Consider the following 72,089-nt stretch of genomic DNA (forward strand, 5'->3'; position numbering starts at 1 on the left):
TGAATAAGGCATGCCTCAAAGACTTGTTCCCATTTCCAAACATTAATCAAATGATTGATGCAACAACCGGACACGAGTTGATGAGTTTCCTCAATGCCTATTCTAGGTACAACCAAATTAAGATGAACCTGGAGGATCAAGAAAAAACTTTGCTCATAACAAACTTTGGCACATACTGCTACATTGTGATGCCTTTCGAGCTTAAAAATGCTGAAGCCACTTATCTAAGGCTCATAAACAAAATGTTCAAAAAGCAAATAGGGAAAATAATGGAATGATATGCTGGTTAAGTCTTGGAACACAGGTGACCATATAAAATACCTCTAGGAAACCTTTGATATTATAAGGAAGCACAACATGAAGGTTAATCATAAGGAAGCACAACATGAAGGTTAACCCCGAAAAGTGTGCGTTCGGAGTCAGTTCCGATAAATTTTTGGGTTTCCTAGTGTCACAAAGGGGGGTTGAAGTCAATCTCGACAAGATTAAAGCCATCGAGGACACTTCAGACCAGCTGAAATGTGAAATAAGTCCAAAGACTAACCGGAAGACTAGCCACTCTAAGCAGGTTCATTTCTCGATCTTCAGAAAAATGCCATCATTTTTTCTCACTTCTGAAGAATAAGAACAACTTTGAATGAACTCTAGAATGCCAACTTGATCTAAAAGAGCTGAAATGATATCTATCAAGCCCTTAGTTACTATCAAAACCGGAGGAAGGCAAACATTTGTTAATATACTTAGCAATCTCGGAGGTAGCGGCAAATGACATTCTAGTCTGAGAGGACGAAGGTACGCAATCTCCTATCTATTATGTTAGCAGAATTTTATCGGGAGTAGAAACTCATTATCCGTACCTCAAAAAACTGGCCTTAGCTCTCTTAATCTCCACTCGAAAGCCTAGGCCTTATTTTCAATGCCACACGATAGTCGTGGTGATAACTTTTCCCCTGCAGAATGTCCTTCACAAACCTGAGTTGTCAGGTCGATTGGCCAAATGGGCAATTGAGATTAGTGAATTTGATATCGAATATAAGCCTAGGCGTGCGATCAAATCACAAGTTTTGGCTGACTTTGTGGCTGATTTTTGCCCCAGGCTAATGCCTTTGGAACAAAAGAAGCGGTGATGATGTCGAAAATGACATTAGGAATTTGGACCTTATTCATGGACGGAGCTTGTAACGTGAAAGGGTGTGGGCTCAGGGTGGTCTTAATCACGCCCTTGGGAGAAGTCCTGATATAGGCCATAAAAATTGTTCCCTTGACCAACAATGAAATCGAGTATGAGGCTTTGATTGCAGGACTTAAATTGGCTCGGGAACTAGACTCCGAGGTCATTTAAATCAAATGTGATTCCTAACTAGTGGTAAATCAAGTTTATGGAATCTTCAACACCAAGGAGGAACGCGTGCAACAATATGTGGTTGAAGTTCAAACTCTGCTCGCATGATTCAGGGAATGGTCAATCACCAATATTCCAAGAGAAGAAAATGCAGAAGCATATGCGTTAGCCAATCTAGGTTTATCCACATAAATGAAGGGATCAGATTTTGGTACGGTCGTACAACTCATGCACTCGGTGCTAGATGTGGACAGTTATTAGGTGGTAAATACAACCAATCTAATCTGGGACTGGAGGAATGAAATCATCGAATACCTAGATCACGGCAAGCTTCCCGAAGACCCAAAAGCATCCTGAGCACTCCGTACCAAAGTATCTTGTTACAGCTTCTCGAAAGGACAGTTATACAGAAGGTTGTTCCAAGGCCTGTTGGCCTGATGCTTAGGAGCCTTCGAGGCTAATTACGTCATGAGAGACGTTGGTGTTAAAATTAGTTATGGCAAGATACTACTGGCCCCTGATGTTACAAGACGCTAAGGCATTCATTCAGAAATGCAACAAGTGTCAATGTCGTGCGCCGTTAGTATATCAACCGACAAATTTTCTGTATTCCATAGTATCCCCATGGCCATTCATGAAATAGGGGATGGATATAGTCGAACCGCTTTCACCAGCTCCCAGGAAGGTAAGATTATTTTTTAGTTTTAACTGATTACTTCACTAAGTGGGTTGAAGCAGGTCCTTACCAAAAAAATCGGCGAGCGTGAAGTGGTCAATTTTTTAAAGGAAAACATAATCTTCCGGTTCAAAATATCGAAGGAGACTTCCTGCAATAACTGGCCACAGATCATAGGCTCAAAGGCCATAAAATTCCTTGAAAACTTGAAGATTAAAAAAATTACATCTTCCCCATACCATCCGAGCGCAAAATGGCAAACGGAGTCAACCAATAAAGTGATTACTCAAAACCTCAAAAAAAGATTGGAAGTAGCCAAAGGCAAGTGGCCCGAAGAGTTACCAGGAGTGTTCTAGGCATACAGGAGGATGACCAAGTCAAGCACGAGAGAGACACCTTTCTCTCTCGTATACGGAGTAGAATCTCTGATCCCTGTGGAAGTAGGAGAACTGACCTTGCAATACTTCCGGGCAGACGAAGAAATAAACAGCAAAGCATTGGTTGTCAAATTAAAGCTGCTTGAGAATGCTGGGACTTGGCGCACATAAGGATGGTAGCCCAAAAACAAAGAATGGAAAGGTACTATAATGGAAGGGTCAATCTCCATTATTTCAGAGTGGGAGACTTGATTTTAAGAAAAGTGACTCAAAACACCCGGGAGCTCAATGCACGAAATATAGATCCGATGTGGGAAGGACCCTACCGGGTGCAGCTATCACCGGGAAATGATCACACGAACTAGAAAACCAAGATGGGGTTAAATTGCTAAGCAACTGGAATGCGACTCACCTCAAAAGATATTATTGTTGATGAGCACCGCTTGTACTGAAAGTATGTGCTGCACTTTTTTTCCCTTCGTCCAATTTTTGTCCTAATTGAGTTTTCTAGGCAAGGTTTTTAACGAGGCAGCAATGAAAAGCATACTACGGAGAAAACGTCATCAGTAGAAATAAGACCTTTAAATGATAAGGCATGGAAAAAACAAGCCATTACGGGACGGTTAGATAGTCTTTGGCTCAATAGTAAATTCCTAACGGGAAGTAAAACTTGCCATCGGACCTAAGGTTATTCGACCGTTCGTGAGTGCTCTTTCCTATATTCCACTAGGGGTTGGTTAGATAATATTTTGCTCTATAAAAGAGTTCCTAATGGGAAACAAAGCTTGCTATAGAAAAAAAAGATTATCCAACCATTCACTAGTGGAATACTCAAAGGAGCAACACTTCTAGTGTTCCAATTCGTATTCTTTGCATTCGAACACTAGAGGGGAATAATATGAGAATACATCAACCTGATTTCCACAGAAAGTGAGACTACAGACTACGGGAACAAAAATATCTCATCGGGACCAGGGACTACACAATCAGCCCGTAAAAACAAGTTGTAAGAATTAGCCACATGTAATTGAAATTTCTTTTATTTCAACAAAACAAATGCTTATGTAATTTTTGAAGATAGAAGGAATAAAATCAAGTCCTTTTTTATAACTTGTTTCTTATCCAAATGAAGGATTGATTTATCATCTGAAAGTTAATCAAGTACTTCAAATGCTAGTGCTGGAATGAACAAGAGATGTCCTTTTTAAGAGCACCATAAACAAGAGGTCCCTATCTTATGAAACTCTCACAGTAAAGTGTTGGTTCTGGAAGAATTTATGCCCGGAACCCAAATGCTATCGGGAAAAAATGCACCTGAAGCCTTGCCTAATCTGACGTAAAAGGAATAAATTTTGTGCAATGCTTAAATAGAAAAACACTTTTATTTATTAAACGTGCCAAGCAACACAAGTATGAATATACAAAAGGCAACAAAAGGAAAAAAAAAAAGCAAAAAGCTAAACTACGTCGCCCCCAGAAATTGGGAAAGAGAAGCATCAGCGCCCCTGGGAGAAGTAGGTGGATCTGTCGTCAGCCCAGGATCTTGGCCTTCATCGTTATTCTCTTCAAGTTCCTCTTAGGTTCCTAGGAACTTAAAACTAGAACCAGGAGAGTCAGTCGCATCAGAATTATCTGGGAGGCATCCTCAAGCAGTTAACTCCAGCTCTCGGGTCTTGGCGATCTCATTGTCAATATTAATGACGCACGTTTTGGACTCTTCCAAGGTTTTTCTCCTCATATTATACAAAGAATGTGTTTTTCCGATGATGATGGAATCCGCTCGGTGCTGAAGTTCTAATTTAAGCCTATTAACCTCGGCTAGAAGGCCATCCCGCTAGGATCTTGTGGCGCTAAGGCTAAGATCAAGATCACAGATAGTGGTTATATGAACCTTATTATGTTCCATGATCCTCTAAAACATATCATCCATCTGGGCACACTTCTCCTCTGCAGCATCAGCCTCTTCAGCTTTGAAGTTCAAAGTTACCTCTAAGTTATTCACTCTCTCAATGGAGGCAGATTCGCGCTCGGCAGCAGTGAGCACAGAATCTTGGACCTCATCCCATTTACCCTTAGCTTGTTGAAATTGTACATTTAGCTAAAAGTCTTATTGGCTGAGGGCCATCACTTCCTGCTCACTCTGTTGCAACCGAGCCTCTAACTCACTCGCCTCAGCAATTTTTGCTTCCAGCGCTGGGAGGCAAGCAGCAATTTGGTCCCTCTCGACCAAGAACTGATCCCCCTTAGACTTGAGTCCTACTTTGTCAAGGAACAATTTTTGAAGGCCCTCGAAAGATATGGAGCTATCCTGTGAAGCAAATACCAAAGTTAAAAACCCTGTCACGACAAAATAAAGAAAAAACAAGCAATAAAAGAGCAAGTTCGATACTGTTGTCGCATTGTGCATGGCGTTATTTAACAAACACTCTCCCGAAAGAGAGTGTATTTTCTTCTTATCCTTTTTTGAAGCCAGCAGCTTCAGGTAATTGGCAAGTTCCATCGGTCGGGACAGCAAATGGCACTAAGGTAGACACCAAGAGGGAGACACTCTTCCTCCTCTAGGATCTGCAGAAGGAGGCGAGTAGTTGTGCCTCAAATTCCCATGTCCTAAGCACCGGGGAGGAGGGACATCCTCGTCTCGAGCATCTGTGGTTGGTGGGGGTGATGTAGCAGTTGCTGATGATAAAGGTATGGCTGGCATGAAAGGAGATGAAGCTGATGGTGTTGTGGGTTGAGAAGCAACTTCGGCAGAGGTAGTGCTGTTTGTTGGTTGCTCACCAACCGACGGCGGAAGAAGCCCAATACTCAGCCTCATATACTAGGAGTATCAACTGGGACCGGAAAGTGAGGATTGGCATTCTCCACCAAGTCAAATTCTCCCTAGAGCGCTTGGGCATCGTCCTCGGTTGGGGTTTTAAGCTCTTCATATTGAACATTCTATTGAGCTGATGAAGGTCATTGTCTCCTTTTGTAAGAAAGCCCCTTCATCACTAGTTTTCCATCATCGTCAATAACCATAGTGTCTACGAATGGTTCGGGTGTGTCTTTCTTTACTTTTTTATTATTTCCCTCAGCCAGAAAGAATGCCGCCTTTTTGGTTGCATGTTCTCCGGCCGGGGACTCCGAGAGGAAGCGCTTGCACCAGAAGTAAATCCAATATCGCCTATTCGGATGAGAGCCTCCTTCAACAACCTCGTAGCCTCTACGAAATCAACCAAAACATCCTCTTGAGGGATGGTAACAGAGCCCTATGGGATACCTGAATCCAACAAAAAGGTGAAGTTAACCAGTTTTCTTATGTACAAAGCCGAAATGAAGGCAGTATCGATTTTATCGGGTCATCTTACCATGATTCTTGGCCCCCCATCCGTATTTGGGGGCAAACTCTTTCCACTGGCAGGTCTCAGGTGTTGTGATGTCCAAAATCTTCTGAACCTACTGGTCTAGGCCTTCAACTCTTGGTGGTGTCCAATGAGTTGATGAAATAATGTAAGGAGAAGGATCTGCAACGGCATGAAACACCCTTTTTTCAGAAAAAAAAGATAGACTTTGAACTTATGTGTAGGAGTCCAAGATTCAGGGAAGGATGGAGTTATAGCCGGGATGATGTCCTTAGTGGCAATGATGTCAAACTGCTCTATCCATTCACGGTCACTATGGTCATCCATGCTGGTGAGTAAAACATGGTGGCCACATTTGCTGAAATTTATTACTCCCCCATGAAAAGTCTTAGGGGAGTAGAGGTTCATCATACGAGCCAAGGTGAGGTCTTCCTTCATTTTCTAGCACAGCCATCGTTTGCCACACCGAAGGGCCCACCTATGCCAAACAAATCAGTATCGGCAGCACAGCTCCAGAGTCACGTGGTCAAGTCCCCTACTCAAAGAAAATGCACCCAAAGTGAATGGGTATATGTAAACATACGTAAAGCCTTCTTAGTGAAGGTTACTCGCTTTACCAGATCAGGAGAAATGATATTCAGGTCGTGACAATCACAGAGTCCTCCTTCATACGTAAAGCCCTTCTTAGTGAAGAGTTGAAGACTTGAATACTTTAATTCACAAACTTCACAATTTTTCACGAAATTGCAATAATAAAGTAAGCAATTATAGAAGAAAATTAGAGAGAGATTGATGAATTTGTGAGTAAAAATGAAAGAATGAGGGGGTATTTATAGTTGAGAATATGAAAAAAAGTGTAATTATAAAACGTTTGGGGTTAAAACAAAGTTTGGGGGCCAAATGGCTATTTTTTAAACTTTCCAACGGCTGAAATTAAGGGCCAACGGTTACTTTTTAAATTTCTAGCCATTGGTCTTTTTAAAAATAAAATTAAAAATTTACCGTTGGGCCCGTTAGGCCCGATTGAATCGGCCCAGGCCCGCCTGCTGGTCCCGGGCTAAACGATCCCGGGGTCGCGGTCTATTTGTGTAGGACCGGCCCACAGTGGGCCTCAAAGACCATTTGAGACCCGCCCGTTTGAACCAGACCATTTGGCCCATTAGGCACGTGGTCTCGCGGGCCCGGGCTGGGCCCGGGCCACAATACAACCATAGTTGAGATATTTGAGGGTGATGGTGCTCACCGTGGGAGGGTTAGCATCAACGTCGATTTCTTTGTCTTTACATTTTTTCGGGCCCCCACCGATGAGAAGACCGGAGTTCTTGGAAGAGTTAGTGAAAAAAGCCATGATCAGCAGAAGGTGATATGAGTTCTTTGAAGAAAACTAAAGAAAGATGGAAGTAGTAGAAAAGATTTGAATACAAAGAAGTTGAGAGAATCTGTGAAACTGTTAAGTGTAAAAGAAGAAGAATGAGGCATATAAGTAAAGGAATAGGTGGCTAAAATCGTGGTCATGATTACGTCGAGAACGGCAAAGATATTGCTAAATCGTGGAGTAACATATATTCGAGGTATTAAATGCGAAGAGACGTGTGTCTTATCAAGCAGTAGAAATTTTTCAGAAGGGTTCAAAAAATTTCTCGCCAAGAAAGGAATCTTCACCAACTTTCCGATGACACAAAGATGTGCCACGGGAAATCAGGGGGGACTATTTGTATAGGATAAAATGGTTCACATTAAATGCTCGAATGACATAGAGACACATGGAACCAGGGGGAGGGGTGGGGCAGGAGGAAGATAAAGCGAGTGAAAACCAAGACCGAGGACAACTTCGGTAGGCATCCGGTAGACCCCGGAGAGAAGATTATCAACGAGAGTAAACAAATATTTATCTCCAGGTAACATTCAATGAGAAATATTCCTCAGTATTAAATGCATATCCGTTATAGAATAATATTCACTCCATTCAAAAAAGAATGAACTTATTTGATTTCGTATGGTGCTTAAGAAAGAATAGAAGACTTTTTTAAGCTTGTGATTTGAAACATGTCATAAATATTTATATGTCTATAAATTATTCTTTTCGACATGGACTAAAAAAATAAGTTCATTCTTTTTTTACTTTATTAATTCCTGATACATTTTTTTCTTCCAAATTCTGGCTTCACCTTTTTCGTCTCCGTACTCTTTAAGTATAAATTAATTCCTTGGGATACAATTATTCACTTGTAAAGTTGACTCTAAGTTTATCTATTGCTATTGCAAATGTAGAGAAAGCATTATCATCATGAGGCAGGTAAACAATTTGCGAAATACTTACACCAGTGATCAATATTTAAAGCATAATGATTATTTAGTTTTCTCGGAGTTATCATTATGAGAACGTGATTTTTGCCCTATATGAATTATTCCAACAAATTCAAAACAAAATAATTTCTTTCAGTGTTTGATATTTTGTTGGATTTTGTGGCATTTTCTGTTAATTATTTGCATTTGTCTGTGCACGTTTATTTTATTTAATTCATGAAAATATAAAAATATCACGCATTGCATTTAGGATTTAATTTTATATTTGTAGATTAATTAGTAAATTAGTTTGTTTTATAAAATATGAAAATCACAAAAATAGTTCATTTTGCATTTTAACTCTTTAATTTTGAATTGTATAGTTTTTCTTTAAATTTAGGATTTAATTAATTATTGTAAATACCATGATGAGTGATTAATCTAATTGGGTAGGTTAATTTAGTTTTTAAAAAAAATTAACTTAGGTTTTATTTTAATTTGAAAAGAAAAGAATTTGAAATTGAAAAAGAAAAAGGAAAGAAATAAAAGAAAATCCAATTTTGGGCTGCTACAATTGAATTTTCCCCAGGCCCAAGTGTTAAACACCCATTACCCGTTAAAATTGGCTTAAACCCGTCCCAAAACCCGGGTCCAACCTGGTCCATCTCCACACTAAACCAAACGACCCCGTTTCGATGAGCGCAAATCCCAGCCGTCGATCTTCTTTAGATCCAACGGTTGGGAACCGTGGGTCTTGATGGTATATAAATATCCGAACCACTCAGACCCCCCCCCCTCGTCGTCTCCAACACTCCCAAAGATCCCAACTCAACCCCACCGTGCACCGCCACCGGAAATCTCCCTACGGCGGTGGTAGGTCTCCGATGGCCACCGGATTTACACCCTAGATCCCTCTCCTTCTCCTCATTCAGAATCCACACTCCTTTTCCCCCGAATCACACCCGAATGTCTTGAATCTGGCTCAGAAGTTCCAAACCCTAATCCGCCGCCCTATTTTCCACCGCCTCAACCGGCGGCGCCACCTCCAACCACTCCCAAAATAACACCCCATGACCTCCACAACCCCTTCCTCCCAAATCTGGTACTCGTTTCCCTCGAATCTTTCCAGAACCCGTCGAATCTTGATTTGAAGAGAAACCCTAAAAACCCAAAATCAGATTCTGTGCATGCAAGGGCTATTTCCCCGATTTTCCTGAATGTTCAAGGCCGATTTATCACGAAACAATGATGGTCGCTAGTTCTTGACAAAGAACAAGCTATTAACATTATTTTGGGATAAATTAGAAATCCGGTGTTGGCATCGAGTTTAGTCGGTAAGCTTCTTTATTTTTTCTGTCCTTTTCTGTCACTTCACCGTCTTCCTCTTCTTTTCTTCTCCTTTTTCTTTAATTAATTTTTATTCTGGCTAAAAGTTGATAAAAATTTTAAACCTAGGTTTTCATTTTGGTGTTCGTATTTATTCTGTGTGTTCTCCAATTTTCTTTTCAAATTTGTCGTTAGTTTTGTTTGACTTGTGTGTGTTGCCTGTTTAGCTTTATTCAGGTCACAATTTCTAATTCTTCTAATTATATAATTAGTCATAGTTGATTAGGTAATATAGTTTAATTATAGTTTATTAGTTAGCCTAAAAAGAGAAATTAGTCATTTAGCTAGAATTTTAGTTTTAAAATCTCCCAAGTGAGTATTGATTCATTAAAATGAGCTTCTAATTTTGTTTGGGCCTTGAGGCCATTCTTGACCCCACTGCAAAAGCCTTTTAAATTTTGGGTCAAGATTGACCCATATCTGCTTTGGGTTCAGAGGTAAAAACAGGGCAATTAAGGGTTAGTTTGGGTAAAAGACAGAGGGAATCTAGGTGTAACTGACTAGGGGAGCTTCTAAGAAGCTGGGGTTGGGGATATTCTGAATTTCTAGATTGTACATTAAGGACCCTTAAGCTAAAACAAGAACTAAAAGGGGGTAAAAGGTAAATAAGTAGTTCTGGGGGCTTCCCTATTGGTTGGGCCTATAAGAGGTATCATTCTTGCCTTTCAAGGCAAGAATTGAAGAGGAAAAAATCCGAAAAATCCTAGACAGTTAAGGATACAAACACATTTTACTGTTCTATTGAAAAATTCCTAGAAATTCCTGTAATATTTCCTCTGTGTTAATTTCTTAACAATTGAAGGATAAAATGGTTTGAATCATTTGGTGTCCAAGTGTTTTGATTCATTTCTGGTTCGAATTTTGATCGCTGGGTTTGGAGTCGATTGTTGGGGTTTATTACTTCGTTTTCTGGGTTCAAAATTGGTTGGAGAAATTGTTGTGTGTTGCTGCCTTATTACTGATCTTCTTCTCCTTTTTCTTTTCCATTCCCAGGTACTCTTCGACCTTCTGAATGTATGAGATGCAAACTTTGAAAGCTATGACTGTTTGAAGATCTCAGAAATGAACATTGTTTTTGAACTATGATTGTTAGCTATGTTTTGTTTTCTCTTTAAGAATTCATGTAGCAATAATGTGATGTAATAATGATTCTCTTATTAACTCATTTTTAAGGTAGTGGTAGTGTAACGTGTCTTTTGGAGTTTTATGTTGCAATTTGTCTTAAAAATGCATGAAACCTATGAGCTCATTGAATCCTGCTTAGATTAGTATACTGATTTCTCGCCATTGATATATAATGACTTACATGTGTATGCAATTTAGTTCATGAAATTTTAGCAATAGGATTGGTTGTTTACAGTTCCTCTCCTCTTATAAATGAAAGTTGAAAGACGGGTTTAAATTGGAGTTGTCAGCATGAAAGCCATAAGCCATTTTTAGGTGTTAAATAAGGTTTTCAAGCTGCCATGGATTTGAATCATAAGGTCTTAATATCAAAAATGGTTCTGATGAAGATTTCTTTTTCTTTTCTGTGTGTTTAAATTTTAAAATGATGATTTCATCGTAGTTGTGTAAGCATTGAAAATCAGTAGTTTTGGGTGTGTATTTTCCTGAGAATATAATGATTCCAAACAGTACGCGCGGCCTCATAGGCTCAACTTCGAGCCGCTGTTTTGTATTATGCCCAGTTTTCTGAGTTGGACACGCCTGAGGCATCCGTTTGAGCATCAGTAATGCAGGTACTCACAATTGGGTTTGGGCCAGCCAAGCCCAAACGTGGGAGGAAATTGAAATTGGGTCGTAGCCCCTTTTAAATCATTGCTTTCTAAGTACGTAATAGGTTTAAATCCTCTTAACGAATGAAGGTCGTATTGTAATTTAGATCTTAACCATAGATTTCTTTTGATCATTCCATCTATTTAGATTCGAGGGGCACCAAATCAAACAAACCTTAAAATACACTGCCCTCTTGTGATTCAGATGTAAACAACAAATGTTTGTAGTTTGCTTTAGGCCCATTTAATATACCACAGTGATTGTGTATACGTTCGCATAACATAATTACGATTTTTAAAAAGACTAATTCAGAGTATGTGTTCGCGCAACTTCGACTAATTTTTCTTAATAATAATGAAGAGTTACTAATTGTAGACACGTTCGTGTGACACGATTTTTGACATGCCAAACAAATGCGTACACGTACGCGTGACCCATTTCAAGATAATTTTTCTTAGTTTAAAACAGTAAAAGGCTAAAGCACATAGGTTCTAAAAGTTAGTAATTAGACAATAGTAATAAGCCAAGTATGATCAAAGCGACCATGCTAGAACCACGGAACTCGGGAATGCCTAATACCTTCTCCCGGGTTAACAGAATTCCTTACTCGGATTTCTGGTTTGCGGACTGTAGTACAGGGTCAATCTTTTCCTCGATATAGGATTTAAACCGGTGACTTGGGACACCCTAAATTATCCCAAGTGGCGACTTTGAATCTTTAAACAAATTCCGTTTTGATTGTCCTTTAATTGGAAAAACTCCTTTATATTTATACCCTTTACGGGGGTGTAGTAAAAAGGAGGTGTGACAGCTCTGGCAACTCTGCTGGGGATCGAACCCAGAATCTCTGGTTCAGGGTTCAAGAATTCGAGCTTGTTAATATGATTTTGTTTGGCTTTATTGTTAATATTACTGTATTCTATGAATCTTTTGTGCTAAATGCTATCTGTTTACCGCTTTAATATTATTTGAATTGTATATAACTATCTTCTTATGCCACCCATCTAAGTCTTCTGGAAATGGTGCATACGTTCGCATAGCCCACTTTTTCTGTAGAAATTATACCAAATAGAAGGAGGCTGGGCAAGCAACAAGGCCGGGTAGACTTCAGTGCTCCCGGTACATCGCCCCCTCCTCGGCCCCAGTTGTCCGCTCGGGTACCCCAAGTCTAGACCAAAACCCCAGGATTTAAACCTAGAAAAATACAGCCTCATGTTGGATCCCTAATAGGAATATTTGTTTGCATCATGTGCATTTGACTTAGGGGACTCAACACAGGGGTTGGGTCCGTCTAGGACATGTATGCCCGAAATAACAGACCATCCTGATGCATTCTACGTGTTATGTGAACATTTATTTATTTTGGCTTGCATGCTGATCGGACAAGGAAAATAAAGCAAAAAAGGAAAACCAAGAATGATATAGGGAAGGAAATAAGGCCCGGTTCTAAAAATTCCGGTATTTGAAAAACGTCCTGAAACTCTGCCCAAAATTTTTCAAAAAGAGTTATTTCAAAAGAGTCAAACACTGTGTTTTTTCAAATGTGTCAAAACTGACCGAACTACGCAGTCTGATTCTCACAGGATGTGGGATACGTAGGCAACCTACATAATATTCGGCCTTATTTTTGAAAAAAGAAAAAAAAACAAGAAAAGAGAGTCGGTGGTCGAGTGAATGCAATCTTGATTTTTGGTCAAAATAAGTCAATCCAGCTTCGGCAATGTCTTAAACCGTTCTTGCCGAGATAGCCTCAGAGTATTTTTCAATTGTCGAAAGGCTATTTTCGTAAAAGAATGGACAAGTTTGTGAAGGGTCATAAAATAATTCCCCCCGGCCTCAAAATTCGCGTGAAATTGGGAAGGGGCCGCATTTGCAAAAACAGTCACTTGGAGTTGGCATATAGGGGAAGAAATTATGGTTATTTTCTTCTTTTCTTTTCCCTTTATTTTTCTTTTCTTCTTCAAAACTGATTACAAAAGGGTCCATTAAAGTCAACCCTAACCATAATCTTCCACAGGAACAAATGAATACCATCCAGGAACTGCCAGAAGTGGTCAGGGAACAGGCTCAGCTACCCTTGCATATCTGGTGGAATGATCTAGACGAAGATGGTCAGAAATGGGTGAAAAAGCAGTTGGGTGCTCTTATAAACATTTTTTAGATCAAACCACGGGAAGATTTGATTAAGGCTTTGGTAACTTTCTGGGATCCTGTCCACAATGTCTTTTGTTTCTCGGATTTTGAGATCACCCCTACTTTGGAAGAAATAGCCGAGTACATTGAATTCGGACGGGATTTGAGAAAGCAACGACTTATATTTCCAAGGGCTCCATCAGTGCACAAGTTCTTTGACCTCCTGAATATTAGTAAACAGACGAATAAAGAACTTGTGAGCAACGGGTGTTGTGCTTTCCATTTCTTATACTTCAGATTTGGGCACTCTGCTGGTTTTGAAACGCATGAAAAAGGTCTGAGCAACAAACAAGACAAGGGCCTTTGGAAAATTCATCGTTGGTTCGCATTTATTATGGCATTCTTGGGGATCATGGTTTTTCCAAATGAGAAAGGGACGGTGGATATTTGTATGGCTAGAATTGCACAAATCCTCACTACCAAGGAAGATCATACAATTGCCCCGTTGGTGCTGGCAGATATTTATCGAGCATTGACTCTATGCAAAGCAGGGGCTCAATTTTTTGAAGGTTGCAGCATCCTTCTGCAAATGTGGTTGATCGAGCACCTTCGCCATCATCCCAGATTCATGAGTTATGGTTTGAGCCCGAATAACTTCATCACTATTTACGAGGAGAGGGTAAAAGATTATAACGCACCAGAAGGGTTTGAAGCATGAGTCTCTTACTTGAAAGTTCTTAACGCAAGTCAGGTCGAGTGGACTATAGGATGGCTCCCGAGGACAGAAGCCATCTATATGACTGCTACCAAAGGCTACCTAAGGTTAATGGGCGTAAGGAGTATTTAGCCATATGCACCGCAGAGGGTCTTGAGGCAATTGGGAAGGTATCAAATTGTGCCTGAAGATGAAGATCTAAGCACCCAGGTCATAGAGTTACATCCAGAAGCTGCATTGCCCGAGGCCGTAGTTCAGCAGGATTGGAATAGCTGCCGGTATCTAAAAAATGGCACCCAGGTACCAGACATCGCCAAGGGGGAAGTAGATCCAAATTATGCCGCTTGGTTTGAGAAAATGTCTTATGTAAACAACGAGCCAGAGCCCGAAAGGCCCGCCAAAAGGCCTCATGTTCAAGCCTTTGATGATAAAATTCAGGAGAGGTTAGCTTGGGGGTGAAGGAAAAGGAATATAAGGCCATCATCCATGGTCTACGAGAAGAGTTGAGAAATGTTACCTTCAACAATAATCTGCAGGCACAAGAGGCCGAAGGTGAAAGGAGAAGATTGGTGCGAGAAAATGAAGCCCTCAGAGCTCAGGTTCGACAGTTGAAAATTGAAGCCGAGAACCCAGGCCGAAGCAGGAAAGATGAAAGACTCATTTACAACCTCACTCAAAAGGTACATGACTATGAAGATGACCTACAGAAAGCCGAGTCTAAACTAGCAAAAGCACGAGCGAGGTTGGCTAAAAGCGCTGAAGGGCGTGCAGCTTTCATCCAACAGATGAAAGAAAGATATGAAAAAGGGGTCACCGTTTGGGAAAAGGCAATTGGCAACCTCGAGGGTGAAATGGCTGAACAAGCCAAAGATTTTAAGGCTGAAAGAGAACATTTGTTACGCCTTAATGTCATGGCTAGAAAGAGACTTGCAACAACTCCAAGAGCAGAACTAGGTAGCTGAACGAACTTTGGAAGCCAGAACCGAACAAATTGGGCGTTTGTTGCAAGAGAAGGGCGTCATAAGAGAGCGAGTCAAAAGGGTCGCTAACTACATCGCGATGAAGTGCAGTAGCTGTGAGGATATGACTAGATCTATGTTCTTTGCTACTGTGATGATTTTCGTTCGCCGGGTAATGGAATATCTCTACCACTTCCAAGGGGATTTAGCGCGTCGGCCCGCGGTGAGGCCGAATGATGCCCCGTGGGTCCCGGGGGCAATTGAGGCACTGATGTATTCGTGATTTCTTGAGTCTATATTTTCGTTCTGTTAAAGTCTGCCAGTTGTTTTGGAGTCTGTATTTCTTTTATCAGAGTATGTGGGTTGCTTGTTTTTTGAGTCTGTATTTCGTCTTTCATCAAAGTCTGATAGTTTCTGTTTAATTTTATTTCCGAGTCTTATTATGAAATATTTGAAAATTCCAAAAAATATTTTATTATTTTTATCTCCAAGAACTACGCTTGGTATGATTTATCCGGGGTCATGATACGTAGGCAATCTCCATAGAATTCGATCGTAACCAAATAAAAGCGAGAGAAAGAAAATAAGAGGAAAAACAAGAGAGTAAAGAAAAGAAAAAGAGCGGAAAAACAAGAAAGAAAAAAGAGAGAAAATAAGGGAGAAGAAACGATGGCAAAACAAGAGGGAAATGAGAGGATAAAGGAAAAAGGGGAGAAAACAAAGAAAAGCAAAGAAAGAAGAAAAGAAAGAAAGTTGCAAATTAAAAGGCCGGGATGACGCATGCAACCGATCAAATACATAATAGAGACGGTTAACTGTTTAGGTGCATTCATGCCCAATGTGCGTTTACTAATCTGTTAAAACCTAATCGCTAACAATGTTAGTGTTGATGCATTGAGTCCAGGCAAGTGGTTAGTTGATTAGCATTCTGGCAACTCACTCATACAACACCCGATCGAAAGATAGGCTGAATATGGCCGACCAGGAACCGGAAACAAGTATTGTCGACCCATTGAAAGAAGTGGAAGAATTGGACGTTAATTCAACGAGGGGAAATGTATAAGCTAAAGCAACAGATGGCTGAAATGTACCAAGCCTGGGCGAAGGGGCATCCACCACCGGTTTATCCCGCCAACCCTGCTTATGTCCCATCATCAGCCTAACCTCCGGAGCCTCCCACTATGAACTCATCTCCAGACTTTCCCTTCTACCAACAATGCCATGGCACCACTTCCCATACATCACAAGCTCCTCCACCCAAACAAGTCTCATACCCTCCTCCACCAGTCACTCCCGTTTTTGTGGCACCTCCACCTGCTACATTACACCGATCTTCTAGTGAACCTCTGTTCCAAACTCACGACAACCAGTACTATCCCCCTGAACCCACCTTCAAAGTTCCAGAACCATATCCTTACACCCCTCAACTTGATCTCCCGGCAGAAACCGAGAAGCCGCCCAAAATCCTGAGCATGAGGAGATAATCAGAAAGGTCAAAAGTTAAGAACAATCATTCCGAGATATGAGGGGGTTAGGAGGTCAAGTAAGTGTGGCCTATAAAGATTTATGTCTGTTCCCAGATGTTCAGTTACCAACCGGGTTCAAGATGCCCAAGTTTGATCTGTACGACGGGTAGGGTGACCCAGTAGCACACTTAAGAGGATTTTGTAGCAAAATGAGAGGAGCAGGCGGAAGAGATGAATTGCTGATGCCATATTTCAGCCAAAGTTTAAGTGGATCGGCCTTAGAATGGTATACTAGACAAGATCATAATAGGTGGTACACATGGGACGATTTGGCCCAAGCCTTTACCTACCATTTTCAGTACAACCTCGAAATTATCCCAGACCGCTTGTCGTTGACAAAGATTGAGAAGAAGTCCGGTGAGAGCTTCAGGGAAAATGGATTCTGTTGGAGAGAGCAAGCAGCGAGGGTTAACCCTCCGATGAAAGAAAGCAAGATGGTTGATTATTTCTTGCAGGCTTTGGAACCCACTTATTTCGGTCACTTGGTGTCAGCAGTAGGTAAGTCCTTTAATGAAGTCATAAAAATGGGAGGCATGGTTGAAGAGGGACTCAAGTCCAATAAGATCATGAGTTATTCAGTGATCAAAGCGACCACTCGGGCCATTCAAAACGGTACTGAGGGTGTGCTCGGGAAGAAGAAGAAGAAGGAGGATGTTGCGACAATTGAGTCAGGAGCTTGGGTTGGATCCAGGAACCTTCCCCGTTACTACAACCAGCCGCGACCCTATCCCCAAACTTACCCCCACACTCCATATAATCTACCACAACACTATTACCCACCACCAGATCCCCATTTTTCTGTCCATCATACACAAACCTATACCCAGCCTCCCACTCACTCACAATGGCGTGCGCCAGCTCTACAAAATCGGTACCAAGCTCCACAAAATAACTATCCACCCCCAAAAGCCTACAGAAATCCTCCTAGAATGGGTTTTCGATCCAACCAAGCCTTTAAGAATGAGAGGTTGCAGGAGCAAAAGACTTTCACTCCATTGGGAGAATCATATGCTAGTCTATTCCACAAACTGAAACAGTTGGCAGAGGCGGATGTAGTGTACAACTTACGGGTTCAACTGAACCCATAACTTTCGATGCGGAGTCAAAATTTGTATGTAAAAATTTACTAAAATTGCAAAAATAGTAGATATGAACCCATATTATAATGGGTTCAATTTTAAAAATATTAAAATTGAACCCATATAATTTAAATCCTGGATCCGACTCTGACAGTTGGGTATGTTGAATCCGATCGAGGCTAAATTGCCAAATCCTCCTCCCAGAAATCTTGACAGCTCGGTGAGTTGTGAGTATTGTTTAGGGACCCCGAGACATGATACAGAGAAATGCTGGAAATTGAAAACAGCCATTCGAGAACTCATTGACACCAATCGAATTGAGGTCCAAGCTCCGGAGGCGCCCAATATCAATCAGAATCCCTTGCCATCCCATCATGAAACAAATATGATTGAGATAGTGCATAAGGAAGGGGAGCCTAAGAAGCCTTCGCAAACCGTCATGATGATTCGGGCTAGTGAAGCCAGGCCATTTGAAAAGTCAACAAGTGAGAAGTCTGTGATCAAGTTGAACAGGGAAAATAATGAACCATCTGTTGAGGTCAAGAAGGGGACCTCAAGTGACGTTGTAGGAAAACATGAAAGAGCGAAAGTAGTTGTGCCAGGAGTGACGAACAAGCATGTGGTAATTGTGAAGGGTGCCCCCACAGATCCTGTCATTATCAAACCGGTAACTCAATTATCGATAGTCAACAGCAAGGCAGTCCCATGGAATTATGAACGAGTGACCGTGACTTACAAAGGGAAAGAGGTTAAAGAAGAAGTGTGTGAGACTCATGGTTTGACTCTACCGGGGAGATGCTTTGCCCCCGAAGAGTTGAGAAAAGTTAAGACCTCAAAAGATAATCCAGTATTGGTAAAGAAAGCGGTGATTGAGGAAGAAGCAGAAGAATTTCTGAGAAAGATGAAAGTGCAAGACTATTCCATTGTGGAGCAGTTAAGGAAGACACCAGATTAGATCTCGCTCTTGTCATTATTGATCCATTCATACGAACACCGTCGTGCTTTGATGAAGATCTTAAACGAAGCCCACGTTCCTGACAAAATCTCAATAAACCACTTGGAAACGATAGCTAACAAGATATTTGAGGTAAACCGAGTCACTTTTTCTGATGATGAGTTGTCCGTAGAGGGTACCGAACATAATAGAGCCCTCTATCTGAAGATGAAATGCGAAGATTCTGTGGTTACTCGAGTACTGGTTGACAATGGGTCTAGCACGAACATTTGTCCTCTCTCCACATTGAACAAGCTGAAGGTGGAGGATGAAAGAATTCACAAGAACAGTATTTGCGTTCGGGGATTCGACGGTGGAGGGAAAGATTCAGTCGGGGACATAGTGCTTGAGCTCACAATAGGGCCAGTTGAATTTGCTATGGAATTCCAGGTGCTCGATGTGGCTGTTTCTTATAATCTGTTGTTAGGGCGACCTTGGATTCATGCTGCCAAAGCGGTCCCGTCTACTCTGCATCAAATTGTCAAGTTTGAATGGGATCGACAGGAAATTATCGTACACGGCGAGGATAATTTGTGTGTGCCCAATGATGCCATTGTTCCGCTCATAGAGGTTGAAGACGACAAGGGGCCATGGGTTTATCAGGTTTTTGACACAGTATCGGTAGAGAAAATTCCAGAAGGGAAGTGCGTTCCAACTCCAAAGGTAGCTACTGCATCAGTCATGGTAGCCATTGAAATGTTGAAAAATGGTTTTGTACCGGGTAAGGGTTTGGGTGCATCTCTGCAAGGTATTGTGCAGCCAGTTTCTATTTCAAAGAATCTGGATACTTTTGGTCTGGGGTTCAAGCCTACAGTTGCAGATATGAGATAAGCCCGCAAAATGAAACAGAAAGCATAGGCATTGCCAAAGCCCATCCCGCATCTGTCCAGATCATTCGTCAGGCCGGGTAACAAAAAGAAATTGTTGTCAAAGGTTCCTGGATCATTGATTGGTGCTGATAGAGACTTGGAAAAGGGGTTCGAAAGGTTATTCACCGAGGTTAACATGGTTGAGGCTGGGGAAGGGTCCAGCAAGGCAGATGTGCAATTCGTGGGACCACGTGCAAAAGTCAACAACTGGGAAGCTACTCCTCTTCCTACCCAGAGGGAGTCTCAATAGTGGGTTCTGATTTTCTTTTAGTTGTCTAGATTATTCCAGGGTCTGTAATTCAGATATTATGTTCCGTCCAGTTGGATGTGTTAAAACCCTGTTATCTTTAAATTCAATGAAATGCAATTGTTCATTTCCCTTCATTTCTTCTAATTTTGTTTTTTGTTTTCTTCTTTTGTACAGTTCTTTTTATGCTGATAACAATGACAGGACATGCATGAGGAATCTTCGGCCCAGTTTTAAAAGCCAATCTAACTCTGAAATAATAATACAAGAAATTTAGTGTGATGACGAGTTGAAATTTGATGATGATGAGGCCTATGAAGAAATTAGTAAGGAACTAAGTCATTTTGAGGAAAATCCCAAACCTAATTTGAACGATACAGAAGCAGTTAATCTAGGGGACCAAGATAATGTTCGTGAAACTAAAATAAGTGTTCATCTGGAACCTCAACTCAGGGAGGAGATAATTAAAGCACTGTTCGAATACAAAGATATTTTTGCATGGTCCTATGATGACATGTCGGGTCTAAGCACTGATTTAGTGGTTCACAAGTTGCCCACTGACCCAGCATTCCCTCCTATCAAACAGAAGTTGAGAAAGTTCAAAACGGATATGAGTGTAAAGATCAAAGAAGAGGTCACCAAGCAGTTCGATGCGAAAGTTATTCGGGTCACGCGGTATCCCACCTGGTTAGCCAACGTCGTGCCGGTGCCAAAGAAGGATGGAAAGACCAGGGTGTGTGTTGATTATCGGGATCTCAACAAAGCAAGTCCGAAGGATAACTTCCCCCTGTCGAACATCCATATATTGATTGATAATTGTGCCAAACATGAGATTGGTTCTTTTGTGGATTGTTACGTGGGTTATCATCAGATCTTAATGGACGAGGAAGATGTAGAAATGACGGCATTCATCACGTCGTGGGGAACATACTGCTATCGGGTCATGCCATTTGGCTTGAAAAATGCTGGGGCAACATACATGAGGGCAATGACAACAATATTCCATGATATGATACACCGGGAAATCGAGGTGTATGTGGATGATGTGATCGTGAAGTCTAGAAAGCAGTCTGACCATGCCAGGGATCTAAGGAAGTTCTTCTAAAGGCTTCACAGGTACAATATCAAGCTTAATCCTGCAAAATGCGCGTTCGGTGTTCCGTCTGGAAAGTTGTTGGTGTTCGTAGTCAGCTGCCGGGGAATTGAACTGGACCCATCGAAAATCAAGGCTATCCAGGAATTGCCACATCCGAAGAATAAGACCGAGCTGATGAGTCTGTTGGGAAGATTGAATTACATCAGCCGATTTATTGCTCAGCTCATGACAACTTGTGAGCCAATCTTCAAACTATTAAAGAAAGATGTTGCGATCAAATGGAAAGATGAATGTCAGGAAGCGTTTGATAAGATAAAGGGGTATTTGTTAAATCCACCTATGTTGGTCCCGCCAGAACCAGGGCAACCTTTGATTCTATATTTGATAGTGTTGGACAATTCATTCAGTTGTGTATTGGGTCAACATGATATCACTGGCAGGAAGGAGCAGGCCATCTAATACCTCATCAAAAAATTCACATCCTACGAGGTTAAGTATACCCATCATGAGAGGACATGTTGCGCCCTAACTTGGGTGGCACAGAAGCTGAAACATTATTTGTTGTCTTATACTACTTACCTCATATCTCACTTGGATCCATTGAAGTATATCTTTCAGAAGCCTATGCCCACAGTGAGGCTTGCAAAATGGCAGATCCTTCTCACAGAGTTTGACATCGTCTACGTGACTCGAATTGCAATGAAAGCACAGGCCTTGGTGGACCATTTGGCCGAGAACTCGGTTGATGAAGATTATGAACCTTTGAAAACTTATTTTCCCTGATGAAGAGGTGATGCACATTGATGAATTGGAACAAGTCGAGAAGCCGGGATGGAAATTTTTCTTTGATGGGGCTGCAAACATGAAGGGCGTGGGGATAGGTGCGATACTTATTTCTGAAATAGGGCAGCACTACCCTGTTATGGCTCAGCTTCATTTTTACTGTACTAACAACATGGCTGAGTACAAGGAATGCATTCTGGGTTTGAGGTTAGCTGTGGATATGGATGTCCAGGAAGTCTTGGTCTTGGGTGACTTGGACCTTCTGGTGCACCAGATTAAGGGAGAATAGGAAACACGGGATTTGAAACTCATACCATACAGACAATGTTTGCATGATCTTTGTCAGCGGTTTCAGTCAATAGAATTCAGGCATATCCCAAGGATCCATAATGAACTTGCCAATGCTTTGGCCACTCTGGCGTCAATGTTACATCATTCAGATAAGGCTTATGTGGACCCTTTGCAGATCCAGGCTCGTGATTAGTATGCTTACTATAATATGGTGGAATAAGAACTTGATGGGGAGCCATGGTTCCACGATATCAAAGAATACATCAGGATGGGGGTATATCCGATACAGGCCACTGGTGATCAGAAAAGAACTATTCGACGATTGGCAAATGGATTTTTCTTTAGTAGAGGGGTGTTGTACAAAATAACTCCAGATCTGGGATTGCTAAGATGCATAGATGCTAGACATGCCACAGCTATCATGACTGAGGTACACTCCGGAGTTTGTAGACCGCATATGAGTGGGTACGTTCTGGCAAATAAGGTTCTCCGAGCAGGTTATTACTTGCTCACTATGGAGCGAGATTGCATCAGTTTTGTGTGCAAGTGTCCTCAGTGTCATGTGCACGGAGATTTGATTCATTCTCCGCCATCTGAATTGCATACAATGTCGGAACCATGGCCCTTTGTCGCTTGGGGCATGGATGTCATTGGGCCAATTGAGCCAGTAGCATCAAACGGACACAGATTTATTCTGGTAGCCATTGATTATTTCACCAAGTGGGTTGAAGCAAAAACTTTCAAATCTGTGACCAAGAAAGCAGTGGTCGATTTTGTGCATTCAAATATCATCTGTCGATTTGGGATTCCGAAGGTAATCATCATGGACAATGGCGCTAATCTCAACAGTCGTCTGATGACAGAGAGATGTCAGCAGTTTAATATTATACATCACAATTCCACCCCATATCACCCTAAGGTTAATGGAGCAGTCGAGGTAGCCAACAAGAATATAAAGAAGATACTTCGAAAAATGGTGGAAGGTTCTAGACAGTGGCATGAAAAGCTACCGTTTGCATTGCTGGGTTATCGCACTACTGTCCGTACTTCAGTAGGGGCCACTCCGTATTTGTTGGTGTATGGCACGGAGGCAGTAATACCCGTAGAAATTGAAATCCCATCCCTTCGGATCATCGCTGAGGAGGAAATTGATGATGTTGAGTGGGTCAAAACTCGCTTGAAGCAATTAAGTCTAATTGATGAAAAGAGATTGGCAGCAGTATATCATGGCCAATTGTACCAATAGAGAATGGCGAGAGCATATAACAAGAAGGTACGTCCACGTAAGTTCGAAGTGGGTCAATTAGTGTTGAGACGTATCTTGCCTTATCAGGCTGGAGCATTAGGAAAGTTCGCCCCAAACTGGTAGGGGCCATTTGTTGTAACTAGTGTGTTGTCCAATGGCATGTTATATTTGACAGATGTAGAAGGGAAATGTGTAGAAATTGCTATCAATTCCGATGCAGTCAAGAGATACTATGTATGATTTCTTTGTTTGATTGTACTTGTTTGTATTTGGCATATTTTGAAGATTGAAATGACGAAGGCGTTTTGTTCTGCTATCTAAACACTTTATCCCTCATCACCCCTTTTGAGCCTTATTTATTTTCTTTTTTACCCCTCTTTCGGAATCAGTAGTGAATATCATAAACACAAGCGTGAAAGATAAGAAAAGGAAGAAAAGAAAAAGAGAAAGAAAGGAAAGAGAAAGAAAAGAATGAAAAAAAAAAGAAAAAGAAAGAGGAAAAGAGAAAAGAAGAAGAAAAACAATAAAAAGAAAAAAGATATAAAAAAAAAGATAAGAAGAAAGAGAAAAGAAAAAATCACAACAACAAAGTAATTTCTATGACATGAACTACTTTCGACCTGATTCCTTTTAAGGATACATAGGCAGCCTCACGGTTCGGTCCTGTTAAAATAAAAATCCAAAAGCCCCCAAGCAAGAAACTGGGGCAGAAGTTGTGGTTGTTGTAAGAAATCTGATTCCGAAAGTTGTAATTTTGAACCCATTTGAATTGTTTTGAGCCTTTTGTGCCCTTTCTTTCTAACCCTGTCCAAAAGCCCACATTACAGTCCAAAGAAAGACCTTCTGATCAGTCTTTGAGAAATGCCAAGTCGAGCAAGTAAAGGTAATTCATGTCAGGGGAAACACTCTGGTTCAAGCAGAAAAATAAAAATGAGAGAGTCTTATTGATGAAAACCCTCGCGGGCACCATGAGGCGACGAGAGCTGAGAGAAAATAAAAATGAGAGAGTCTTATTGGTGAAAACCCTTACGGGCACCGTGAGGCAAAAGTAAGCTGAGAGATGAAAGAATGAAAGAGGTACTGGTGAAAACCTTTCAAGGCACTCCAGGATGAACAAGGTCAAGGTTTGAGTCAAGTAATCAGGTCATGGAAATTCTGAGGCAACGAAGTACGGCGACTGAAAGTTGATTGGTTGGACAGATTGGGCCGATTAATCCGAAATGCATGTCATGATCATTGGTACTAGCTGTTCCACTCAGATAATTTTCTTTTTCTTTTTCCCTTTGTAGCGGTCATCTGGTTTTGGATTCTTCTTATCCTTAACCCGCAGAGTCATTGCATTTCATTTTATTTTGGGTTTTATTTGTCTAAGATGTTTTAATGTCAGTCTTGTCCCAAGTAAGTGGAAAAGAATTTCAAAGCTCACTACCAACTTCCAAAATTGCAAATCACAATGTGGTCAGAGCATATTAAAGACAGCATTATGTAAGGTGGGATACAGGGGATCACCAGAAGTTTCACCGGTGGAATGAGTTGGTAATGTCATGGGAGATGCAAAGGTTCAGATAAAGGGGTTAGAGGTGTGAAACAACAACATGGGTATAGACCACTTGGTCCATCAAAGGTCATGGGATTTGAAAGTCAGTCAGAAAGTCAAAGCGGTTCAGGGCCAGTTCGGGAAAGCCATTCAGAACAAAACAATGCAGTGGAAAGATCTTCAGCAAGAATGCCATCAGCTAACCACCACTTTAAACTAACAAATTTTCTTTGATTGGAACAAGGGCAGAAAATTCGTTTGTTTTGGAGAAACTCTCCGTAGGGGAAAGTGCAAGCATCAAAACAGGTTTGACCGTAAACTTTCAGGACCCTCCTGGAAAATGGGACCTAGTTTAAAGTTCAGAAATAGCATAATCTAGCATAAATGTATCCCAAAAGAATATAAGTTAGCTTAGAAGTTTGCATGTTCGAGATAGGATTCAATTAGGAGTTTCCAGGACCCTCCTGAATAATGGGACTTAGCTTTAAGATTTCGATTAGATAATAACATTTAGCGTAAGTTCTGCTGTAGGGTAGTATAATTCAGCCATGAAAGTTGTTACTCTTAAGATAAAACTTGACTTTTGATTTTCAGGACCCTCCTGGATAATGGGGAGTAGTTTAAGACCCTCTTAGATAACATGATTTAGCATAAATCACACCTGTAGAAGACATAACTTAGATTTTAAAAATTATTGTTTAGTTAAGAGTTGTCAGGACCCCCTGAATAATGGGATCTAGCTTTCAATTATTAGTAATACTTGGTAATATGATTTAGTTTTACACTCACATCTGTGCCCAGCCACCAAACTAGGACAGAAAAAATTTCTTTGTTTTGTCTATTTTTGAAGTCAGGAGCCCGCCTGGAGAGCAGGGAATACATTCAAGTTGAAGTCAGGAGCCCGCCTGGAGAGCAGGGAGCACATCTCAAGACAAAGTCAGGAGCCCGCCTGGAAAGCAGGGAATACATTCAAGCGTAGCAGTCAGGAGCCCGCCTGGAGAACAAGGGAGTACAATTTAAGTTTTAGCTTTCAAATTCTTTGTTTTGTTTATTTTTGAAGTCAGGAGCCTGCCTGGAGAGCAGGGAGTACATTTCAAGTTGAAGTCAGGAGCCCGCCTGGAGAGCAGGGAATACTTTCAAGTGCAGCAGTCAGGGGCCCGCCTGGAGAACAAGGGAGTACAATTCAAGTTTTAGCTTTCAAATTCTTTGTTTTATCTATTTTGCTGAAGTCAGGAGCCCGCCTGGAGAGCAGAGAATACATTTCAAGTTAAAAGTCAGGAGCTCGCCTGGAGAGCAGGGAATACTTTCAAATGCAGCAGTTAGGAGCCCGCCTGGAGAGCAGGGAATACTTTCAAATGTAGCAGTCAGGATCCCGCCTGGAGAGTAGGGAATACTTTCAAATGCAGCAGTCAGGAGCCCGCCTAGAGAAAGGGGAGCATCTCAGTTTACAATTCAAGGCGGCAACAAAGGAATTTTACCAAGAGAATACAAGACAACAAGGCAACAAGAAACACAAGAGCAAGTGTGAAGATCTAGATAGGATTTTGTTAAGCATAGATCATAGTCTAGTTTAGCTTCTTTTATTTTTGACATGGTGTAATAAGGGGTTCAGTAAGCAGTAGCAGCAACAGCGAAATCACAGCTTCATGGTAGTCTAGCTACCAAAAATTTCCGAACTACACTGACCTGATTCCTTTTTAGCCAAGGATATGTAGGCAACCTCGGAAGAAGGGTGCGGTCAAATCTTTCAAAAATGCCTCCCACGGAGTATTCAAACAGGCAAAAATCGCTCGTATCCGCTCACTTTGTCTTTGCACGAAAACTCTTCGTATTTTCGGGCAAAGAGGGGCAGTTGTGAGCACGTGATTTTTGCCCTATATGAATTATTCCAACAAATTCAAAACAAAATAATTTCTGGTGTCCTGAGGGGTAAGAATGGAGTGGGTATCCTGGTAGATAGCCATCTTAGAGAGTCTGTGGTAGAGGTCAGGCGGGTGAATGATAGACTAATGACTATTAAGTTGGTGGTGGGTGAGGGTATTTTAAATGTCATTAGCGCGTACGCACCGCAAACAGGTTTGGATGAGGATATTAAGAGGCGCTTTTGGGAGGGGTTGGATGAGATTGTTCGTAGTATACCTCCTTCTGAGAGGTTATTCATAGGAGGAGATTTCAATGGTCATATTGGGTCATCTGCAGGTGGGTACAATGAGGTGCATGGCGGCTTTGGTTTCGGGGAGCGGAACGGAGGGGCATTTCGCTGTTGGACTTTGCCAAGGCTTTCGATCTAGTCATTGCGAACTCGAGTTTTACGAAACGGGATGAACATTTGATTACTTACCAAAGTTCGGTGGCGAAGACTCAAATTGAATATCTCCTCCTCAGGAGATGCGACAGGAGGTTGTGCGAGGACTGTAAGGTTATCCCAGGTGAGACCCTCTCGACGTAGCATAGGCTTTTGGTGATGGACATTTGTATTAGGATAAGGAGGAAGAAGAGGTCAGTACAAGGACGCCCCAGGATTAGGTGGGGCGGCTTAACTGAGGATAAAGCTAAGGAGTTGGAAGGAAGGTTAGCGACAATGGGAGCTTGGAGAAGTAGTGGGGACGCAAACACAATGTGGTCGACGATGGCGGACTGTATAAGAAAGGCGGCGAGAGAGGTGTTAGGGATATCTACGGGCCACAATGGTGGCCACAAGGGGATTGGTGGTGGAATGCAGTTGTCCAAGGTAAAGTAGAAGCAAAGAAGGCGGCTTACCTGCGGTTAGTAGGGAGCACTGACGAGGAGGGGAAGAGAGAGAACAGTCAAAGGTATAAGGTAGCTAGGAAGGAGGCGAAGATGGCAGTGATGGAGGCTAAGACGATAGATTTTGGTCGTCTGTATGAGGAACTAAGGAACAAAGGCGGGGAGAAGAAATTATTCCGACTCGCTAAGGCGAGAGAGAGGAAGACTCGGGATCTGGACCAAGTGAGGTGCATAAAAGATGATGACGACAAAGTTTTGATGGGAGATGACCAGATTAAGAGGAGGTGGCAGACCTACTTTCATAAACTTCTAAGTGAAGAAGGGGATCAGGATATTATACTTGGGGAATCGAGGAATGCCGACAGTCACCATGAATTAAGTAATTGTAGGGACATCGAGATCAATGAAGTCATGGAGGCAATGCGTAAGATGAGAAGGGGCAGAGCTACCGGGCCAGATGAAATTCCGGTTGAACTGTGGAGGTGTATGGGTAGAGCAGGCTTGGAATGGCTTACTGCATTGTTTAGTGTTATATTCAAGACTAATAGGATGCCTGAAGAGTGGAGGTGGAGTACAATGGTCTCGTTGTATAAGAACAAAGGTGATGTTCAGAGCTGTAACAACTATAGGGGCATCAAATTACTAAGTCATACCATGAAAGTTTGGGAGAGAGTGGTAGAAATGAGAGTGCGAAGGACAGTGTCTATTTCAGACAACCAGTTCGGGTTCATGCCGGGACGATCTACCACAGAAGCTATCCACCTTATTAGGAGGATGGTGGAACAGTACAGAGATAAGAAGAAGGATCTCCACATGGTGTTTATTGATCTGGAGAAAGCGTACGATAAGGTTCCTAGGAAGGTCTTATGGAGCTGCTTAGAGGATAAAGGGGTCCCGAGTAACTATATTAGGGTGATTAAAGACATGTATGATGGAGCTAAGACTCGGGTTAGGACAGTAGGAGGCGACTCTGAACACTTTCCAGTTATTACGGGGTTGCACCAAGGGTCTGCGCTCAGCCCATTCCTATTTGCCCTGGTGATGGATGCACTGACTCATCATATTCAAGGGGAGGTGCCATGGTGCATGCTATTTGCTGATGACATTATTCTAATTGACGAGACACGAGGCGGCGTCAACGAGAGGCTAGAGATTTGGAGACATGCTCTTGAGTCTAAAGGTTTCAAGTTGAGCAGGACGAAGACGGAATACCTCGAGTGCAAATTTGGAGTTGAGCCGACGGAAGCGGGAGTTGAAGTGAGGCTTGACTCTCAAGTCATTCCCAAGAGGGGTAGTTTCAAGTACCTTGGATCGGTTATTCAGGGGATCGGGGAGATTGACGAGGATGTCACACACCGTATAGGGGTGGGGTGGATGAAGTGGAGGTTAGCGTCGGGAGTCTTGTGTGACAAGAAAGTGCCACCGTTACTAAAAGGTAAGTTTTATAGAGCAGTGGTTAGGCCTGCCATGTTGTATGGAACTGAATGTTGGCCGGTAAAGAACTCACACATCCAGAAGATGAAAGTAGCAGAGATGAGGATGTTGAGGTGGATGTGCGGGCATACAAGGATGGATAAGATTAGGAATGAAGATATTCGAGAGAAGGTGGGTGTGGCCCCCATGGAGGACAAGATGCGGGAAGTGAGACCTCAGATGGTTCGGGCACATTCAGAGGAGGAGCACTGATGCACCGGTGAGGAGGTGTGAGCGACTGGCTGTAGTGGGCACGCGGAGAGGTAGAGGGCGACCTAAGAAGTATTGGGGAGAGGTGATCAGACAGGACATGACGCGACTTAGGATTACTGAGGACATGGCCCTTGACAGGGAATTATGGAGGTCGAGCATTAAGGTTGTAGGTTAGGGGAAAGTTGTGAATATTTCTACAGCACAATAGAGTGAAACTAGCTAGTTAGGGTTAGACTAAGAATGTCATTGGTCGTCTTTTGATGCAGGGCTTTACCTAATAGTTTTACTATACCAGCCATCTATTTCGTATTTCGTATTTCGTATTTTGTATTTCATATCCCTTATATTGCTGTTATTTATTATGCATTTTTATGGTACTAATATATCGGCTCCTATTACCTTTTTGAGCTGAGGGTCTCCTGGAAACAGTCTTTCTACCCTTCGGGGTAGGGGTAAGGTCTGCGTACATATTACTCTCCCCAGACCCCACTTGTGGGATAATACTGGGTCGTTGTTGTTGTTGTTGTTGTTTGCAATTTTGTTTTTGTGGCATTTTCTATTAATTATTTGCATCTATCTGTGCACGTTTATTTTATTTAATTCATGAAAATACAAAAATATCACGCACTGCATTTAGGATTTAATTTTATATTTTTAGATTAATTAGTAAATTAGTTTGTTTTATAAAATATGAAAATCACAAAAATAGTTCATAATGCATTTTAACTTTTTAATTTTGAATTGTATAGTTTTTCTTTAAATTTAGGATTTAATTAATTATTGTAAATACTATGTTGAGTGATTAATCTAATTGGGTAGGTTAATTTAGTTTTAAAAAATAATTAACTTAGGTTTTATTTTAATTTGAAAAGAATAGAATTTGAAATTGAAAAAGAAAAAAAAAGAAATAAAAGAAAATCCAATTTTGGGCTGCTACAATTGAATTTTCCCCATGCCCAAGTGTTAAACACCCATTACCCGTTAAAATTGGCCCAAACTCGTCCCAAAACCCGGGTCCAACCTGGTCCATCTCCACACTAAACCAAACGACCCCGTTTCGATGAGCTTGAATCCCAGCCGTCGATCTTCTTTAGATCCAACGGTTGGGAACCGTGGGTCTTGATGGTATATAAATGTCTGAACCACTCAGACCCCCCCCCCCTTGTCGTCTCCAACACTCCCAAAGACCCCAACTCAACCCCACCGTGCACCACCGTCGAAAATCGCCCTATGACGGCGGTAGGTCTCCGATGGCCACCGGATTTACACCCTAGATCCCTCTCCTTCTCCTCATTCCGAATCCACACTCCTTTTCCCTCGAATCACACCCGAATGTCTCGAATATGGCTCAGAAGTTCCAAACCCTAATCCGCCGCCCTATTTTCCACCGCCTCAACTAGCGGCGCCACCTCCAACCACTCCCAAAATAACACCCCATGACCTCCACAACCCTCTCCTCCCAAATCTGGTACTCGTTTCCCTCGAATCTTTCCAGAACCCGTCGAATCTTGATTTGAAGAGAAACCATAAAACCCCAAAATCAGATTCTGTGCATGCAAGGGCTATTTCCCCGATTTTCCTGAATGTTCAAGGTCGATTTATCACCAAACAATGATGGTCGCTGGTTCTTGACAAAGAACAAACTATTAACATTATTTTGGGATAAATTGGAAATCCGGTGTTGGTGGCGAGTTTAGCAATAGGATTGGTTGTTTACAGTTCCTCTCCTCTTATATATGAAAGTTGAAAGACGGGTTTAAATTAGAGTTGTCAGCCTGAAAGCCATAAGCCATTTTTAGGTGTTAAATAAGGTTTTCAAGCTGGCATGGATTTGAATCATAAGGTCTTAATATCAAAAATGGTTCTGATGAGGATTTCCTTTTCTTTTCTGTGTGTTTAAATTTTAAAATGATGATTCTGTCGTAGTTGTGTAAGCATTGAAAATTAGTAGTTTTGGGTGTGTATTTTCCTGAGGATATAATGATTCCAAACAGTACGCGCGGCCTCGTAGGCTCAACTTCGAGCCGATGTTTTGTATTATGCCCAGTTTTCTGGGTTGGACACGCCTGAGGCATCCGTTTGAGCATCAGCAATACAGGTATTCACAATTGGGTTTGGGCCAGCCGAGCCCAAACGTGGGAGGAAATTGAAATTGGCCCTTAGCCCCTTCTAAATCATTGCTTTCTAAGTACGTAATAGGTTTAAATCCTCTTAACGAATGAAGGTCGGTATTGTAATTTAGATCTTAACCATAGATTTCTTTCGATCATTCCATCTATTTAGATTCGAGGTGCACCAAATCAAACAAACCTTAAAATACACGGCCCTCTTGTGATTCAGATGTAAACAACAAATGTTTGTAGTTTGCTTTAGGCCCATTTAATATACCACCGTGATTGTGTATACATTCGCGTAACATAATTACGATTTTTAAAAAGACTAATTCAGAGTATGCGTTCGTGCAACTTCGACTAATTTTTCTAAATAATAATGAAGAGTTATTAATTATGGACATGTACGCGTGACCCATTTCAAGATAATTTTTCTTAGTTTAAAAGCAGTAAAAGGCTAAAGCACATAGGTTCTAAAAATTAGTAATTAGACAATCGTAATAAGCCAAGTATGATCAAAGCGACCGTGCTAGAACCACGGAACTCGGGAATGCCTAACACCTTCTCCCGGGTTAACAGAATTTCTTACTCGGATTTCTGGTTCGCGGACTGTAGTACAGGGTCAATCTTTTCCTCGATTCGGGATTTAAACCGGTGACTTGGAACACCCTAAATTATCCCAAGTGGCGACTCTGAATCTTTAAACAAATCCCGTTTCGATTGTCCTTTAATTGGAAAAACTCTCTTATATTTATACCCTTTACGGGATGTAGTAAAAAGGAGGTGTGACAATCATAATTATGTAATTTTTTTAGTTCGACAAGTTTGTTTGTATATATTAAATACGATTAATCATAAACCGAAATCCAAAACAGATCAAACTAATCAAATTCATATCGCATTTAGACCATATATATAGTAACTAACATGTTTTGCGTTCAAAATAGTGTGGTATCCGAAGCCTCCAAATTCTAGATCCATGTATAATAGTAAAGGAGTATCATCTTCAAAGGCAGGCATGTCTGTAAATGTTCTGACACTGAGGTCGTATATCCAGAAATCATGTTTAGCTAATGTGCTTCCAATTATGTGTATCTTTCCAGAATTCAATTTAAATTCATCAAAAAATATTTCAATATACTTTTATTTTGCAATGTCATTAATAAATAAAACACATGGCCAGACAATTTCTAATGTTGGTCTATATTTGTTATAATATGTTTTCTCACAAGAAATAGAATATTGTACTTTCAAGGGATAAATCAATATCGACAAGTTTTAATCATGATAGAGTAACCAAAAAGACTCAAAAGCATACGCACACAAAAAGAAAATCGAGTACAAAAAAGTATTAAATAAGATACGATTACATTGCATACTTTTATGCACAATGCATATCTCTATACTAGAAGTACAAATACTACCGAACTAATCTCACCAAACGAATCATATATGCAGGTTCAGACGATATTCAATTCTTTTGAATTCATTTATTATGTCAATGTAACAAATACCAATAATAATATTAATTTTTAACATCTAAAAAGAGTGTTGCACTTTAATTATCTCTGTCAATGGTTTTACAATGATTCTTTCTTCTTGTCACTGCTAGAATTTTAGATTGTAAGTTATGTTTTATTTGGTACTATATATGTTGTGTTTATAGATGTTTGGTTTGGTAGTCTCTGCCCTCTGGTACCAGAAGTTGACAAATTATTTGAATGTAATTAAAAATCACGAACTAATTAAGAGTAGGCGAAAACTCATAGTATAGCACTATATTTACAATGGGATATAAAAATTTATTACATAAATCTATTTAGAAAAAATGAGAAGCCGAACACTTCTATTGTATAAATCTTATTGTAAATCTATGCCCGTTAGGTTTTGCCTCTGGCTACATCCTACATCAAAGAATGTTATATTCACTATTATAATGGTAAATAAAATAGGGGGCTATTCTTGTCCATTAAGGAAGATATGAGGGGCATATCGGTCAATCTTTTCTATATATGGAAAGTTCAAAAATCATCATATAATAATCCAGAAATTGCAATAGAAAAGAAATAAGAGAGATTTGTGATTATTTTTCAATCATTTCTACTAGGTAATCTAGTATCCTTATGCATGAAGATAATTAATTCGGTCTTTGTGGTCGGACTCTATTGTGGATTTCTGACCACATTCTCCATAGGGCCCTCTTATCTCTTCCTTCTCCTAGCTCTGGTTATGGAAGAAGGAATCGAGAAGAAGGTATCAGCAACAACTGGTTTAATTAAATAAATCTAGCAGTTAGTGGTTGTTAGGAATGGTTATAGAAGGCTACTAATATTTAGCAGTGACAGTAATAAGAATTGGAGGCTTCTTAGGGACGGATGTAGAGTTTGGCCACCGAGTTCATCTGAACCCAGTATTTGCAAAGCGGAGCATAAATTTATGTGTAAAGTTCATTAAAATTGCAACAAATGGTAAATTTGAATCCACAACTTTAAAAATACAATAGACTCAATGCTAAAAATCTTAAAAATTGAACTCATAAAATCTAAATCCTGGATTCGCCCTCCGCCGACTTCTGTATGCATCAAGCTACTAATATTTGTATGGAAGCCTTGGCCCTTCGTCGTTGTGTTAAAATTGTCGTGGATACAAATATCCTTCCCTTAACTATTGAAATAGATTGCAAGGAGTTAATCAATATGTTAACTAACAATGACTGCCTATATTAAAATTTAATTGACGATTGCATGTTCCTATTGATTATGGCGGCAACACTCTTAGAGTATGTGTTCAGAAAAGCTAATGAAGCACCGGACTAAAAACGGATTCCTTTTGGATGTTTTTGATAGCTTAGTTTATTACCTCCCCTTTTCCTTATTTCTGTTTATAAAAGAGATGGCATAGGTACTATGTTGCCTAGGCTAGTCTCCATTTGTAATGACTCTTAACTAGTGTTTATTTGAATAGAAGCTGAGTCTTTTATTACCAAAGAAAAATAGAAGGGATTAACGGTTATCTCCCATTCGTTTTGCAATTAGCTCTTCTATGTAGGGTGTTTTCGTTTTTATTGTCTCCTTTTAGTCATGTTGCAATGAGAAAGTGTAATCAAATTCAATCATTTCATCTCTTTGTCTTTTAAAGTGGGTGCACCAATGTTCGATATACATCATGTATGTATAGAGGTAGCAAACGAGCTAGTCGGGTCGAATATAGGCGGATAATGCAAAAACGGATAAAATACCCAACCCGATCCATATTTAATACGGATAAAAACGAGTTAAGATATATATATTATCCATGACTTCTTGATTATGATCAATTTTGGGAGAATTCATAGTCTCCCAAATTAAACTTGAGGAACTACAAATTTGAAGTTTTACAAATGTAAAAGTTAAACTCATTAGTTATCCATTTTCTAAGTGAATAATATGGTTCTCACCCATATTTGACCCATTTTTAAGAAGTTCATTATCCAACCCATTTTTTAATGAATAATATGAGTGGACAGCTATTTATTTTTAACCATTTTGCTACCACTAAATATAACTTCTGACTCCCATAACTAACTCTCCCGCTAACTAAATAAACAGCTAGCCGCCTAACTCTCTCTATATATACTAGTATTATCACCCGCGCGATTGCGCGGATACTAACCATGTAATATATTTGGGTTATTTGGATTATATGTAAATAATCTTAAAACTTAAACTTTCTCTATTAAATATAGATAATCATTGGGTATTAATTAAGAAACACTACATGAAAAAGATTAACCATTTCTCAAATTTCCTAGATATAATTCTATTTTTATTTTTTGATATCATTCTCGCGGGTGTCATTGGATCCTAAAATTAGTCGGGAAGCAAAATAATAACTCATTTTTATAAAAACAATCAAAGGTTGAGACTATGAAGGATTCTTTGGATACGACTTGACTCTTTTACTACTACTTGAACTCTTATGTTGTATGTTGATATCTTTCAAAAATTATTTCTATTTTAAAATTTTAGTTTTTAAAACATTATTGTTAAATAATAATTTATTTTATAATAATGTAAGTGAAAATATTATTCTTAATTCAAAACTAATTTTAGTCGGCTATCTAAGAATTTAAAAAATTGTTTATCCAGTAATTTTTTTTTCCAGTGTGACTCCATTTTGATATTTGACATTAACCATATTAAATATCTAAGTTTTTTGAGTGATATGTAAATAACCTTAAAATTTAAACCTTCTAGATAATCGTTAGATGTCACTTACGAAACAGTACATGAAAAAAACTAACATTTTCTCAAATCTCGTAGTGATAATTTTAGTTTTGCACCATTCTCATTGGTGTCATTGGAATCTAAAAATAGCCAAAAAGTGAAATAATACTCGTATTTATGTCAAAGCACAAAGGTTGACACAATATGAACGATTCTTTGGTTACGACATGACTCTTTTACTACGACTTGAACTCTTATTTGGTATGTTGTTATCTTTCAAAAAATATTTCTATTTTGACATTCCAATTTCTAAAACTTTATATATATATATATATATGCAAGTGAAGATATATATATATATATATTATTTTTATAATGATGCAAGTGAAGATATTATCTTTAATTTAAAATTCACTTTAGTCAGCTATCTAAGAATTTAAATGATCCTTTAGCCGGTAAATTTTTATTTTAATATGACGTTATTTTGAGTTTATCGATATCTCTAGCCACATATTTTGAATTTGGAATACCCTATATACAGAGGCGGATCTATGATTTATACTTTATGGATTCAATTTTTAAGGTTTTAGCATTGAACTCATTATATTTTTAGAGTTATGAGTTTATATCTACTATTTTTATAATTTTAAGAATGTTTTACATATAAATTTTTGCTCAGCGTGAAAAGTTATGGGTTCAATTAAACATGTTGTCAACACTCTACATCTGCCTCTGCTTATATATATACAAATTTTTTGTTCTTTAAATCACTAAATGTTAAATTTGTTGATTGTTATTGTATAACATTGCATATATTATTTTGAAATTGCTAAGTACTTTTTTCTCGACACTATACTTGGCTTAACCTCAATGCAAACTACTCAAATTGCATTTATATTCAAATTCAGATATCATATCAATTTGTTAGTAATAGTAATTTTTTTTAAAAGACACACAATTTAAATTAAAAAAATTCTAAGATATCCTTGTCTTGTAGTCACGTATTTGAGTTGAAAAAAATATTTAAAATCGATGATATCAACTTCTAAATTTTTTATACTTAACATAGTTGAAACAGAAGAAGAAATTCGTTGTCATCTCTTATTTCTGGTTTTTAGATTTTTCAAACATCTTTTCTATATTTATTTTCTTTTATCTTATTTTTTATGTCTTTCTTTTTTTTTACAATAAATTAATTTATTTCTCGATAAAAATATGAGTTTAAATAGAAATTGTCTGCATAGGAACTTTATTTATTTTTTTAGTGTTTAGTTGAAATTCTTTCATATTTTTCTTTTGGCTTTATCTAATCAACCTAAATAAGTGCTCGACTTACCACTTAAATTAAAAAACTGAAGAATGTGTAATTTATATATAATCCATATATAATATGTGTATAATATATATATATATATATATATATATATATATATATATATATATATATATATATATAATATGTGTGTTGTGGCAAGCTAATAAATGCAAATAATATATGACAACTTTATTTTATATTTGACTATGTTAGTCATACGTACATACATACATACATACATACATACATACATACATACATATATATATATATATATATATATATATATATATATATATATATATATATATATACAGTATGACTATATATGTATTATATATAATACATATATGTATGTATGTATTATATATATATGTATGTATGTATGTATGTATGTATGTATGTATGTACGTATGACTAACATAGTCAAATATAAAATAAAGTTGTCATATATTATTTGCATTTATTAGCTTGCCACTTGACTTACCCACAATGCACTTATATATGGTAACTTTCTTGCTTTAATATATATATATATATATATATATATATATATATATATATAGAGAGAGAGAGAGAGAGAGAGAGATTTAAATTCTTTTTTGTTACCTCGATAACCATGGACGTATATCCTATATGTTACATTTATTTTAAAAGAAACTCGATTTATTCAAATCTAGCTATATTATTTTAAAGAACTATAATTATAGGGTTTTAAGTGTGAAAGAGTTCTATAGTTATATGGAATAATTTTTTTTTTACAATCGCATTAGTATTTAAATAATCAGAAAAGATAACAAAAGTTCTTACCATTATTGCATATGATCATTAACCGAATTAAGTATGATAACTTGACAAAAAAAAAGATAAATTTCTTTTTTTTATTATTTTAATTCAAATTTAAAAATTTTATCAATAAATTCAAAATTATTCTTTAATTCAAATTCAGTTTTATATATATATATATATATATATATGACTAAAATAGTCAAATATAAAATAAAGTTACCATATACTATTTGCATTTATTAGCTTGACACTTGGCTTAACCACAATGCAATTATATATGGTAGCTTTCTTGCTTTAATATATATATATATAGATAACCGCCTAACTTCTAATTCCTCCCTCTCGGTCATTTCAACTCAAACAGGTGAGGATTTACCATTTTTGAAAAAAAATTCTTTCGAAAGAAGATTTACAATATTCTTAATTAAGAATGTAGGTTTATAAGAAGCTGCCCAAACAGAAAGAATCAGATCAAAGCTTTGAAGAAATGGGTAAGCTTCTTCTACTTTCATTAATCTGCATGAGTTCCTTTTTGAAAAACATTGGCCATAGTAATTTGACCTGAAAACGTATTTGTAGGAGTAGACATCCACCAACTCCCTACTGTCAAACAACTCTTGAGAAAATACAAGAGGAAATCTATAAAGAAAAAAGAAAAAACTATACGCGTACATAGGGAAAACTATACGCGTAGGTAGGGAGGATGGTGCTCATGAGAAGGATGATGAAGAGGAAAAAGTGGTGGCCGATAAAGAAGTAATTCTCGTGGAGTGGTTTGCCCCGCAAGCCGTAGAGGCCCAGCCCCACAAAACCCTATGAATATTCCACAAATTGACCCTCCTCAAGTTATTAATATTCCAGAGATTGACGAACGGGTAGTAAATCCTTTCAGTGGACTTCCTCCTCCACATAAATTCCAATACATGAGGGCATGGCATAGGTATTAACGATCACATGGTCTCAAACTGAAGCTCATTTGTGTTACGTTGTTGATTTCCTTTTGCATGCACTATCATATTAGTACTAATTCATAAACTTTGTGCAGAATTATATTCAGCTAGTTGACTCTTGACGCTTCCATAGAAGAAATCAAGAAACTGGATTGAGTATTTTTCTTTAACTTTGACCCACTTGGCCATAGTTTGGAAAATTTTAAATTTATGAGCATATATAGTGTGCTTGAATGAACTATCTTGTACAACATTGTTTGGTCATATTGTCCCTTTGCATTTTTATCACGTTTAACAAATAACTTAGCGCATAGTTAGGCATACCAACAGAGTTGCAAGAGTAAAGTCTTATGCAGAGAATCTCTTCTAAGTAACAAAGTAAAAGAAAAGGCAGAGTTGCTAGTCTTATTTTGATGACTTCTTAGTTTTAGCTATGGTTAAACAATCTTTTATATCAGTATTCATTAGTGTCCACATTTTTCTTTTCTATCCAAGTTAGGCATGAGTGTCGATACACTACCTTGGTTCTTGTTGTCAATAATCTTATTGAAATTAATGCAGATTTGATTAGTTGAATGCAACGTTCTAAAATATTAGACAAAATTTATAACTTGACAAATTGAAATAATAACTTAGAAATTTGAGAAGGAGATTTACTAATGCTAGGAAAAGAGTATAGAAAGGCTTGTTAATCTGTATGGGAATGCAGATAAAGAGAAAGAGAATGAAGCAGTGGGGCCTAATAGAGAGACTGCCGCTCTGAGGCTGGTTCAAATTGCTGAATTTTGCATAATTTACTGGTTCCACCTGTCAAAACGATTACTGGAATTTTGTTCTGTATTCTAGTTGAGGGCAAATACGTCAATTCAATCCGATCAGTGGCTACTTTGTCATTACAATTTAAAATATAGTTAAACTCTAATAACCGACCTAAAAGTGACTATTTACCAAGATCATCCGATTTTGCGATACACTATGTGCCTTTTTCATTAGGTGTTATATATAAGGAATCAAATGGATCCAAAGTCCATACAATTAGGGACCATTTTGATCATTTTCTCGATGATATTAGCAAATGGTGCCATGATTTTGGACACTTTGTAGATGTATTGGATTTTGAATGCCATAGCACTTTTCTCATTTTGAAAACCTCCCGTTGGCCTTTTGTTGATATACTTGTGGAGGGAAAACTACTGAATCAAACAGGACAATAATATGGTGAGGAAATCCTTGCATAAAATTCCCAGTCAAGAACAGATGGGTGCTAAAAAAACTATAGATTTCAAGTGCAAAAGAAAAAGTTAATGCACCTCAATAACATATTTGGACTAGTAAACAGAGAATTTTTAAAAAGTTTATTCAGAATAAATTTGAAACATGAGAAATCTCTTAACAAGCAGCCAGCAGAATTATTCACCCAAAATAGCGTGCTACCAGTACTGGTCAGTAAATACAATCCATGTATAACTGAAGAAGCTAAACGCAAGATCCAATTTAGGTCCAGCAGCTACAAGTTGTCCTGCAACTTAGACAAAATTTCTCAACCAATAAGTAACTTGTTCTCCTCCATGAAACTGTAGGTAGGCACCTCCAGATTATATGGTGCAGGTCCTTTGCGAATCCTACCAGAGATGTCATAGTGGGAGCCATGGCATGGGCAAAACCAACCACCAAAATCACCAGCATTTGGTAAAGGTATGCACCCTAAATGAGTACATACCCCGATGACTACAAGCCATTCTGGATTTTTGACCCTCTCAGCATCTTGTTGTGGGTCGCGAAGGGAGCCAAGATCAACACTGTTCGCCAAATTGATGTCCTCGTCAGTGCGGCGTCTGATGAAAACAGGCTTCCCACGCCACTTGACAGTAACAGTTGTCCCAGGTTCAATGCTGGAAAGATCCACCTCAAGAGAAGCAAGTGCAAGGACATCTTTACTGGCAGACATGCTCAGAACAAACTTAAGAATCAGGAGGCGAACCAATGAGGCATAGACAAACCTGCCTCCTGTCAAAACAAAGTAAGCAAATGCACGTTTGCTGGGGTCACCAGGTGGATAACGCTCATGGTTGCTATCATCATATACAATTTTTGAACTGGGATTCTTAATAGCAGCCACTGTCGCTGGCAGATCTGAGACTAAACCCGTCTGATGTGCGGGAGAAACTGAATTAGATGAGAAACCTGAAACATTTGAAAATTGTTGGAAGTTTGCGAACAAGTAACAACTACCAAAAGAATCTTTTTATTTTACCAACAACTATCCAAAGAATTGCAACCACAGTTCCAGAATGTACCAATAAGATATCCAAATAAAGCAAAAAAAACAACAGCAAAACAAGAGTTTCCATGTTCCATTGTCTGGTTCAGAAAAACAATTCGGTTTTGTTTTATTTTGATTTTGATTTTTTTTTTTTTTGGTTTGTTTTGATTTTATTCTTTGGAAAGCAATGTCTTGAGTTAAGAACTAGTTTTAGAAAAAGTGGGTTGTACGAGTTACTTTACCTGATCAAAATTTAAAAAGAAAAAAAAATGGTTTCTTTTGAGTTTGAAAAATTGCTTACGGAAACCAGCCATTTGGTTGGTTTCCGGAAACAAACAATTGTTGTAAGTGGCCAATACGCTACACATCAACAGCGACTTTTTTTTATCAGTAGGTTAAAGACAAATACAGATCTTAATGAAATATTAACACGAACAATTTCCTCGAAAAATATAACTGGGCAACTGATTAAAACTCAAAGCTCCTATCAAACTTGGAGGTAAAGGCAAATTTTTAACTCTATTTCCTTGTTACTTATATTCCTGTCAATAGTGAGATAATGATTGAGATTGCAAACGTGGAAGAACTTAGTTTTTAATCATTCATAAAACAATTTAAGCATTTTCAAGAGAGTCTTTATCATGCATAAAACAATTTAAGCATTTTCAAGGGAGAAAATCTGCAAAGATTTTTTCTTTCAATTTGATAAGCATAAACTAAAGGGTATGTTGTACTAGGGACTGTATCATAATCCCATGTCATATTAACAATCTGGTGCGCATTTTTTGGTCCTCTTGTATTGGCTACCAGTCCATCAACAAAATGCATATTCCAAATTACTTAACACCAGTCCATCAAGGTAGTTCTGCTTCAACTCCAATGCCGATGACAAACTTTGCATTGCCAGCTGAAGTTGAAAGCTTGAGCTGAAACCATCTTGATGCCCTCCTTTCCCCACCCCCCTTTTTTGGGGGGTAAATAGAGAATGGGATAAATCTTCTTAAGCAGGGAAAATGGAATCATCTTTTTCCATGCCTGACCAAGAATTTTATTGTTTTGTTGAGTTATGTAGGGCTGCGGGCTGCCTAAGAAAAGGTCATGACACATTATTTTTCTCAGAATTATCGTGGAACAAAAGAGTAAGGTTTTAGATCCTTCTGCGTTCGTGTAGTATCCTCCACCAAAAAAAAAGCATATTGGATAAGGTGTAACTTATACAAGTTTTCTATTAACATTAATCTATTATATTTGTATTATGTTACATGCAAATGTGCCACCTAGACTTAAAGGCAAGTGTTACAGAATAGTGGTTAGACCGACTATGTTGTATGGGGATGAGCGTTGGCCAGTCAAAAACTCGCAACTCCAGAAGATGAAAGTAGCAGAAATGAGGATGTTGAGATAGATATGTGGGTATACCAGGAGGGATAGGATTAGGAATGAAGATTCGGGCCAAAGTGGGAGTGTCCCGGGTGATGGACAAGATGCGGGAAGCAACACTTAGATGGAATGGGCATGTGATGAGAAGAAACGCAGATGCCCCAGTTAGGAGGTGCGAGAGGCTGGCCCTGGTGGGGTTGAGAAGAGGTAGAGGTAGGCCGAAAAAGCATTGGGGTAAAGTAATTAGGCGAGATATGTCGTTGCTTCAGCTTACCTAGGACATAACTCTTGATAGGAAGGTGTGGAGGTCGAGATCAAGGTAGAAGGCTAGTAGGTAGTCAAGTGTATTAGTGTTAGCCTTGTATTTCATTATTGTCAGATTTCTATTATTACTTGCTCTTTTTTCCCGCTTGTTCTCCTACTAGCTTGTTGTTAATGCTTGGTGCTACTGCCTTTCTTTTCGTCTCTCTTGAAACGAGAGTCTATCTGAAACAACCTCTCTACCTTCAAGGTAGGGGTAAGGTCTGCGTATTACACACTACCCTCCCTAGACCCCACTTATGAGATTACACTGGCTTTGTTGTTGTTGTTATAATATGTTATATGCATATTTCTGCAACTAATTTCATAATATTCCTACATACAACTACAATAAGATAACTACTGCCAGAATTCTACCTCGGCTGATAAATGGAGAGACTAGAAGCTGCAAAGCAGTGGCCATTGTCCCATGCATTTTCTCATTTTCAACCATATTACCAATCCTCAGTAATTTAAACCTTTGAGCAGATAAGCTAGCATTCCCTCATAAGAGAAATCAAGTTTCACTATCTTCCCCTCCCTCTCACCCTAATCTACAAACACTCAAAGCCAAATCAAGTCTTAGCCAATGTAATTAAACGACATCGTTTTGTCGCTTAGAGCAATGAAGTATAAGCGAGGGTTATGGCTTCATGGATGAACCCATGCGCTTTAGAAAAGTTTGCGCTTCAAACAATGGTACACAAAGTGATTCCAAAAAGAATCGGTTGCTTCTCTGAATCTCAACTTTGAGAAGCTGGATAAATATCGGCATTATTGGATAGACCATTTCTTACTGTACTAAATTCATAGCTATTTGATTCTTTTTTTTAAATTTCCCATAATTTGTCACATCATTTCAAAGAAGTCCATGAACCTTGACGCTTTTTAAAGCTACTGTTAGCACAAATGTATTGCTTAGCTTAGTGTCGTTTAACAATTAGTATTAAAATTAGACCATGAGCTCTTAACTGTATTCATAAGATGCTCAAAGCATGAATTATGCACAAATGCATAAACCGTGCTCCAAGATGCAATTTTCAATCAAACAGTATATAACGAAAACCCAAAAAGCACAAATCCACAGGCATCCCTCTTTGATCCCCTAACATAAGACAATTAGTGTCAGCTACAGCTTCCGGATCTACACAACGAGCATTAAAACATCACAGCAGCTTTTATCAAATTCCTGATTCCCTCTATTTTAGAATCAGATCTATAATTTCCATCTACGATAATTCAGCACCAAATAAGCAAATAAACAAATCAAAAAAACGAGCTTTTAACACACACACAATAAAACTAATAATAACAACATCAGAAAGTGCAAACATGAAGATTGAGGATCAAATTAAATGATAATTAAGGAAGAAAGGAGCTGACCTCTGAATTGATCGAGAAATTGCGAAGCGAGGGAAGCAGGAGATGGGGATCTGGCCGGAGATGATGAATCATCGGTGAAGGTGAAAGGATTTCTGGTGAAGAAAGCGGATGAAGATCGAGTGGCAGCTGAGGAAGAGAGCTTTCTACCTGCTATTCGTAGCATCTTGAGAGTTGTGATTTAGGGTTTCGCTGTAACTGGATTTGGGTCCTTCTCTTTCCGATGACGAGATGACGATGGAGGAAATGAACGCAGAGAGGAATATAACACTTCTTTATTTATTTTTTCCTTTTTATTTTGCTGACTCTCTTTGATTTTTCATAAGAGATAAACTTTATTTCTTCTTTTTTTTCTCTAAAGAAAAAAGGAGTAAACATTTCTGTAAGAAATAGACCAAGTCGGAGGTGTTTTGATGTTAAAAAAGAATAGTAATACTATTTGAACTTAACTTACGTTAATATTTTGTAACTACACTAAAAAGCAGTACTAAATTTTATATGTTTTTTATAAATGTAGAAAAATTCGTAAAATGCTAGGTTACTCCTAGAATGTATAGGACCTAAGGTCAATTACCCAAAAAAAAAAAAAAAAAAGACCTAAGTTCTAAAATATATTCTCTAACTAACATGTATCGCCTAAATAAATATTTTTTCTTTATATTATATCTTTTGCTATATCTATACAGGTCCTCAAAAAATTAAGATCCTTCGAGACAATTTTATTGTATGTGATTTTAAATCTATCTTGTACTCTTTTAATACTTAAATTCACAATGGTTATATACATAAGCCAATGCATTTGGAGGCAGACTTATGATATGACGAAACCATCTCAACTGACATTTTATTATTTTATCATCGATGTGTGTTACTTTCATTTTCTGATGACTCGAATCATTTTTATCTGTCTAAAATTAAATTATCATATTTTCATCTTAACATCATCTTATGAATGTGTAAAACTTAGCGGTCCCAATATTTATTCCATATAGTCATGACGGTCTTATAACTATTCTATAGATTATACCACCCACTTTAATAGGTATTCTATCACATAACATTCTGTGTTTTTCTATTTCAACCATCTGATTTTGATTTTATGTATGACATATTAATCTATCATTCTGTTATCTTCTAGAATAACGAACCTAGATATCTAATTGTTTGTATTTAGACATTGCAATCCTATCTAATTGCACCTCACTTTCACTCGTTCGTTCCTATGTCGACTAAACTCGAAATGCCCATATTCATTATTATTTCTCTATTTTTTAATCTTTTCAACAACAAAAAAAATCTTTTCATGGAATCGACGTTCGTACATGTTAATCTGGACTGAATTGGTCATATTTCCTTATATCTTGATTCATCCGTCGCCACTAATAATTGTAACTAGGTCACCAGATTGATGTGACAAAAAGCCTAATAAATTTCACACTAAAGTTAGGTTTAAATGCAAATTGACGCACGAAATATTTGCAAGACTAGCCCCGAAATTTGAGTTTTCCTAATAACAAACATTTGCAAGAAATATTCCCCATTGCTATCCGTCTAGGCCAGCCTTTTAGGACCAATCACAAACTTCGAAACTTAGGGCTGGACCAATCCCAATCTTCAAAACTTTACCTTTCTCCATTTAAATATCAGGCTTAATTTGCATAGCGCAGGACGCTTAATTTGCATAGCGCAGGACTCGAACCTGTGACACAAGCCACAAGTCCCTCAACCGTTGCTACTTGAACTAAACACTGGGAGCGCTTATATAAATATTATGTTCTTACCATGAAGAACACACTAAGAGGTTGTTTGGATTGGCTATTAAGCCGGTCAAATTAGCTTTTAAGCCCTTTTTGCCTTTTTCAATGTTTGGCAAAGCTAAAAAGTGCTTAAAATAAGTTTAAAACTACTTAAAACAAGCCAAAAGCAATAAAATGTGCAACTCCAACTTATTGTTTTTTGGCTTAAAAGTTATTTCTGCTGAAAAGCCAATTTTTTTAAGCCAATCCAAACGGGTTCTAAGTGAATAAAATACTTCTACCTTCAACTCTCAATAGCAATACATCCTGTAAATTTATTTCATAGTACATTGAGTATTATAGTAGTCAGTTAAATTAAAAGAAAGTCTGTCAAATTAACCTTGGGCCAAAGGAAGTTAACCCAGTTAAATAGGTTTACAAAAATTCCTGAATTCAGGACAAGAGATAAAAATTTCCGAAGGTGATAATAATGGTATGAATGCGCTATCATTTGATACTCCTCAGCAGTTCCTCAAGAATGTAAGTAAACATCTTCAAAACATTTCACTTCTCTGCAATGTATGCCATCATTTGATATCACTCTTCTGCAGTTTCTGAAGAATGTAGAGGATACATCTTCAACACATCTGCCCATGTGCTCACTCCATCAGTCACTTCCCTCACAACTGATGCGACCTTATCCGTGCTCACCCGGACCTGATCTTTGCTATCCCTCTCTCGCACTGTAACTGATGACGTCGAATCAACAGTGATGGCAAAGGGAACACCGAGTTCATCTGTTCTTGCATACCTTTTCCCTATAGAAGTACCTGCAAACATAAGCGAGAGCAATTATTATGGAAGACGTGGATACGGCACCAGAACCTGAGATAAGCCAAATTACACTTAGACCTTTAACTTACTATAAATGCCAACCAATGATCTACTTTAAATAAAGCAGGGAGCATCTAACAGACATAACCATATAGCACCAATCAGAGCAGATAACGCCAATATGCTGCTTCCACATGCAACGAGAATAACATTCTTTACTGTCACCTCTCTTGGATAGGACTCTTACCACAAGAATGGCAGAGTAAACAGAATATAAATTAAGAGAAAAGAAACAAAAGCAAATTGTTCAAGTGGAAGGAGCTGCAACTGTGCATAGAAGATACATAGAAACAAATTATACACAAAACAATCTGGACAAGCTACACAGAATGATCCAAAATTTTATCAGGTCTATTAAGGTGTGGAAAAGAGAAAAAATCAAGGTATCATGCCGGACTCAAAGTCTTGACTACCAAATATGTATTCAACGCATGTATCGTCCGTATTATGGGTATTCTGACAGTATTCACGTATCTCTTACAGGGGAAAGTGACAAGTACGTGAGGGCACAATGAAGGACAGAAGTACCATTGCACATTGGACAAAAGCTAACAGTGTCTCTCTCTCCTCATCTCGTGATACCATTTGCATTAAGTTCCAAATCGAACCATCGCACAAAGGAATCAATCAAAGTACTCTTAGCAACATACCTGTTATATCAATCTTATGTGAGATTCCAGCAGCAGTCAAAGACTTTGAGATTAACTTGGCAACTTCTTCATATTGTTGATTCTGAACCAGTGGAAAAACAGTGCATTTGATGGGAGCCACTAGTGGTGGGAAGCGGAACACATTTAGCTGCTCATCTCCACCTTTACTTGGCCTTGTGTAGAATGAATGCTCATAAAGACAATATATTATCCGGCCAATTCCAAATGAGGGCTCAATCACTGAAGGTGTAAACACCCTTTGGTGCTCTTTCTTTTTTTCCTTGGAAATAGAGACCATGCTTTTCTTAATGGTGACATTCTTCCCAAGAGTACATACATGGAACTCCACCTCCCCCTTGGATTCCAGATCAGCCTTCATCTCCATAGCCACCTTTTCTTCCATTGCCTGGTGTAAACAAAGGCGAGCGGAACAATTCAGCATTGCTTTCTTTCTACAAATGTAGCTTATCAAATACTGGAGAAAAAGAAATCGATAAAATCGAATTTTTTATTAGCAGTTCAAAAATTAAGCCAAAATCAACTTTATAGTCTTTATTTCTGATTTACTGCATCATTTTTTCCTAGCTCCTAAAATTATTGCAAGTTTTTTTAATGGAGTCAAGTAAACATTTAAGCAATTTGAGTTTATTCAAGAATGGCAAATAAGTTGATACTCTAGTAGTCTAGTTAGATTGAGAGCTTCTCTAGGTTAAATTTCGGTTGACAACTGTGCACTACCATTATAAAGCCATGGTTATAATTAACTAAATTCAAAACGTAACAGTTTTTTGTCAAGTGAACTGTCATTCCATCCATTCATAAGCCTTGAAAATAAAAAAGCAAAATAGCCTCAGCAGAGTCAACTCACTAGTACTGTGGCATTATCTAGCATTACCCTGAGGACAGGTCAGGCATGTTAGATAATAGAGAGTACCACAGTAACAGTGAGTTGAGACTGCTGAGGCAATTCTCAACATTGCTGTTTAAGAGGGGTTCTGGGGTCAAGAATATACGAACAACTTTGGCTGTTAAACTTGAAGAGGATAATCAATAACTGATTTGCAAGTGGCAGTTTAATATCAAAGCAACACATGCATGATCCTCCCAAATCCATTCCTAGTTTACAGAGGACACAAAAGGAGATCAAATAGAGGAGTCTCTCTAATCATCCTGCAGAGGATTCTGAACAATTCAAGGAACCAACAGTACACACTGTATTATTTCCTAAGGTTCACCTAAGTTTTTCCGTATCACAGTTGAATCTTAGCCAATTTAATAATGGCAAAAAATAAAACCACTTCTGGTACACGAGGAAAGAGTTGTGGTTAAAGAAACCAATTTTGATAAAACAAAATAAAGCGGCTGTTGCTAGAGAATGGTGGTTAAAGATCAAAATAAGATAAAATCGAACTACATACAGGGAAAACAGAAAGGTGTGATATCACCAGTCAAATTTAAGATGTAACGAACGGTACGTTTGCAATTAATTTCACTACCAACAGGGGAAAAAGATTTGTTATTTGTTGTCCTTCGTATCAAAGAGCCTGCTCAATGAAATTATAATACTACACATCTTAGCTTTGAGAAACTGATTTCTGATACAAGCAACAGATTCTAGGAAGGACACCACAACAAACTATTTCTCTATTCCCGGCATTACTTATGATTTCTGCAATTATTTACTACCACTTTTTTTCTTGATAAATATGAAAAATCATCTTTTATTCGAAAGTAATGAAGCTTCTTCTTGACTGCTATTCATCCATACCAGTAAATCTATTACAAAGGGTCTCAAGAAATATCAACGAAGTATCCGCTAGGACATTTAACAGCTCTAAAGCAGAGCTTCAAAAGCAAAACTTTTCTGCCATTCTTTATGCTCCATACATTTACCTATCAGCATCCCTTTCAGCTTAAGCTTCGAATAATCAACTTTCCAAAATCTACTAGGTATATTTCTATTATGTTCAAAAATGAATTAGACCCCATGCTTGTTCTACTCAAATAAATCTAGCTTAGCTGAGAAGAGAGACGGTGGCATCTTATTCTATTTTTAGAATGATTTTAACCAATCAACAATGAGTTTCATTCCAGCAGAAACCTAATCAATATTACCTAAACATCATACAAAATCAGCATACGTAAGAATTTCCAGTTCTAACAGTGAATCCTAATAGATTTTTTATTTTTGATATATCAAGTGCCAATCAAAATGGATATCTCTAAATTTGCATATGATAACATAACCTCAGATCACGTTAAAATTATTCATTAAATTTACAGACCCTTTTCCTTCTGTATGGCTAGATGCGTTAGAGTAACGAGGAACGGTCAGGTTGATTGAGACCTTACAACTGATGAAGAAGCCAACTGTTAACCTTCCCTGCATTACCTTCTATAAAATAAGACATTTTCTTTTTCATTCTCCCTTCTTTTTCCTAAACTCTCTTCAAATGGAACATGGAAAAAATTAAACAGAAATCAACTGAAAATCGAACTTCCAATAAAATCACTAGCATTAGAAGCCTAGCAGAAAGTATTAAGAGAATATAGAGTTGCAATAGAACTGATTGCCAATTTCATTCAAACAAACAAATGTAGTTTCATGAAACACTTCATCGAGGTAAATGTGGCAGATGTTTGAATTCAATTGAAAGTAGGGTGAGGGAGTGAATGCACAAGCTACCTCCAAGGCTTCAGTCACCATCTTTTGGTTGCCCTTAAATGCAAGTCCAAGCTCCTTCTTAAGAGGTGTTATGACCAGTTTCTGATGTTATACAAACAATTGAAGTCAGATGCATGTCAGCATGCATACAAACCATATTGATGAATGCAAATTAGCTAATTAAACAGCAACCTCTACTTCTCTTGGTTCTGAGAATTTCTCCTGAGCCACAAGAGCAACAGAACTTTTTTCCTGTCATAAAAAAATGTCCAGCATGTTATCAATGTGTGCAATATAATATCCAGATCACCAAGGAGGAGAATATTTTAAGAGGTCAAAAATATATTCTGACACTTCAAATTCTTTTAGATGACCGACATTCTATTATTTTTTGAAAAGGTCTACCTTGACAATGTCATCACTAAATGCTTATTATTTGAGATGGATAATACAAATGGAATACATCAGTTTTTGTCAGTAAATGACTGATGCATATTTAGGGAGAAATAATAGGGAGTGCAAAAGTTAGTAGTTATACAAAGATGAATAGAATAAAGCACAAAGAGAGCTGAGAATCTACAGAAAATGGGTTAGAATGAGTCTAAACTGCACAAGTTCTTCAACCAATCTGCCAAGGCATTTGGATGTTTAACTTATGAAGACGTTCACTCAAGTTTTCAGGGCACCTCTTACTTGCTATCCAAAATGAACACATGAGACAATGCAAAAGCATTACCAACACTTCATTACCCCCTTATCATCATCGCAATGCTGGATAATGTTATTAGACATGTTCAACATGTAAAGTTTAAGAAGCAAAAGTCAAAGATGAAATTGCTTGGTAGATTTCATCGACTCACTAGTCACTACAGAGATAGGAATTCTAAAGAAAGAAACCTTCTTTTTGTTTTTGTATAGGAGGGCTCTGACTATGTAAATGTACTAGCACCATCTGAGTGCTAGATTTTTTCTATCAATATATCCACACACACAGAAAAAAAAGATTAAGAAGCAGAAGCCTGCTTCTTTCACTTAAGATGAATCTTGTAAAGTAAATTCTTTACAGAAGATCTAGTTGGAGTTGGTTTGTGGAACCTTTCCAGATATATCTTGTAATAAGTTTCCAAACACATGTTTGTTTAAGTTTTTTCAAAAAGCCCTAGCAAAATGCTTTTTCATAAAACTGAATGTTGAAGAAGTGGTTTGAGTGTGCTCTCCAAACAAAATTCTTCGTTCATTCATAAAGCAGGCACACATTTTCAGATATACAGCTATCCAAACATTTTGTTAAGTAAACCAAAGTTAAACTTTTACCGAATGGGCACGCAAATCATATGCAGATCTATCAGCAATCCCAACACATTCAATCCAACCGTAAGAACTCTCAATTTCAGCATCCCAACAATCTGCAGCATAGTGAGCCATCTCATTTGCAAGATGCTGACGGAAACGCAGACGTTCTTTGTCTATTCCAAGTCGTGTTAGGAAAAGATAAACTCTCCCAATAAAGTACCCGAGTGTTTCATTATTGACAATTCCCTGCTCAAAGTTGGTTCAAATAGTGAAGTTATGGCTTGCATATTCAAGTGCAAATTAGAAAAAACAAGCATGAAGACATAAAGGAAACTCACACTAGAAACAGCTTCACCAAGCTGAAGTCTCTTTGCACATTGCCCAGACACTTGTTCATCCCTAGGAAACATTAGAAACTCCAAATTTGCAACATCGGAAAATTTTGGATGAGATTTGTCCAGGGGATCAACAAAATGTTCAATTTCTGCCAGAGTGAACTCACGGACTCTGAGAAGACCTTGTCGGGGAGATATCTGCACATACAAATTCTACAACGATTAATTCCTTTTGCAACATGATCTGCGTAGCATAACTATATCCAGAACAACAAACATGAAAGAAATGCAGAAAGACATTGTCATTTCTCAAATCAAAAGAAGGCTCATGACCTCATTTCGAAAAGCCTGGCCAATTTGCGCAGCAGCAAAGGGAAGCTTATTTCCATTATAATAGTATAGATCTTTGAAATTTACAAATATGCCCTGTGCTGTTTCAGGACGCATATACCTGCATCGCGAGAAAACAGTAGCACTTAAGTGAGACAAGCTTCAAAAGAACAATAAATATATAATAACCAGCATAGGTAGTTCCCCGAGATTTCCTGCGAGATGACACTCTCAAGTTCAAATAGAACTGTGTTAAGTAGGGGAAAAGAAAGGAAAGTTTAATCAGCATAAAAGGTGAACTATTATGAAATATACTGAACAAGAGCTCCACCATAATAAATGAATTGACACCAATGACCAAACATTTCACTAAAGCAATAATTGTTTTGGGGGATAAGTTCGCTGTAAGGAATAGATCTAAAGCATGATTCTCACCCTGGGCTCACGCCAGATGGACCAATGGATGTCTGAAACATTAGATTGAATGGATAAGGATCAGAAAGTGGATTCTTTGTATCTGGTGCAGTTATACCATACTCCTTTATCTTGGCACCAAGCTGCTCAGCAGAGAGATCATCCAAGACAGCAAGAATGTGCTTCAACTCTGCGGCCTTTCCCGAAGAAAGGCTGAAGTCCTTCTCAAGTTTTTCTTTACAATAATCCTTGAGCAAATGATCAGCTCGATAACATGTTCCTGTCTTCTCGTCCTTAACCATAAGATCGGTGAACTTCTCAACGTGACCAGATGCCTTAAGGACAACCTCAGGGGTCACACATGGGCAGTCAACTTCCAACATGTTCTCCTCCAAAACAAAATGCTGGAATGTGACAAGAAAACCAAAGTCTAAACCATGAGAAGGTGCATATAAAGCCTAACGGCTCCAAAACTTGAGCCAGAAGTCTTTTAACCAGTTTCATGTAGATGCAACTACTTCCTGCCTCTCGGTCATATATGTTACATTTCCAACCCCTTTTCCAATTTGTTTTTCAAAATACCCGAAAAACATTTTCTTCCTTTTATAGTGTGTAATCCGATTATAATGAGATCCTTGATTAACTTTTACAAAATGAGCCCCTTTGAATTTGTTTGACTCAACTAGTCTTTAAACCAAGTGCTCCTAAGGAGGTTTGTTTGGTAGGAAGGTGCGAGGCACCCCTTAGATCCAACATGGAACTATGCTTACCTATCTTGTTCAAGCTTTTTTCCTTTTTCCAATAAAGTTTAAGTTAATTTTTTAAATATTCGCTAACACACTCACACACAAAAATAAATGAAGAAATAACTGGTTAATTAAGGATTTAAGTTATATAAACTAACCACTGCAAAGATTTTTTAAGGTTAATTATCATTTTTACTAGATTACCTACTAATTGACCAGAGTGTATAAACAGGGCCAGCTGGAGCCTAAGGCCACTAAGGCAATGGCCTTAGGCCCCCAAAATCTATAAATAATATATATAACATTTAATAATTATGCACTATCGATAGAATTTTTAAATCATTTGGTTAAAATAGTTATAACTAAAAGTTTTACACATTTTAAATTGTAATTACTAGTCATTTTCTGTCTTTACTCCGTCCCAACTTAAATCGGTCTTCTTACAATGTTAGTTTAGAATAATTTTTCTTAATTCTTTGAGTGCCTTTGTAGACATTTTTCAAGCTACATTGATAAGTAACTATTAAAATTCATCCTTAACTTTGAATGACTCTGAAACATAGTAGTTATAACTACATTATTATTTGTTTCAACTTATATTTAGAATTAAAAGTGCTAACATAAACTGTATAAGCAGAAGAATACTCTAAACTTGGCAAATTCAATCAGGTAAAAGGTGTTAATTCAGTTAACGTTAATAATTTCTATATCAATTGCCTATGTTGAAAAAGTTTTTCAAACCTAAATCAATAAAGTTCAACATGATAACACAAGAGATTAAACAAATTGGTTAGACATTGACAATAATTAAAAGTAATTATATCTTCTTTAGATTTCGATAAATTATAAGAGTAAAAAAAATTTAAAAATTTAAGGCCTCACTTTTTATTTTCGCCTTTGGCCTCATATTACGTTGAGCCGCCCCTGTGTATAAATATCTTTTACACCTTAGTACATAGAACTTAAACTCTTTCAACATATACAAATTGTTTGAGAGACTCAAAATGCAAAATCCGCCAGTTCTAACTGCGTGGAATTTAAGCAATCTAGTTGGAGGTCAGTGAATATCCACTAGGTAAGAACATTTTCAAAATTTAAATAAAAAACATAAACGTTATGCTTCCTATTTAATCCTAAATATAGCAGAAACTAACCTGACGCCAGAAAGCGAGTACATTGGACTTGACAGAACAGCCAGGGGGGCCATAATCATAGAGGCCAGCGACGCCTCGATATATTTTGAAAGATGGAATATAAAACAGACGGCGCTCGAGAGTGTTAACGACGTTCTGACGGAACGCATCTCTGCTGGCGGACGATGAACCCCCGGCAGCGGTTTGAAGCTGGCTTTCGATGGATGATTTCTCGAGCTTCAACGCGTTTAAAGCTTGAACGGCGGCTTCGATTTCAGGCTTGGAAGCACCGGACGACTTTAATTGGCGGACGGCGTTGCCTTGGAACTCAATGCTCGATTGCTTCTGAGCAAGAGCTTGGCGGAGTGAGTCTTCGGAGGCGGCGGCCATTGTTACAGGAGCTCCGGTGTAAGGTTTTAGAAATGAACGAGTGCGGAGAAGATGAGTGGAGATTACGCGGTGGCGAAGGGAAAGCGCGCAGGTAGTGAGAGCACGAACGATACGCATGCGGCACTGCCACTGTGCTGCTTTTAGGGTTTTGCGCTAGCGTGTACATTAAACATAAAAAAATATATATATAGTATTATATATAAAAAATATATAAATTTTATATACTTTTGTATAGGGTAAAATATGTTGATACTAAAGGCTTGCACGATAAAACTACACATGGAGCCGAAAACAGAAGTCGATCGGGTCCGAAGGCAACGATCTTGTTTGTTTCCAAAGAGAGTGGTGTTCATGAAGGCGAAATAAATATTTGTCACCCGGTAACATTTAATGGATAATAAATTATAGCATTACGTACATATTGTGTTATAGAGAATATGGCATTCACTACCTATCGTTACACATTCTTCAATAGATCTCATAATTGTCATTTAAGAAGGGTTTGATCCTAGGACTTTGTTCCCTAGGCACCATTATAAATAGAAAACTCAACAACCATTGTAAGAACACGAATTTTCTGACAAGCTAATGCTATACTTTGCTTAAAAGCTTAAAACTATTTTACCCTCTTGCTTATTAATATTGTTCTTACTGGCTCCGGAACCGAGATTTATGTTGTTTTATTTCGATTTCAAGGCTAAGTCTTACATTCTTGTTTAATCCATTTATCATTTTAGGATCAAATCGATTCAGTTATCTATAAACCCATATATAAATTTAATTGTACCATTTTATGGATAAACAGTTTGGTGCCCACACCGTGGGGCTTAGACAGTTGTGTAATTTAGTAGATCCTTGTATTTATTACTAACTTGTTTGATTATTTGTTCTTAGCAAAAATCATAAAAAATAGCAGATAACGATATCAACACCACACAGAACGTTGAGGGCCAAGGAAATCAGCTTCAGCATGAAGATTCAACCAGTGATACCCACAATGAGAGGATGAGGCCATGCTTGTCCACGATGGGCAATATCCGCGACATGTTCGAGAAGCAACTCTCGATGATGTTGAAGACGAGCACATCGCTGAAACAGTAATGATCTTGAGAGAGCAACAAAAAGCCATTATGAGCCATCTCTCATGACATGTCAGGCCATGATAGAGTTGAAGCAAAACGTTATCATGCTTCCAACAACGCAAATGGACGAGGTCCAGTTCCTTCCGGTGATCCCCCAAACCAAACAACGCAAAGGGTCGACAATACCACCCCGAGGGGCGAAGTCGGCTTTGACGGGGCCGGGAGAACGGTAGCGAATCCGATAACAACAACGAGAATGGTCCTTTTAAAACCGAACTCATGCGGTTTATGAGGGAAATAAACGCCCGAATGGATCAGATTCCGGGCACACCACCAGTGTTGAAAGGACCGGACTCAAAGAAATATACTCAGTTGTCGTTCAAACCAAGCGCGGCACCAGAGTTGATCCCGAAGTGGTTCAAAATGCTAGACATGATGAAATATGATGAGACTTCAGATCTTCAAGAGCATATCACCACCTATACAACGGCGGTGAAGGGAAACGATTTAGCTCCATACAATATTGAGTCAGTCTTGATGAAGAAATTCGGGGAGACCCTCACAAAGGGGGCCTTGAGATGGTATTCACGGCTGTGCGAGCATTCCATAGATTCCTTCGAGATGCTCGCGGATTCTTTCATTAAGGCTCATGCCGGATCCAGAAAGGTACAGGCCTGAAAGACCGACATATTCAGGATTCCACAAGGAGAGTCTGAATTGATGCGGGAGTTCGTGATTAGATTTCATAAAGAAAGGATGTTGCTCCCGGCCGTACCAAACTAATGTGTAGCAAAAGCATTTGTTGATACCCAATTTTTTCCTATATATTTTTCAATATGTAAAATACCTTCAAAATAGCATATATATGCATATACAAGAATGTCCAAGGTTTTTTATTATTTTTTCATAATTTTAAGGTTTTAAATTGATTTATTTTCTCCTCATTTTATTCATAAAATCCCCAATAATTATTTTCAAAATTATTTTTTTGATAATTCATCTATTATATTTCTATATTTATGCCAAAATATAGCTAAGGTAATTTTTATATATTTTTTTAATTACATTTAGTATTTTAAAAGCTAAATTTCATATAATTGCAATATTAGTCCTTTTAAGATTTAATTATGTTTTATATGCATAAAATTGGATCCTGTAATTTTAAATTGCTAATTATGTATTATAAATTATTTTAGCATTTTTAAATTATTTTTTTAGAAATTATCTACTATTTTTTATAAATTAAATAGGGAAAAAACTGGCTATTTAACTTATAGCCAAATTGGCTTTCAATTCCAACCTACATACAACGGACCCCCAACCCAATTAAAAAAACCACTGGACCCAAGCCCAAACCCAAACCATACCCGACCCAGACCTGAGTTAATCCTGGTCGTTGATCAATTTTGATCAACGGCCCGGATTCACTCTTACCATAATTAACCTAAGACTACCCCCCCCCAAACCCTCATTCTTTCATTCACTCAACCGACACTCATCTCCCTTTCTCTACCTCTGGATCTCTCTAGAACCTTCTCTTCTCCCATCCTCTCCGATGGACCTTGACCACCTTTTCCGGCCACCTCCCTCGCCGAAAACCATGGCCTCTCATCATCTCCTAGCCCTTGCTTCACCCCACGCCGGTTTGACACTAACCTGAGGTCCTCAGAAGAACCTGGAGTGGTTCAACACCTATCCATGTCTTTTATGCCATTTTCTGACCATCCATGGCTGTTCGAGTAAGATCCATGACTTTTCCAGCTAAAACCGGTAACGTTCTAAGGTTTTCTCATCTTCTCTTGGTTCTATGAAACCCTAACTCTTGAAATCCTCCGATTTCTTTTAGATCTATCTTATATCTATGTATATTATGAGCTTTTGTTATTTTTCTCGAAGGCTTTTTCCGATTTTCTCTAAAGTAACCCTTCGTCTTCAAGATTAGGGTTTCTTAACCTTTTTTTAAACGACTTTTGCTCTGATTTTCAGTATTATCATATGATTTTTACTATGTTTACATGGTTTATTTTTATCTGACTCATTACGTTGAAAACCCTAATTTGTTTGGCTCTAGTTTGTGATTCTGAGTTTGTCTTTACTGTTCGTTCAGTCGATTTATCTGTATGTGCGATTCTCATGGATATGCTGTGATTAATTAGAGTATTTCTATGACTTTCATCCTAGTGATGCCTTATTAAGGGTTCTGATTTGGTTCTTCCTGTTTGTACTCTGTTTATTGGCTTATTCATGGAAGTCTATACTATTTCCCTTAATATTAGTACTATTTTTTCGATTCTTGAAATCCTTGATTTACAGTATTGATGCTCTTATACAGATTTCCGGCTATTTTTCCTATCCCTTAAAATTATTTCTTACCTTGTTATGTGATTGACTATATTTTAATTGATTTCTACTGTTATTTCCTTAATTAGACCCTTATGTATCTAGCCCTAATTTACATATTATGTACCTATGTTACTTGGATTCTTTCCTTATCTGTTACATGCTTTCTACCGTTGGTAAATTACTCCCTTAATTAAGGGATACTTGGCTGATTTTCATTCTTAATTGATATTGAGTTCTATAATTACTGAAGAATTGATTCTTGCCTTATTTTGAACCAGTTTCTCTTCTACAGTCTTAACACATGAACAACTAGTTCAGAACACACACACATACACTTAAACTCTCTCTTCTTTCTCTACTACTTGTGCTAGCTGCTTGTCTAGCCGGCTGAAAGCTAATGTTAGACTGTGGAACTCTACTTGCTTTACTTTCTGCACTTTTGCTTCCTTAACTGGTATGTTCCTAGTTCAATTTTGAAACTCAACTCTATGTGCTCCCTGTCTATTAATCCATGTCTCCGTCTGCACTAATTTAATGGCTTATGTGTTTTTTTTTTTTTGTTTTTTTTTTTGCGGTGGCTATTTTTTTATTTTACTTTTTATTAAGAAAAGAAAAGAAAAATACAACAATTAGGAAAAGTACAAATAAGGGGGACAATAGCACCGTATTGTTACCCATATGCCTTGGCTATATAATCACTCATCTGCGCCTCACATTGCCTTATGATGGCAGCCTCATGTAGAGGATTCATGGTGTAGCTGCCGGCAAAGTCTCACGAGGGCATATAATCTCATAGCCGTGTGGATATTTTTCCAAAGGCATAGGACCAAGGCAACACAACCCGGGTTAAACCTTACCTTACTAATCCTATCGAAGCAAAGAAAAGGTCTCACCTACTAACAAGCATGTAAAAAATAAGAACTTAAAAGTACCAAATATTCAATGATCATCACAGAGTTTATAACATACTCTGTGATGATATTACACATGATAATAGTTAAAAAGTGATAAAATAATACCATGTAAATTTTTTTGTCTTGGCCCTCTTTCTTGATCTCTGTGCATTCTTCAATTTGTAGCTCTTTGGCTTCTTGTTCCACTGTCTTCAAATACTCTTCAAACTTTATCATTTCTTTTTTGATTTATTTGACCTTGTGGATGTGGTAGGAAGACTCGCCTTCTGCTTTGCATTTCTCATTGGTGGCTTCCTAAGGGCAACCTCTTGTGTTGCTTTTCCATCCCAACTGTGTTGCCGTTCATGTGCCTTTTTTTGTTTTTATTTGATCCACTTCTCATGTGTCGAGGCGAAAGGTCTCCCACCCTAGATACATTTTTGAAGGAGGCATCCAGTAGTTCTTCTTCCTCCCCTTCTTCATAGAAATCTTTACCCATGTCCATTCCAAATGTGTCACTATGATTGTATCCGGACATCACTAATGTACCTTGCTCCTTCCTCGGATTATCAAGAGTTTTCAATGTATCCATATCATGTGTAACAAGAGCATGGAGAATACTGGTAGGTGTCAAGTTGAATTTAGTAGTCAATGAGATTGAACTTCCAACAGTTCTTTCATTTGCTACTGTGTTGTGCATTTCTGAAATTTCAGCATCATTCACCTCTTCTTTTTGCCGCTGCCCAGCTGGAATTAAAGACATGTTGATGTATTTAGGACTATGGTGAGATGTTGAAGCAGTTGTTGTTTTCCTGTTCTGTCCAGTTGGTACAAATGCAGCAGCATTAGGACTTAGTTTCGTCTTGGTTTGCATAGTTGGTAGATTACTGCCCCTTCCTTTGTGTTATCACCTCGTTGTGTTGACGAACATGTTTCTTGAGTGTTTTGTTCCTGGGAATCACCAACATATACTTTATCTTCTTCATACTCTTCTGATTGGTCAGCCCATAGCTTTTGCTTAGAGCTAATTACCTCTTGCAGATTGTTTGAAAACTGGACAGGTTCATCACTTAGCTCAGTTTCACCTATTATGTCTTCATGTTCTTGTCTTGTGTGGTCAGCCCCACCCTTTTTTGTTGTCGACGACATCATCGATAAAGTTTGTTGGTTGTTTGAAACTTGTACCATGTTGCTAGAGTGATCAAACAAATCATTTGAAGGGATATTATGTTGGGATGTATTAAAACCAACCCCTGCCATGCCGCCATTATTTCCTTCATTCTCCAATTTATTCAAGGTAACCAATGGCGTTTTGATGTTTGGATTTGTGTTTTTAAACCTCGCTGCTTGAGAATCCCTTAACATTTTTGGCAAGATCTGGATTGAGTAGGTGTAACGTTGGTGAGACTGCACTATGTATTGCCTCATCAACTGGGACAATTTGCTTCGATACAAAAAGTTGTCCACCTGCATGATTAGAAAGTAACTATTATTCTGGCTTGCATGGAGATTTGGGTATCCCAGATTTTGAAGCTGCCTCACGATCACAGTGGTGCAAAGTCGTCGCAATATCATCCAAAACAGGTTCGTGCATCAGAACCTGTTGTATACTCTTCACCTCCTTATTCACCACTTGTTCATGCTCGTTGCTTAAGGCATGAAAAGAATTAGAACATTCAACTCCTTGCTTCTGCTTCAGCTGTTGCACTTTTGTATTTTTTGGAGATGCTATTTTGCTGGACACCATTGTCTAGTTTTCAGCCTTTTTCCCATGAATGGTATCACCCTTTACACCTTCCTTTGACGCGTCATTAGGTCCATCGTCTAAACCTGTTGATTTTTTATTTGCAGCAGTAGGTTTATCCATCTTAGACACCACTCGATCAATAATTTTATTCAACAAAGGAGCAGCTGTTTTGTTTTCTGGAATTGCACCAGCTTGGCAAGGCTTCAACTCCGCCGAGACCCTAGCAGGATGCCCAGCTCTGTCACGATCAGCTACTACTGTTGCATTGTCCTCCACCATCTGCTGAAGATGCTCAGGTTCACAAGGTGCAACAGCACCTATATTAACAATGGTAGATGCATGTCGATCCTTTATGTGTTTAATTGCCCTTCTTGTTTACTGCTTTATTCAGCATGCTTAAGTTTTGCCCTCTCTTGTTCAAGTGTAATTAGCATGTTTACTTGAGTCCTTATTTATTTCTCTCAACTAATATGCCATGTTAGTATCATAGACTCCTAATGTACTTGATTAACACTAAGTGGCATGACTAATTGTATGTAATAGACTCTTGCCCTCAGCATGACTACTCTCATACCTTGTCTCTATGTCTTATTGCCTATTACTATTCTAATTTCAAGCATGATCCCTTTATTAACGCTTCGAAGTAGTAGTTTGTGGTCTGGAGGCCCATCAGTTCCTACTTTTTCTTTGTACTTGCTGGTCTATGTGTTTCTCTTCTTATCCATGTTTATGTGTTTCATAATTGGCCCCAACCCCTTACTTCCTTGTTTGTGACTTTTGAAACTGTACTATTCTTTGAACTTGTTCTGTGTGTGCTGGCTTGTTCCAAGTTGTTGTTGCTCCTATCCCCTTCTCCTTTCAAAACTGTTTTTCCCTAAGCAACTCTTCTGTTGTTTTTGCAAACTTATTTCAAACATGTTGTTTCAAATTGTTTTCAACTCAACTCTTTTAAAGCTATGTCAAGCACTCTCACACATACTCTTAGACCACTAGGTTCTGCCCCTTTTTGTAAGCCTTGCCTTGGGACCCTTGAGCTCCCTCTGAACTTGGACACATAAAAGCTGGCATTTCCACGCTGCACTTACTCTGTCTTGGCTATGAAATCTGGGTGTGAGCACTGTCCGGGATCCCTGGAGGTCCTTAGGGAACTCTGACACACCTAGGTATGATAAAGACTATAGAACAATCTTGGCACTTGAGGTGATTTATCACATAACTCAGGGAGAAAGTCCTAATCAAGTGCTGAAAGTTTGGGCCTATTTTCAGGCTCTGTATAGTGTAACTTTTATCTTTCTTTTCTGCTTATGTAATTCATTTTAGTATTGGTCTGTAATAATTTATAAACAAGTATTGGGTTTGGATAGTGAAAAGGGGTGGGTAATATGCATAATCCAGGGTAGAAATCATGTTCCTAGGTTTACCTTTCTCTATGCACAATAACAGCCATGTTTAGGTACAACATGCCAAGCATGCCATGCATTAGCTATCATGCTATTTAGGATTTATATGTATTGTTTTCAGCATCTCATCCACACTTAGAAATCCTGTCTATAGGGTAGATAATAACAATAAAATAAGCTGCTATTATGTGATTCTGCCCACATAAACATGTTTTAAAATTTCATTTAGAAATCCTGCTCTTAGGAAATTCTGCAATCATGATGTGCATTTAGAAATCGTGCTCTTAGAAAATTCTGCAATCATGTTGTGCATTTAGAAATCTTGCTCTTAGGAAATTCTGCAATCATGCTGTGCATTTAAAAATCCTGCTTTAGGAATCTTGCATATAAATCATTAGATACCATGATTAGGTTCTCGTTCATCCTCATTCAGCAACACTTAGTTAACTACTGATGCATTAAAAAGAGTATCAACAGTCTCATCCTGTTTTAAACAAACTGGTAATAATCCCTGCGTGTCTTTGTAATATTTAGAACAACATGTTTTAGGTACAAACAATTTCCAAACTTTTTTTAGTAACTCTGATAACTGGAACACTGTTTTACACCTAGGCAAGCCTTAGGTGCTAAATTTGTCAAGAACTGGAAACATGTTTTTTTTATGCTGCTTAATTATCAATTGTTAAAATCAGTAGGCAAGCCTGATTCGGACTTCTTTTCTAAGTCATGCAATAAATCTGGTTTTGCTGTTATCACTTAGATACCATGCTTAGGATCTTAATTCAGACCTTATTTGTGTATGAGTCATGCTGTCTATGTGCATTACTTATGGAGGTATATCTGAGCCTTCTATCTGTTTCCTGTGTTTCCCCCCTAAATGCAGTCCTATGTGTTCTTATTTGTCGCATAGTATTTTGCCTTTAAACTTGAGGGTCTACCTAGAACCCCCCTCTTATAGGATAGGAGTCCTAAATTCCTTCGGGACTGATAGGAAAGGATGGGTAACAACAAGCAATAGGGGTCGAGACCAACCCTCGCTTTAATTACCTTCACGGGGCGGGAAAGGATAGATATGGATATTGTCGCGCCCCTTTTTTCTCGCGAAATCGGGTTTATGACATTTGGAAGGACAACTCGTTCCTTTGGAGAACTGGGATTTTGCATTTGAAGAGTCGTCACCTAATGATTAAGGTGTATTAGGACGCCAATAGAGATTCAATTCTAAGTTTATTTAGGTAACCAGAGATTTGGTAAGGGCTTAAAATTATCCCAAGTAGAAGGTGTTAGGCACCCCTCAGGATCCACTAGTGTGGTTCCCGGCCAGACAGTTATTGTGAATTTGGGGTGCAATTAATATATAAGTAGATAAGGCTCAAATAAGAGGGGATTTCAATGCACCATAGTTTGAAAGTAAATAAAGTTTGAAAGAGCAATTAAAAGAGTTGATTTTAAATATGGAGTTACAATGCTTAAAAAAAGAAGGGGGAAATAAAGAAAGGGGGTCCTAGGTTTACAAAAAATATGGATCACATCAATGCAATACCCGGTAATCACTCCTCAAAATAGGGGTTACACGTGGCATTAGCGCACCGGTCATCATATCCATATCTACCATTCCCACCCCGTTAAGGTATTACCGCGCGGATTGGTCTCGATTACATTGCATGCTTTTACCCGTCCCATTCCAATCAGTCCCGGAGGCACTTAGGACTACTATTCCTAAAGGGAGAGGATATTAGGTTGATTGGTTTCAAAGGATAAAAATCTAAGGCGACATAACAAAAACAGATAATATGACATATAAAGGGGAAGCATGTAAACAAACAAAAGGTTCATGTATACCTCCTCAAAACAAAAGCACATAACTAACATAACTTGCACATACTTTTTAGGTCTGATTTAAAGCACATAAAGACGAGGGAAATTAATTGTTGAGGCAGATTAGTTTATTACATAACTCAGATAAGAAGTCCGAATCAGGCATGTCTGCTAGTTGTAACAATTAACAAAGGCGGATTCAATTTTACAGTTATTACTCTAAATCTTGCATAAGTGTTTATACGGGGTCCTATGGGCATGATATCTACTTAATTCAGAAGGTGGTGAAACAGTGACAACTCAAAACGTACTGCTAGAAATCCTATAGGCATGCTTGCTAAACCTTGTTGAAACTAAGGGAAATAGAGATTCAGAATAGACGAATTTAAATTAGACTAGTTCCAAATTCTGCAGATGATGGTATCTACTATTACTGATTTTAATCCACATGGGCATGATATCTAACATTGAATGTGAATGGAACGACTCAAATTTATTTAAGAACCCTTATAGGCATGATTTCTATGTGTTACTGATTTCAGCATGCTACTGGGTGATAACCAATTGGGCCCTAAAAAACATGATATCTAAACGGTGACAAATGTGCAGAATTTTAGACAATCCCTATAGGCAGGTTATCTAAGTGTGATGTTGAACAAGTAAGTCCTATAGACATGATTTCTAAATGTAATGTGAATATGCAGAATTAGAGCAGTCTTATAGGCATGTTTTCTAAAGACGATTTGAACAAGTAGAGAATGCAGTCCTATATGAATGTTTTCTACCCTTGAGCATGCATAATTTCCCAACCCTTTTTTCACTAGCCAGCCCCAAATGTTCATTACAAATTATTACAAACCAGGAATAATAAATTACATCAGAAAAAGTCCAAAGAAAAGTTACAACCAGAGGAAGCCCGATTCTTGACTTCCTCTCTGAGTTATGAGATAAACAGCCTCAAAATACCATTGATCCAAAGCCTTTCTCAGCCTTGAGTGTGTCAGAGTTCCCTAAGGGCCTCAATAGGACCCCGGACAGTGCTCACACCCAAGTTTCATAACCAGAATAGGGACAAGTGCAGTGTGGAAATGCCAGCCCTCATGTGTCCAAGTTCAGAGGGAGCTCATGGGTCCCAAGGCAAGGCTCACATGAGGGGGGGGGGCAGAACTTAAGTCTAAGAAGAGAGTAAAAAATGCAGAAACTGAGTTCTAAGAACTGAGGGAATAAAGGAGAGGGAAAGGGTACGGGGAGTCATCCATTAACACTTCAAAGAATTGATAACTTCACACAACGGGGCAGGGGATTGGGAATCCACTGAAAGGGGGCCTATATACTTAGGCATGGGTTAATTTTGGGCATGCACAACAATAGGGAGTGATGTCATGCTTGTAAATCAACCAGAACACACAACATATAAGGGTAACATGGAGGTTATGATCCTAGGAGGATCAAGTTTGGGTCATGCTCAGCAATATTCAATACTGTCATGCCCCAAACTAACCACAAGTATTAATCACATTGGGGTATGGATTTGGTATTCATAATACATTGATTCAAAACAGGAGAAAGGATATTACAGCATGCTAAATAATGGTATTGAATTAAATACAAGCAATAGGCAGACAAGAATGCAAAATCAGTAAGTAAGCATGTTGTTGTTGGTGCTGAAAAACTTAATTAGAACATACCGGTCAAAGAAGCAAAGTGCAATAAAGAAAAGTAGCAGGACTTCGAAATATAGCCTTGGCTTTCAGCCGGCTAAACAGGCAGTATCACAAGTAGTAGTAAAGCAAGAGAGAGTGTTTGAGTGTAAGGGTGAGTTCAGAACTAAAAGTGTTCGTGTTTTTGAAAGAGAAGAAGTAACGAGTATTTATAGTTTTTTGAAAACGAGTAAGAAAGAGGTCATAAGCTACAAACATGGAAACAATCATGATTCAGAATCAATTATACAAGTGATTGCCCTTAATTAAGGGGTCACTTGCTTAACAGGCAGTGACAGGTTCGAAATAAGGAAAGCAATCAATTAAAAAGCAGGTGTCACACCTCCTTTTACCTGCGCCCGCAGGGCGTAGAGGAATTTTTCCAATTAAAGGACAATCGAAACGGGATTTATTATTTAATTCAGAGTCTCCACTTAAGATATTTATGGTGTCCCAAGTCACTGGTTGAATCCTGAATCGAGGAAAAGATTGACTCTGTATTACAGTCCGCGAACCAGAAATTCGGATAAGGAATTCTGTTAACCCTGGAGAAGGTGTTAGGCATTCCCGAGTTCCGTGGTTCTAGCACGGTCGCTCAAATGTCATATTCGGCTTATTTATCTGATTTTAATACATGTTGAACCTATGTGCAAATTTTAACTTTTTACCGCTTTTATTATTATTATTTTTAACGAGAATTGCAACGTCGTGAAAATACATCTCGAACCACGTCACATCAATGCACTCGTGGTCATTGATACATTTCGACTCCGTTGAGATTTGGATTTGGGTCACATAAATGTGCACCCGAGTTTAAGAAAGTAAATTATTAAAAGCGCGTCTGAAATGACTAGCGCGTTATTATCTTTGGGGAGGGCCGTGAAATTCACTAAACGGCCCATCCCGAATTCTAAATGTTTCATTTTAACCATTTATTAAGGGCCCCGCAATTTATGTATTTTTGTTTCTAAAAAAAATAAAGAAAAGGCCTTAACTAATTAATATGTCAACAACCTTACTATGAGAAAGGTTGCCACCAACATTGGGCCTACAAGGACGTTTGCAGCCCAACGAGCCCGGGGTTCGAGCCTGGACGGGAACATTGCAACATGAATCTGGGCGGCCCAATCAGCTCCAAATGAATCATCTAATGTCCCAGACCCAAACAGTACTTTATTTACATTATCAGTACTGAACTAGTACTCGAATAACTTGGTATTTTAAACTATTAGGCTACGGAAGTGAACTATATGAAATCCGGAGCTATTTGAACTTGTTTTTACAATTATTGAAACGAATAAATGCTTAAGAACTGTCATGAAAAATAAACAAACACTAACCACTTTAATGATTCACGATTTCCTACTAGAACTGCTGAAGGACACATTGAGACTAAAAACCATTCAAGCCTATTTTATAACTACTGAAATTAAACATTCAAGGTAGGCCTTTTAACTAAGGTTCTAAAAGAACTACTGAAATCAAGTCACACTATATAGCCATAGCAAACCATCCAAGGAAATTTTGGCAATCTACTACAATCCCTATACAGCTTGGTCATATTTAAATTACCTGTTGAGAATGAAACAAAATAGCCACTCCAGGTTTTATCTTATACTACGCTAAACGGATTCGCGAAGGTCTTTAACACTAAATTAACTATGACTAGTCATGAACTACTCTGTACCATGAATTTGGCTACAACCAGTACTCAACCGGTGCAAGAATCAGCTAACAAGGAATTAACTACAATTGGTGATTTACTGGGAAAACCAATCCAAGAGAACTAAGCTATATTAGCCTATGATCCGGTTATTGCGTAGCCCAGTTCAGTTCAGCCAACACAACTATAAACAAGAGTCTAAACATCCTTAACAAACAAAAACGTTCAAATATACAAATGAGAAACTGAATTAAATTAAAATCTTCAGGCTTCAATTACAAATTCATCCTTTACATTTCAGCTTTACAATTATTGAAGGCAAACTGTGTACCTGGAATTGGAACAGAAACAAAGTAGAAGAAAGATCAGCAGCAGCAGTAATACGAGCAGCAATACAACAACAGTTCACAACAGTAATTTGAAGTTCCAAACAGTCACAAACAGACTCAACCTAGCTTGAGTCAAGCCAAGATTCTACTACGAAAAAACTGATCTTTTAAACTCTCAGAAACTGACTTTAAGCTTTCGAAATTGGTTCCAAAACTGACTGCCTTTCAAAGGAACTCTCAAAAACTCTCTAAACTCCTCAGAATATTGTTCAAAGACTGACCAAGCTCTCCACTCTTTAAGCTTTAGAAACTGATTTTCAAGACCCTCTCTAACTGATTAAAGACTCTCAAAAGTGATCTCTGAAACTTGAAGCAGAGAATTTTAAAACTGTTTATGATTCTCAGAGAGCTGGACTACTGGCTGAGATTTTGAAAAGTTAATTAAGGTAATGAAACCATAAAAGCTCTCCAACTCTCCTTTTTTTTTCTTCTTTTCTTTTCCAGCCCCCTCCTCTGTCTCTCTTTTTTTTAGCCCCCCCTTCAGGTCTGTCCTAAGTCCTTCCACTTATATCCAAACACTGGCCTTGCCAGCTCTCAAGAGCACTCAGGCAGAATTAAGAAACTAATTCTGCCCATGATCTTCTTTAGAATTCCACTAGAGTATCTTTTTCCCCATTATCCCTTGTCCTTTCCTTATTTAATGTTCAAACAAGCATGAGCAACATATTTTAATCAATCCCTTTTAAGCCTCCCCCTACCATTATGTTTTGTTCCCCATTAACACTAAACAAATGCATTAATTTAATGTTACCTTAGCACTTACTGGACAGAACACTTAAACCAACCACTTTTAAACTTTTAAGTCTCAAATTATCCCCTTAAACCCATGTGATTACTATACTACCCCAATCACTTTAAAACTGTATGAAACCTCAGCTATAGCCAATTTAAGCCTATCAATTGACTAATTAGATACATGAAACTAACTCCCAATTAGGACAATTCAACAAGGTTAGATTCATATCAGAACAAACTTAACAGAACAAATAGATTCGAATCATTAAACTTAATCATCAATTGAACTTAACTCAAATCCAACAACATTTCAACCAAGATGGGATTCAATGATTCAGGACAATAGTCAGACTCGACTATTAAGGTCAAGAAATTGATTCATACAGATGCATGAGAGTAAGCTATCTATATTGGAAACAAATATAACTCTAAATTAACCTCGAACAAAATGCTGGAACAACAAGTATACTGGCTATGAGCCCAGAGGCTGAAAATACAAAGGTCAGAAGGTAAAACAACATCCAATAACTTGAGGAGAACAACTGAACTACAGACATGAACGGGTCAATCGACGAGACCATTTAATTGATTCAACATATGCCAATCGACCAAGATGAGAAAAACTGGACCAGAAAAAGGTCCGAAAGAGGAGGAGGATTAATTGACCTAAATGACGAACTAATCAGTCAAAAATAAAACAACAACAAAAGAAAAAGGCAAACAAAAGAAATACCTCGAAACTTCAGACCAAACCCAATCTGTTTCAGTCTGAATTTCGTCTTGAAACTTTGAAGCCAAAACGGACCTTAATCGAGTGTTCTCGAGTGAGAACACTCGACTAAAGTCGGTTAAGACCTCAAATTTCCCCTTTACTCAAATAGGTTCCAGGTTTTGGCTCTCTAGGGTTCTTCAACAGATTTAAAATTCGACCAGTTCTAGCAAGATTCGAGCCAAAGTAGGGGTGGTTTGAAACGAGGGAGGTCAGGTGGAGCTGGGGTGTGAACTTGGGATTGGTTGGGTAGGTTTAGGGTTTTGCTCGAATCTTCGATTGAAGATTCGAAACAAACCGGGATGATTCGATGTTAAAGGGTAGAGATTTGTGTTGAGGGTGGTTAGAAGGTTCAGGGGTGTGAATTTTGTGGTCACCGGCATCGTTGCCGTCAGCTTTCAGGCGAAAGGGTATGAGGGCGGCTAGGGTTTGGTTGGGTCGTTTGGTTCGTCTCATGAAAGAGACGAAAGGGTGAAAATGAGGCGGGTGAAAGGGGTTTGGGTGTTTTTATATATTGAAAACAAGTTGATTAATCTGGGCCGTTGGATGATGGGAACCAACGGTCCAGATTAATTCACTTAAGCCAAACGGGGTCATTTAGTAGTAACGGGGTCGGGGCGGGTATAGGAACGGGTACAGGGAATGGGTCAAAATGGTTTATGGGAGGGGTGATCCGGACCGTTGGATCAAGTCATTATCACACCTCCTTTTTTCGCCCCCGCGGGGGTACAAGGGAATTTTTTCCAATTAAAGGACAATCGAAACGGGATTTGTTTATTTATTTCAGAGTCGCCACTTGGGAGATTTAGGGTGTCCCAAGTCACCAATTTAATCCCGAATCAAGGAAAAGGATGACTCTATATTACAGTCTGTGTACCAGAAATCCGGATAAGGAATTCTGTTAACCCGGAAGAAGGTGTTAGGCATTCCCGAGTTCCGTGGTTCTAGCACGGTCGCTCAACTGTCATATTCGGCTTATTTATCTTATTTTAATACAATTATGAACCTGTGTACCAATTTTATTCCTTTTAACCGCTTTTAACATGTCGTGCACTTGTTTGTTTTGCACGACAAGTCGCGATGTCGTGCACTTGTTTGTTTTGTACACATCGCAAATTGCGTCATGGGAGACGTACCCTCGATCTACAACATGTTTGATAATATAAATATAAAAAGGAGGATTCTCTAACTGTTATCAATATAATTGCGTTGACTACCTACATTACTATTACTGTTACTATATAGTATAAGATTACATTGTTTGACACTAAGATTTACCTAACAACCACGGTTCCCACTCTACATGATTATTGACTAAATTAAACTATTTTCCCAAAGACAATTTGATTTTATTTTATTGTTTTTTTTTCAAGTTCATTGTGGACTTGGGGAAATGTTTCACAGGAATCGTTTCTCCACGGACAACAAAACTAAGAGGGAAAAAAATGCATTATTTCAATTTCTAGCTGCTAGTAACTGCAATTTGAAGTCTACATCGCGAATCGCGTCACGGGAACCATACCCACGATCTACAACATGTTCATTTTATTAATGTTCAAAGTTGGGGTCGAGTCACGCCAGCGTGCACTCGAATTTTGGGGTTATGTATCATGACTGTGCTACGAGAACCATACTCATAGTCACGATGATTTATTAATCACGTCTAAATTAAGCTACGATGTTCAAAGATTATTTCTTTCTAAGTTTGAGATTATATAAATTAACAAGAAAAAGATTTTGATCTAACTTGCTACTCCATTCTCCAATAACAAAACATTCGGCAGCAACATTTCTTTCTTAACAACTAGCTAACATAACCAAAATAAAGTAAAAGAACTTGTTTATTTATTAGGAACTCAAATAACTGAAAAAATGATAATCACATTGTCATTCCAATATTCTGAAAATTATTCTTTAGATTCAAACTTCAAATACACTTTCCTAACAAAAAAAAAATCAACAGGCGCTAATTTCACATAGAACAAAACTCAAGGACCATATTCGGTCCCACCATTTGTAGAAAAACAAAGAAAAACAAAGCTAATAAACTACTATGAACTCCTTCAAACCTTAACGTTCATGAAAAAGCCAAACAAAAATAGCATAGTACATACTTCAATTCTAACATGACAACTTAAAATAAACCAAGACTAGGGAAACTCATATGTGCTGCTTTAAAGTCGGTGACGCTATTTTAACTGTGTGCAAAGCATTTTGAGCAACGGAGGAAAAAGAGTCACGGTAATTCCAGGTAGCCAAAATGCAAACAATCTCATTCAATCTTTAAAAGACAAGCGGCCATAAATAGACATAACAAGGTAAATACAATGAGCATACAAAACTAAATATGGAAGACAACATGAATAGTTCAAATTTCATTTGCCTAGTTGAAAAGAATTACAGAGAGGTCTTGACATACCTAGCAGCAAAAACGGAAACAAATTTCATGAAGACGAAGCAAAGGTTGAAATCTTTCAAGGTGAAACCCAGCAGAACATTTTCAGCAGGTGCAGTGACGACAATCACAAAGCTGAACTTCTATAGCTTATATGAATCCAGAAAAAAAAAGAGTTTGAGCTTTAAAATCAGTTTTTCTTCAAACTTCCTCTTGAAATTCCAAGTTTCCCTTCTTTTTTTTAGCTTTTAGTGAGAAAGCAGATGGCCGAAACATCTATCCAAACAACTTGAGGTTGAAATCGAGCCGCTTGACCGCATGCATCCTCTTCTTTTTGAGCGAGAGGTCAAGAGCATGGATATAGGGAATCGACGCTTCTTTAGAGAGGAACCTTTGATTTTTTGTTTCCTTTTAGGTGTAATCTGTGAGGGATTAGATCTGATCGTTGAGTTTGAAGAAAATGAAGAAGAAGATAGAAGCTGGGAGCCTTTGCTGTTTGGGTCTAATGAAAGAGGTCTGTTGTGTTTTCCATGGAAAAGTGAAGAAGAACAGAAGAAGCAGTCAAGGATAAGGTGTTGCTTGTGTTCAATTCTGGAAGGGAGCTGATTCTGCGTTGCAGAAGAAGCTAGGAGCGCCGTTGGTGTCTTCAAAAAGAAAAGGATCTCTTCTCCCCCTCTCTTGTCCGTGTATTCTCTTTTTATCTCCAAAGTCTGAAGAGGTCCCCCTTGTTCGTGTCTCTTATTGTGTCCGAAGAGTCGTGACTCTTCTAATGTCTGAAGAGTC

At 38.3% G+C, this 72,089-nt stretch overlaps 2 protein-coding genes across 2 annotated transcripts; both read right to left on the reverse strand.

Moving 5' to 3' along the window:
- Window positions 1-39,785: 39,785 nt before the first annotated feature.
- LOC104240648 (cytochrome b-c1 complex subunit Rieske-3, mitochondrial) lies at window positions 39,786-44,168 on the reverse strand. The gene is made up of 2 exons (XM_009795512.2): window positions 43,790-44,168; window positions 39,786-40,647 (listed from the first exon to the last, which is right to left on the reverse strand). The coding sequence occupies exons 1-2, from the start codon at window positions 43,950-43,952 to the stop codon at window positions 40,004-40,006; spliced, it is 807 nt and encodes a 268-aa protein (XP_009793814.1). The 5' UTR covers window positions 43,953-44,168; the 3' UTR covers window positions 39,786-40,003.
- A 1,638-nt stretch (window positions 44,169-45,806) lies between these two features.
- LOC104240647 (glycine--tRNA ligase, mitochondrial 1-like) lies at window positions 45,807-54,536 on the reverse strand. The gene is made up of 9 exons (XM_009795511.2): window positions 54,004-54,536; window positions 52,125-52,507; window positions 51,693-51,810; window positions 51,363-51,557; window positions 51,046-51,270; window positions 49,924-49,983; window positions 49,753-49,833; window positions 47,067-47,472; window positions 45,807-46,352 (listed from the first exon to the last, which is right to left on the reverse strand). The coding sequence occupies exons 1-9, from the start codon at window positions 54,487-54,489 to the stop codon at window positions 46,120-46,122; spliced, it is 2,187 nt and encodes a 728-aa protein (XP_009793813.1). The 5' UTR covers window positions 54,490-54,536; the 3' UTR covers window positions 45,807-46,119.
- Window positions 54,537-72,089: the final 17,553 nt, after the last annotated feature.

Source organism: Nicotiana sylvestris, chromosome 4 (assembly GCF_000393655.2).
Source record: "Nicotiana sylvestris chromosome 4, ASM39365v2, whole genome shotgun sequence".
NCBI classification, from domain to species: domain Eukaryota; kingdom Viridiplantae; phylum Streptophyta; class Magnoliopsida; order Solanales; family Solanaceae; genus Nicotiana; species Nicotiana sylvestris.

What these genes read in the sequence shown, in the direction of transcription:
- LOC104240648 (XM_009795512.2), bottom strand. Translation starts at nt 43,952, where the DNA reads ATGCTACGAATAGCAGGTAGAAAGCTCTCTTCCTCAGCTGCCACTCGA. An exon ending in ATTTCTCGATCAATTCAGAG is followed by an intron (nt 40,648 to 43,789) that starts GTCAGCTCCTTT and finishes CAAATGTTTCAG; the next exon opens with GTTTCTCATCTAATTCAGTT.
- LOC104240647 (XM_009795511.2), bottom strand. Translation starts at nt 54,489, where the DNA reads ATGCGTATCGTTCGTGCTCTCACTACCTGCGCGCTTTCCCTTCGCCAC. An exon ending in CCATCTGGCGTGAGCCCAGG is followed by an intron (nt 51,811 to 52,124) that starts GTGAGAATCATG and finishes CTCGCGATGCAG; the next exon opens with GTATATGCGTCCTGAAACAG. An exon ending in TTGGTGAAGCTGTTTCTAGT is followed by an intron (nt 51,271 to 51,362) that starts GTGAGTTTCCTT and finishes AACTTTGAGCAG; the next exon opens with GGAATTGTCAATAATGAAAC.